At 42.3% G+C, this 71,529-nt stretch overlaps 2 protein-coding genes across 5 annotated transcripts in view; both read left to right on the plus strand.

Annotated features, from left to right (window-relative positions):
* Positions 1 to 971: 971 nt before the first annotated feature.
* On the plus strand, positions 972 to 38,052 carry PPM1D (protein phosphatase, Mg2+/Mn2+ dependent 1D). The gene is made up of 6 exons (XM_090025612.1): positions 972 to 1,423; positions 10,159 to 10,387; positions 12,879 to 13,003; positions 28,526 to 28,716; positions 29,829 to 30,068; positions 36,577 to 38,052. Exons 1-6 carry the CDS (start codon positions 1,093 to 1,095, stop codon positions 37,129 to 37,131), a joined length of 1,671 nt encoding a protein of 556 aa, XP_089881738.1. The 5' UTR covers positions 972 to 1,092; the 3' UTR covers positions 37,132 to 38,052.
* A 3,704-nt stretch (positions 38,053 to 41,756) lies between these two features.
* BCAS3 (BCAS3 microtubule associated cell migration factor) overlaps positions 41,757 to 71,529 on the plus strand; it is a 457,217-nt gene continuing 427,444 nt past the window's right edge. The window contains exons 1-6 of one of the 4 annotated variants that reach the window (XM_090025357.1): positions 41,757 to 41,793; positions 43,227 to 43,314; positions 48,120 to 48,174; positions 50,617 to 50,692; positions 52,618 to 52,724; positions 64,201 to 64,282. In XM_090025357.1, the coding sequence (XP_089881483.1) occupies positions 43,244 to 43,314; positions 48,120 to 48,174; positions 50,617 to 50,692; positions 52,618 to 52,724; positions 64,201 to 64,282 (391 nt within the window). In that variant the 5' untranslated portion in view covers positions 41,757 to 41,793; positions 43,227 to 43,243. The other 3 variants (XM_090025360.1, XM_090025358.1, XM_090025359.1) reach the window with 3 other exon arrangements.

The raw sequence follows: 71,529 nt of genomic DNA on the forward strand, positions 1-71,529 counted from the left end.
GGTACAAAAAAACTGAGAACCACTGTTCCAGATCAGTGTTTCTCAACCCGTGGGTTGTGACCTCAAAGTGTGTCACAAGCTTGAACGCTGCGTGCCCTCAGAGGCTGGGGGGGCATGGCAGGCTCATGGTGGTGGCGACAAGTGGGGAGCTCCCACAGATGGTGGTGTCAGTGGTGGGCTGAGTGGGGATCTCCCACAGTCAGTGTCAGTGGTGAGTCGCGTGGGGAGCTCCCTCAGGCAGTGGCGTTGTCGGAGGTGGGCCGAGTGGGGAGCTCCCACGGGCGGTGGCAGTGTGGATGGTGGGCCGGGTGGGGAGGTCCCGCAGGCGGCGGCAGTGTCGGTGGTGAGTCGAGTGGGGAGCTCCTGCAGGCGGCGGCAGTGTCGGTGGTGAGTCGAGTGGGGAGCTCCCGCGGGCGGTGGCAGTGTGGATGGTGGGCCGGGTGGGGAGCTCCCGCGGGCGGTGGCAGTGTGGATGGTGGGCCGGGTGGGGAGGTCCCGCAGGCGGCGGCAGTGTCGGTGGTGAGTCGAGTGGGGAGCTCCTGCAGGCGGTGGCAGTGTCCGTGGTCAGTCGAGTGGGGAGCTCCCGCGGGCGGTGGCAGTGTGGATGGTGGGCCGGGTGGGGAGCTCCCGCGGGCGGTGGCAGTGTCGGTGGTGAGTCGAGGGGGGAGCTCCCAGAGGTGTCTGCGGTGTCGGCAGTGTGGGTGGGCCAAGTGGGTCGCTCCCGCAGGCGTCCGCGACAGCGTCGGGAGCGTGGCAAGCGTCGATCAGCAGTCGGCGACCCCCCGCAGACGCCGCCGGCATCGCTGGCAGCGGCGATCAGGGACTTGCCGGGGGTGACAAGCGGTGACCGCCCACGGGCTGCCACAGTCGCGGGGTGCGCGTGCGCCCCCACGGCACGGTGGAGAGCCAAGTTGGGCCGGGGTGTGCGTGCCGAGGGGCGGGGCGGGGCGGGGCGGCGGGTTCCGGCGGGTTGTGACGGAGCGGCGCGGCGCGGCGCGGCGGGTCGGACATGCCCGAGCGGCGCCTCCCGCACGAACAATAGTCAGTCGCCGGCGGGAGGGGGACGGCGGCGGCCCGGCTTCCCCGCGCCCCATGGAGGCGCCGTTCGCGCTGGCGGTGAGCGTGTTCTCGGAGCAGGGCGGCAGGAAGTACATGGAGGACGTGACCCAGATCGTGGTGGAGCCCGAGCCCGAGCAGGAGGCGGCGGCGGCGGCGGCGGGCGAGGCCAGGCCCCGGCGCTCCGCGGCCTTCTTCGCCGTGTGCGACGGGCACGGCGGGCGGGAGGCGGCCCAGTTCGCCCGCGAGAACCTGTGGGGCTTCATCACCCGCCAGAAGGGCTTCTGCTCCGCCGAGCCGGCCGAGGTGTGCGCGGCCCTGCGCAAGGGCTTCGTCGCCTGCCACCGGGCCATGTGGAAGAAGCTACGTGAGTCGCTTCTGCCTTCCTTCGCCTTCCTCTTCCCCAGTTGGGCCCTCTCCCGCGGGCCCAGCTGCACCGGGGCCCCTTCCCTTCCCTTCCCTTTCCAAACAGCCTCCCGCCGTCCCTCCCTTACTGGCCGCTGTGGGGGTGGGCTGCCTCCCTGCAAACATCCAGGGTACTTGGTTCAGACATGATGCCTTTGATCAGAGCAAGCGGTGTTGGCTCAGGGTGGTTTCAGGAAGGGGGTTCGGAGGTTTCATGGGGGAGCTGGGATTCGTCTGGTCGACGACATAAATCGGGGTGTTGGGGGGGATCTCTGTGTGAAACGGCACGGGTTTCTTCCCTCCCCTCCCCCCGAAATGTCTGGAAAGTAGGGGGAGCTTTTATGCAGGGTCGATTTCTGCATGATAATGAAATGAGAGATGTTTGGCGTGAGGTTTTGTAAGCAGAGCCCTTTGTCAGCTTATAAGGTGCAAATCTCCCCCGACGCAGATAACTCGGTCTGCTTTCTGATCCGGGTCTGCACTCGCCGCTGTCTGCAGTTCGGCCTGTCCGGTGCCGATGCAAGAATTCAGAAGATGGTGATTTATGACTGATTTTGAGCAGCTGGAAATGGGCCACACGCCACCCAAAATATAAAGTGGAGTCCCTGAGGACTGTAGAGACTGGCTGGTTAAATTCATTGTGGCCCAAGTAAGGATCCTGAAAGGGAGAGTTTGACAGGACCAGGGTGCATATTATCCTCCCTCCTGTTCACGTCTTCGACAGATCATCGGAGCACCTTATTGACTAACGCGTTAGGCCTAAATTCAGACCAACACTGCTAACTACCTACCTCTCTGTTTGCTTCCTGGAAGCAAGGCTACAAAAAATGAGCTTTTAAAAATATGTTAAATATGTTAGAGTTGTGGCTTTTTTATTTAATTTGGTTTCATACAACAGCTTGGGGCACAAAGACTAGCAGGCAGAGCGGTGTCTCCCATGAGATTGCATCAAAGGTACAGTCTTGAATCCTGAAGGCTGGATCTGGCAGGCAGTGATAAAAAGTTACAGTACAAGGAAAGCAGAGTTATTTGGAGAGGCAGTGGCTGAAGCAACAGTTGAAATCTTTCTGAAGACATTTAGTCCAAACCAAGGCTGTTTAGCAGTCAAGTAAATATCTGGGAGAGCTTGGTAGAGTAGGAGCAGGGATTAGAGGGGAGACAAACTGGCTCTTGGGTTGGAGAGGAGGGGATGGCGGGGTGGTTTTTTTGTTGTTTTTAAGAAGTGTCCTGGAGGAAGTGGGAGAACTTGTTCACAGATGTGATGGTGGCGAGTGACGTGACTTCACCCCAGACCCAGGGCCTTTGTGATGTGACAGTGTCATAATGAACCTAGAGGAAGTGGAGGGAGAGGGTTTGGGGAAGAAAGATTGTAAGCTTGGTTTTCTAGTCTCTGTGATGTCTATGGTAACCATGCCTGGTTGTGACAGCAAAAATAAAAAACCAACAAACATGTTGCTGATTGGAGGCAGGAAATACTATTTGTACTGGTGTGTAGGAAGCAACGCAACTTTTGTTATGTAAGTCTCAAACTGTTGCTAGAAGACAGCAGAACTAGAGCTCTGCCTGCTTGATGACTCTGTCTGAGTTCTGCTGTAAAGTTTCCTCCCTGATTTCTGTATTGCATGCGTGATTTGGCAGCAGGTGTAGTCCCCTTTTTTTAATTGGATAAAATATTAAAAACTGATGTCATGTAATTTCTGTTACTTGGATATGGAAGAGAGGGGCTCGTTAGCTGGGTTAGTCTGAATGTTGCATCCTCCAAGACTCCTGTTGTTAATTGTGTGTTGACATGATGGAAGGTAGAAGAAGGGTGTATGTTTATGTTTGCCCTTTCACACCATCTGCTGAAGTGAGCTCTAGTCCACAAAAGCTCTTTATACATCTAGCCTATAAGTGGCAAATCTACCTTGCTTTCTGCCTGATTTCAGACCAGCACAGCTAACTATTTCTCTCTGTTTATACATTTTGCAATCTGAAGATGGACAAGAGGCAGTTACGATTTGGGATGGGAATATACTGATGTGGTTTTTCTGCATGGAAGAGAGTAGTAACTAGCTGTCATAATTTCTTGGAGGTTGCCAGGATTTTCAGTAGCTTTGATCCAACGATGGCAGCGCTTGATGGTTTCTGCTGTGGTGATCAGCAGAGAAATAGTTACACAACTGCCATTAATTTTTCAGTCTTAGCTCAGTTGGCATGAATAAAAAACAGTGAGGAACCTTTGCTGCTGTTTCAGGTTGGCTAAATATTTTCAACACATGATGATGTACAAGTTTATTTTCTTGGAGACTGTCCTCCCAGCTAATATGGCTAGAAGGATACTTAAAAGAAGGCTACTTGTGAGGTTTCAAATTCGACAAGAGGGCTAAGAGCCATTTCCAGTAGGGGCGAGTTACAGTACACGCAGTCCCTTGGCGTAGATTACTGTATATGCTTCTCAAGTAGAGATGCCTTCAGAATAAATATCACATTCAAAGGCATTTTTATTTTTCAGTTTTTCTTATTATACTTTAGGTCAGGGGTCAGCAACCCATGGCCTGTGGAGCTGTTTGATCCTGGCCAGTGGCATGGGGATTCATTGGTGGGGGAAACTTCAGCATCGGTTGTTTTCCTGTTCCAGGGCTAGGAGGGTCCTAACACCTGCTTCCACCCACTTCTGAGCCAAACTGGGGCGATGCTAGAAGGTTGCTAACTGCTGCTTTAGTTGATTGGAGTTACAAGGATTGTATAAAGATGCTTTTCCCTTTCTGATTGGAGTTAACTCAGTTTGGGCACCATCACTGAATGAGTACATGCTAATGGGGGGGTTTTTCCACTGCCTGTTCTGTAATAGTTGGCTTGAAAATCCAGAGGAACAGGTCGTTTTGATCTTTTTTTTTATTCATATGTCTAAGAGTTCATCTATCTTATTTGAAAAAGGCCAAGACCACCTAACAGTAGCTGTCTACATAATATGGATAATACAGAAATTTTAAGGATTCTAGACGCAGGCAACTGGTAGGGGATGCATGGGGGTGCACGTGCCCCACCCTGCCGGGGCTGGTGCCCTCCCGACAGCTGACACTAATGCTATTGGTAGGGCTGGTGGCCACCCCTGACAGGGCCGCCACTGTCAGTGGCTTCTGCAGGTGCCCCCCCCCCCCGGATTTGGGAGGCACCAATCACTCATGGGTGTAGATACTTTAATATCTATCTAGGATTTATTTTTATAAGCTTGATAAGATTTTTTTTTTTATATATATAATCAAACCTTGCTGAAAATAAGATAAAATAAGGGATTTTCCTTTACTAGTGCTAACATGGAAGTTTAGAAGTAAAACATATATATATTTTAGGCTGTCTTTTAGTTTTCTAAAACTAGTGTCTAAATTGGTCTCAGCAGAAGTTAAGGCAAGCAGCCACTTCCATGCTAAACAAGGAAGAAAAGCACATTGCCCGCTTCAGATCATGTCACTCATCATGTTAATTTACTCCTCAGTTTTTTTTAGTGATTTGTTCCATGATGTGGTTTGCTTGAAGTAGGAATCTTTAATTCATCGTACAGCAGTAGATGCCCTGTTTAAGGAAAATGTCCGTGAGGTTTGTTTTCATGTTTTAAAGGGTTTGTTTTTCAGTAGAGGAACAATGGAAAAAGGAGAGAAGGGGTTGTAAAATGTACATACTCCATGAACCTGAAAAACAGCACGGATTTGTTTAGTTTGAAAAGTTTGTAACTGATCAGTCGGATTTTAAATCTGTTTTTCCTGGGCCTGACTTTCAGGACCTGAGTGACTGGCTGCGCACACAGCCAGTAAGCTGTTAAATCAAATAGCTCCCAGCCAGTGACTAAGGGCCTGTCACAAGGGTCTGTCTTTGTTTTGTGTGTGCATGCAGAGTCAACTGGAGGGCGATGATGAAAACTATAAAACTGCTTTTGGTGTGTGTAGCAGAAGCTTTTTGGGGATGTGTGGAAAGAGTGGTAATTAGTAAGTCTGGGAAGACCTGGACCAAAACATTTGCCAGCTGCCTTTATATTGTTTGGTACGCTGGCATGCCATTGTAATAACATTGTTCGTTTCTAGGACTGTGTTTTTGCCCACTAAAAAATGTTCCCAGTTTATAAAAGGTGTTAGTATTAACTTGGGTAAAGGAAAGAGTGGTTCAGAAGACTGTAAACTGAATTGTTTTAGGTCATTATTGTAGAGTACCATACACAACAGTTTGTGTATGTATGCTTAAAAAAAGAAGCAGCAGCTATTAAAGATTTGTTACCATCATTAAGCAGTTTGCAGGCGTCCAGTTTACACCTTATCTACACTAAAAGTATAACTACATGTTAGCAAGGTTGCTTTCCGCTGATAGGGGCATCCCATATCTAACTCCTTTGTTTAAAAATAATACTACTGTGTTGGCAAGGGCTCTTGGACTCTCTAGCATTTAGGCAGGAAGTGTTGTTATTGCATCTGTTTTATGGACAGCTCCTAATACATAGGATATAATCTCAGGACAGTAACTGCAAAGGCTGAAATAAAGGCTCAAAGGCAAACAGCTTTTATTCCTGAGTTACATTAGCCCAATGTGACACCTGGATGTAATAGCAGCTCCTCCCTTTGATGCTAAATAGGTGAAAGTGGGAATATGGCCTACAGGCAAAATGGTTGTAATTCCAGGCAACACAGTTGTTCTTTAGTCTCCTCTCATAATTTTTTGACCGCTGTCCACTTTTAGTGCAGTGTATTGAAATGGATGGTAGTATATTGTGACCTTAATGAACTACAGTGCCAGCTTTAGTTGGATGAACCTTGATCTTGCTTATCTGTTTGAAAACCTGAACACATGAACACGCTGTCCTTTTAAGACTGAGACCAGCAATAAGAACATGTACATACGTCTTGAAAAGAATGTTATTAACACCATGGTGCGGATTGGCCGTGGTTTGAGCTCGGCAATGCTAACTGGCCAGAATGAGCAAGTTGAACAGATAGTTTTTTGCTTTTCAGTGTTAACTTTCTTCTGGCAGGGAGCACAGAGTGGAGAAAAAGCAAGAGAGTCAGGATAGTATTTTCAATGGGGAGGTAAAGCGGCAGCTGGAGATGGGAACTCTTGGAAGCTGTTTAGCATTCTGGACAGGGAGCAAATCCACCAAAGTCCCAAATACATAATGCTCTATCACTTCTAGCTGATAATGTGGCATATGTTCTCAGTGCATTTGATAAAGGAAAAATGACTTATAATCATCATGTTGTATCATCTCAACCATTGGAATCTGAAGCACACTGGAGTGACTTTGTCCAATAGGAAGTTGGTTTTACATCTTGTTTGCATATTTAATGGGGGGAAAAATGTGTAAAAACCATCTTGAAAGATGAATTTTGCTAGGCTGCTGGCATGCTTAATGGCACATTACCTGAAGTCTTTGGAGACTTGTGGTCACATTTTAAATATTGAACTTCAGCTGTGGTACCAGGGCAGGTGACAGTTTGTGTGTCAGCATTGGCCCTGATGTGAAATTGTGACAATCGCCAGGTATCCAATACAGATGTTATTGCAGTATGCCCTCTGACAGAATGAGAAGCTGGGAAAGGGCCACTGGAGGATAATTGTGTTGGGTGGTGATATAGCTCAAACTGAAGAAAAAAATCAAAAGATTTCTTGATCTAATCATCTGCAAGGTTGTGGATTCAGACATACTTGTAATAAACGTCTTTTTAATTTTCTTTTTCCATCCTGTCAAATGAAGTTTACATGTTTTGCATCTTGGAGGAACAGAAATCGGTTTTGCTTTATTTTGAGTTATTTCTTACTGTAGAAATAAGAATGGAACAATTAGTTTCTGCAGTAGGGTTATTAAAGGCCTAATTTTTTGAAGTGGTGAAAATGAGATTCAGCATGTAGACTTTTTTTTCTTTTATGCTTTTCCATTGTGTAACTTCATACTGAATAGATATTAAACTAATGAAGGGAGGCAATTTTTAGCCAACTACACTGCAAGATTGAAGTATGTGGGGATTCAGAATGCAATTGCATAAATAAGTTTAACTTTTAAACAGAGCAAAAATTAAACCACAGAGACCTAATGCAATGATGCCCGAAGGGAAGAGTGTTAATCTCCAAGATCTACAGTTCAACTAATTCGTGGTATTTTTGTTGTACTTTTCCCCAAAGAAAGGAGGAAAATTCTGGTGCATTGATGTACTAGGCCCACTATGTCTTGGAGTCTGCATGTGATTTGCCTGGATGTGTTATTGGTCATTGGAGGGCCTCTGAAGCTATTGTTTTCATAAGAAAAAGATGCAACCGTAAAATTTCTTGTGCAACATTTTAGAAGTTCTTGATTTTTGTAACTCAGTGTAATCTGTGAAGCCTACAAACTGCCTTGACAGCATTAGTATTTTATCCAACTCACTTATCACATAGTTAGAGTGCACCATTTTCCCTAATGAAGGCAAAAGAAGTGTTTTGTTAGGGAGTGGCAGTTCTTGATTGATCATGTAGGTAAATATCCTGGTTTTATGGAGTAGGAACCTGAGGCAGGTAAACGACTTAACCAGTCATTAAGCTTTTTGTAATTGAGCTGAGAGTCCTAACTCCTCTGCTGAGGTCTGTTCAGGCATGATCTGAATCCCTAAGGAAAGTCCTGTGCTGGATTATGTGTGGCATATACCTCTAAACCAAATCAAGGTTTAATTTGCTTAAGCCCTTTAATGTAGATAGACCTGGGCATGGCTAAATGAGAGTCTAAAATTTGATGCTGCTTTGTCTTTTTTGCTTTTTAATGGGACTTTTGGTTACAGGGCTTTCATCTTTCATTAAGACTAATTCAGTTTTTCTAATGTATCTTTTTAATGCTGTGAAGGGGCTGTTGCTACTAATGAATTTCTACTGGGGTAAATTGTTGTATAATAAGTGCATTGGTTGAAATCCTGCTTACCTTACTCATTCTCTCTCCATTTGATATGTATTACAGTTAATATCCATAGTTATCATGCTTTTTAGAAAAAGCATTTTTGATGACTATATCAGACCAGATGTAATTTATACTAAAAAAGAATGCGATTGTTAGGAGGAAATTGGTATCCGATTAATATTTTAATGGGGAGAGAGAGTTTTCTAGTGGTTAAGCACATGATTGGAGGTTCAGGCTTTAGGGCTCAGTGTGTATGTTTGTTGTTGGCTTACTGCATCAACTTGGACCAAACACTTAGTTTCACAGTGCCTCATCTGCAAAAAGAGGAGGAAAATAGTCTGCGTTTCACAAAGATTTTGGGACATAACGTTTGCAAACAAGGCTTGATCTCTTGTGACCTAGTACTATCAAAGCATCACATTTTTATTGCTAATGCAACTGTCCATGTTATTTTTTCTGAAACTCTTTAAACATATTCCTGCCAAATGTTTTATCTAATTCATCTCTATTGACAAGAGAAATAGTTCTCATCGGGGTTTAGTTAACAGGCATATCCATTTTTGGGGTTGACTTCTGCTTTTTTTGCAGTGAATAGTCTTTCCTACTACAGTCCATACGCTGTCAAATTCTATCTTCTGATGTCATTTCAGAAGTTGAAGTGTCTGGGCTGTCACACAGGAAGGCCAAATAATCTGGTTTTGCTGCAGTGTTCGTATTCCCATTGTAGAACATAACGGAATATTAATTTAGTCATATATTTACTTTGAGATGCTCCAGGAATCAAAGTGCAGCTCATATCTGTGCACAAAATACGGGGTATAAGAAGGGAGTATTTACAGCGAAGGTATGCAGCGAAAAGTAGAGTTTACTGACTATGTCTGAGACTTAGTGGAATAGTTCAGGAAGGCAGGGGAGAACAGGAACAAGGTAGTATCTTTTTATTTAAAGGATATGTAAGCTTGTTCTTAAGGTGCAGAATGAAAAGTTGACCTGTTTAAGTCTCTGGGTTAAGATAGAAGGGGGAAACAGCAAGGGTGATGTTACGATGTGAGTCCACCAGACCAGGAGGAGGAAAGGCAAGGCTTTTATTTGTTAACTAATGAAACACCCACATCTCAGGCCCTAGTTGTTATGAGAGGCTTTAAATTATTGTGACATTGGCTGGCTATCTGTGTTGGCAACAGCCTTTTGGTACAGATGGTTGAGAAACAAACTAGGGGAAGGCATTTCTCAGCAGGCTTCTTGCCATGTGGGAGAAGTTGACTGAATATTTTACAGGTTGAAGACAACTTGGGATAGTGATGATCGTGGAGTCATTGTGGGGCTGTGGATATGCTTCACTGTAATCTTATGCAAGCCTCTCCAACATATCCCTCTGTACATATCCCACTATACTCTTACGCAAGCCTCTCCAGCATATCCCTTAATTTTGCTCTTCTACCCTTCTGCTTTTCTAGCCCTTGTCCCATGAAAAGAATGTACTATGCCCAAATGTAGCACTGTGGGATTTTGTTAAAAAATATGTAGACAATATAGAAACTACAGTGAAATCACAAAAGCTGTTTGCAGTAAGGCTTGAAACACCTGAAGAAAGGAGAACCTGTTCAGCCAGTTTGACTGACAGCGGTATGATTTGCATTGAATATGACATTAGTAAATTCTTGACATCATGCTAAAACTTTTTTTTTCTTTTGGGTAGTTTAGCGTCTTGTGTGGGCATGTTGGTGTTGCTTTAAAAAAAATCCCATAGCAGGGAATTAGAGTGAAAAGTTTAACAACATTGAAAATTTAGCTTTTATTTCTTATTGCAGCGGAATGGCCGAAGACCATGACTGGGCTTCCAAGTACCTCTGGAACTACTGCCAGCGTGGTAATTATCCGTGGGTCAAAGATGTATGTGGCTCATGTTGGTGATTCAGGAGTGGTTCTGGGAGTCCAGGATGACCCCAAAGATGACTTCATTCGGGCTGTGGAGGTGACACAGGATCACAAGCCTGAACTTCCAAAGGAAAGAGAGAGAATTGAAGGACTTGGGGGCAGGTAACTGTTTCTCTGTTCAGTTTTCATCTCTAGTTACCATCCCAGTCTTGCTGATTGAAAGGGCTCAAGTCTGCTTTTGCTTATTCGCTGCCTGCCTGGTGACCCTGTTGATGCTCTCTTGCACTTCTCCAGCATCCTGGCTCTTGTTGTCCAGTTTGTGAGCTGTGCAGGGAGCAATTGCTGTGCGTTTCAGTGCTGGTGCTATTGTCATTTTCTGATGTTTTATGGGGTGAGATAAATTAAACCACTGGTAATACCATTAGGCAAAGGGCAGGGTGCAGGCATGATTCTAAAATGTTTCTGAAAGAGTGGCGTGGAGGGGTTCTCCTCTCCGTAGATTCTGGGGTATTTGAAACAAATGTGCTTATTATTTTTGAGCTGTGGAGTGCTCTGTCTGTCAAATGAAGAAAATGGTAAGGCTTTGATAGAGTTTTGCTTGGAGTTTCAGTACCAAGAGATGGTCTCTGAGCTTATGGAGTTCTTTTTTCTGTGTCTAATTAGGAAGATTCTAACTGCTCAGTAAAATTAATTTTTTCCATTGGCCTGGAGGTAATATTGGCAGCTGTAGAAGAGTCCTTGCAAAGCTTTTGTCCAGAGGAAACAAAGATCCCAAATTAATAAACATGCATGCATATTCTGTTAAACACTGGGAATGTCTTAAAATATTAAGGCCCAGTATTTGGATGTTAACACCTCATTTATTTGCTGACCCTGAGTGCAGGTTTCTTTTCCCTGAAGTGGTTGACACTAAAATATATCAGAAAGAGTTGGAATATGGTTGTTGCACATTCTCCATAGCTAAGGGAGCAAGGAGGCAACCTTGTTCAGATAGCACATGTTGAGAAACAAATCTCAGTGCTTGAATTTGGCAAGGCTTCACAGGAGCCCTGAATTCTTTCATTCTGCAGCTCTGCACCAGATGGATAGGCACTGTTCTCTTCTCAGAGTAGCTCAGAGGCAGAGATCACTGAAGGTTTCCCTCTTGATGCCATTCATGCAAGAACCTGGTCCGCTCATTAACTGTCAGATATTTGTGCCTAATAGGTGGAAGCAGATGAGTGCATTTGGGATGGAGGGTTTCTGAGAGAATTACTTGCTCCTTCACTAGGTTAGTTGCCCATATGTTACAGGTTTCCAAACCTACTTTTTCAAAACTGTGTGAAAGATGCTGACTGTTTTCTGAAGTTTCTAGTGGAAAGTAGAAGAATCCCCTGGGACTTCCTCTCGATGCGAGTTCAGCGGATAGATTGTTTTGGGTTCTAGCTTTTGCTCCATCAGCTTTCCTCAGTAGGAGTGTGGTGGGATTATGCTCTCAGGACATCTCTTCCTGTACAAGAGTGTGGGAAAAATGTTATGGGAGAAGAGAAATGTGTGTTTTAGTGAAAATTAGGAAGTTTTTCCTGCTAAAAGTCTGTGTCTGCAGAGTGGCATTAACTTGATCTGACCATTAGTGGTACTAGTCAAGGAGGGAAACTTGAGGGCATAGTGTCTGTGACCCTCCCTGCTCTGCTACAGCACCCAACTGGATGGGGCCAAATTCATCCCTGATATAAGCCCTGGTGTGTTATTCATCCCTGATTCAAGTCCTGGATGTTGCATCTGGAACAGTATTAGCACAAAGAGTCTTGAGGTTCCCTCGGAGCCTTTCAGTGCTTATTTGGCTGTGGATGAAATAAAGGAAACTTTAGTACCTGGTCCTTAGATTGTTAAAGACTGAGCTTCACCAGCACCTTATTCCATTTCCTTTTTTGCAATAAATGGCTTATCTCCCTTCTTAACAGTAATACGTGGTTTGCATTTGCCCTTATTATGTGCAGTGTTGTCTCCTGTTTGTCCCTCCTGACTCCTGGGTGAACTAATCCCATTGTTCAACATCTGAGAGCAGGTGTTACATTTGAAATGCCAAGCTGTTTTTGTTCATTCTCTCCCTGCCTCCTCCTGCCTCAGGGCGGTTGACTGTTCTCCTTTTATTTCTGCCTCTTGCTGCTGCTCCAACATGGCAAACCTCTGAAGAAGAGTTGGTTTACGCTGCTGTTTGTTTTATTTTGAGGTTTTTTTAACCACTCACTGTTTCTATGGACTGTTGGAGCTGGGGCAGGTGGGCAAAGCTAAAAGAGCCAAAATGACAACTGGCCCCAGTTGTGATTGGACGTACTGCCCAGTGCAGCATCTCAGGGAAACAGACTCTCCATCTCTGGTGTTGGAGGAGTGAGCAGCAGGCTGAAATCCTCTACAGCTTTTCATTTGCTGTTTTACTGTCTCCTTTGTCCCTTCAGCGAAAGCTGAGCTCAAACCCTCCCCATGAACGTAGTCCCCGCTTTCTGAAGGGTTTGGCTGTGCTGTAGGCTCTACCACAGTAGTTAGCATTAACCCTGTGCACATTGGGAGAGTTGTTTCTGCTACTGCATAACTGATTGGTTTTCTTTGTTTCCTCCTTCCCCTTATCCACCTTTGCCCTGCCCCTTTTATTCTTCACTTACAATATGTCTAGTGTGATCAATAAGTCTGGTGTGAATCGGGTTGTCTGGAAGAGGCCTCGGCTGACTCACAACGGGCCCGTGCGCAGGAGCACCGTCATCGACCAGATTCCGTTCCTGGCAGTGGCACGAGCGCTTGGTAAGTGGTGTCCATGTACAGCAAGTAATTACCAAGGCAATGAAACAGTCAGGATATCTTATATAAAGGAAGAAGTCACTGCACGCAGAGCAGTGCAGATACATTCTCAGTAGTCTGTTTTGGCAACTCTTGGTGTATTGGCCTACTTCCCATCGATTTCTAGGCTCTCTTACAATCTAGACCATGTTTCTAATACAATAAAAGTTAATTTCATTTTGCCATATAGAATTAAAGGGCATTTTTTGCTGACTGGGTTAGTGAAGGCACAGCCATGTGATCTACCAGGACTTGGAACCTTGTCTGTGTGAAGCTGGCTTTCCCCCCTTTTATATAAAGCAGGTTGGTTTGCTCTTGTGTATGTCTTTGAGCTGAGGATCATGCTGGGCTCTTCTCTGCTTGGAATAAGTGGAATAAAACACACTCTAGTATGCTTGATGCAGTGATCAGATCCAGTACTACTGTCGCAAGACATGAAAGGTCTGGGGCTTCCCTTTGTGGTGCCACCTCTGCTTTTCCATGTGAGGTCCCTGAAAAATAACATTAAGGCTAAGCAGTAGTGCTGCCTTCATAGGAGGCACAAAAGTAGTCGCGACTGCAATGGCGACTGGTCATGCTGCTGTGTTCAGCACTGCGGAAGCTGATGCTGCCCCAGTCATGGAGCTGCCCAGTATGCCAAGGATAAGACTTAATCGTGTGTTTTATGATGATTGTTTTTAGCAGGTCATGAAAAGGGATGATTGGCACACAGTGTATCAGGCAAAACATGTTCAGGAAGCATATTTGGATCTTGTCTGTATTGTCTGAGGGCTCCTGGAGAACATGCTCCATGAATTGCCAGCTGGCAGCGAGAAGCCACCAACTGCCTTTACCTACCTATTGTCAGTTCCTTCCCCTGCGCTTCAGGGCATAACTCCAGCATGGGGCAGCTCACTCTCTCTTCTTCCCATGCCCCTGCTTGGGAGTCCACTATTTCTGTTCAGTAAATGCACCTTTTATGGAAAGCTGGTTTTAATTCTTTTGTCATTGTAAACACAGTAGCGTGACTTAATTCTTACAGGGACAGCTGGGCAGCCCTATTGTGACTTTGTTCCTAAATGATCCAGCGTTGACTGTCCCGAGGGGCTGTTGGACTCTGCAACTGCAGTCCTCAGCTTGGCAACAGCATAGTATAGCCACCAGTTTACAAGCAAGCTTTACACGTCTCACCTGAAATTTCCCCACGGTAAGAGGAAATGATTTTCCTCTTTTGCGTGGTCCAGCTTCTAAGCAGTTGAGGGCCTGCATGCCCCATGGACTGTATATTGGTGAGGGCCACACGCTGAAGGGGCTGAACTAGCCCCCTTCCTCTCCCTTTGCTGCACTATGCAGAGCACCCGTCTTGCCTTTAGTTGCTTGGCCATGGGCTCCCCCACTGCACTGTGCCACACAAGCAGTCTGGGCCTGTGGTTCCCCTGACACAGCAGGCTGCACCATAGTAATACTGTGCCTCTCCACCCTACCTGCTGGGGGGGGGCATACTGTAGAAACTGGAGGAGGAAGAGGGAGTCCTGAGCCCCAGTTGCTGCCGCAGCTAGAATTACGTGGGTGGCAGCAGTCAAGTGGGAGCCCATGGGCTACATGTTTACCCCTCTTGGGCCAGCAGTTGGACAGCTCTGTTCTAATACAGAATTGCAAAGCAAGCAAGGTGCTAAATTTGAGTTGTCGGGCAAAGGAGATGGGGGGTGGCCATTCAGTGATATATATATATATATTTTTTTTTTAATGTGAAAAGAAACCTCACCTTTTTTTAAAGTTACAGTAATGGTCCATTTAAGCGGTGCCTTCTACAAATGTCTGTTCTGCTTCAGAAGGCCCATGTGAGAGGTGCTTATTGGCAAAGCAAGTCCAGGTCATGAGTCAGTAATGGAGTAGCAGCATGCAATCCAGGTTCATGAATTTCAGCCTTGTGCTCAAGCCACTGGTTAACACACACATTGGCTTCCCTTATCTAACAAAGAGCATATGTTACTTTGGCATTTTTAATTTGTATAAAGATCTGCTGTTCCTTTTTCCTTCTCTGATCTTCAGCCTATCATGCCGATTTTAAGAAACCCAGTGTCTTCTGGTCTGTTTCCTTTCCGCAAGTCCCACAAAAGGGTTTTGGCTGGTTTCTTTGGGCAGATGGGGATTCAGGGAATGATCCATCTGTCAAGCCCATTTGTGGCCTTTACGATTATCATGTGGATGAAGAGGATTGCTGGAGAGTCTCAAGTCCAAGAAATGAGGACATCCATCTTCTCTCAGCTCAAATTTGGCTCAACGTATTTGGGTCCTTTAAAAAAGGGCATTCTTTCTCCTACGTGGTGTGAAGACACCAAGTTTACAATGTGTTGAACATCAATGTTTTAGTGTTTGTGTGCTTTGCTTGAGGAGACTCTGCAACCTCTTCACATCCCTTTCTGATGAGGCATGGCCAGCCTCCTGGGAAAAGGAACACAGCAGCTGCTTTTCTCTCTGTCGGACCCAGATGGTGCACAGACGCTCACAGTTTGGAAACAGGATTTCACTTCATGAGGGGCATGCTGGCCTCAAAAGCTGCTTACAGCAGACCTACCACAACTAAAACCGTTGGTATTCATGTTACTGAAGCCTGTTTGACCACTTGGCTGGCTCCCAGCCTTGCTACCCTGGTTGGCATGAACACTTCCTACACTGGAGCCTTTCCAAGCAGAGCAATTTGCTCTGACGCTAATAACTATGTCAAGACTTAATATACTCTTCTGTTACCAATGCCTTAGTTGATTCTGCTGGTTACTAGTGCAGAAAGTGGCCTCACTTTACCTGGTTCTGGACATCATGCCTCTTCTTGCCAAGGTGCTAGCACCACAAACAAAGGTGCCTAGGCCAGAGTTTATTAGGGGAACAACAGTCTGATAAACAGGCAATTTTGTCCTGCCTCTAGCAGACATTATCAGGAATAAACCTATTGACATTACTGGAAGTTGGCAGATTATGATAAGAGATTGCAAAATTCTCAACACAGGCAAAATGATTACATGCGGGGGTGCGCTTGGTCTTTTGAAGTTCTGACATTGCACTGTATTCATGAACTTCTACCAACTTTCTTCTCTCATGACTATTCATTAACTTATTTTTATTCTGGTATTTTTATTCTGGTTAATGGAATGGGGACAAGATTATTTTGAAACCTCTTTTAATTCCTTTTCTAAGCCCACTAATGTAGCCAAAAACCCGAGGAAACAGGCAGCGTAGGTGCCATAGTGAAACACTGTGTCATTCAAATATTTGGACAACAGAGAGGATATTGGCACATAACGTGAGACATTCCAGCCAAATTCCTCCTCCTGTAGTTCATCCTTGCTGTTCAGGTTAGATGCAGTATCCTTCTGCCCAAAACTGAGCAGTGGTACTGTATACTGCTCAGTTGTATCTGCTTTCCACTGCAGTGGTGGACGTTTTTTAAGTAATGCATGAAGTCATCTATAGTATATTCAACTTACGTGCATATCTAATAAGAGGGTAATTCACTTAAATGCCTGATATGATGTTGGCCTCAATGTTTTGCCTGTTGCTTATCTTCTAACAAACATAGATTAGCTGCATATTGGTTAAGTGCATACGCTGCTTAAGTGCATAGCATTTTTCAGCTCTATCCTCCTCTGTATTTTGTAATGTAGTTGTACTTTTGTTGAGCTTCAGAATAATTAGTGTCAGTGAAGGGGAAGCAGCTGTCAAAGGGCTGCTATGAGAACCTAGAAAACAAAAGGAACTAGTTTGTTTTGGGGTTGCTGATATCACTGCATCCACAGTGGACAAATTATTCTGTACTTTATGAGCTTTGCTTACATAAAGTTTGGGTAAGTGAATGGTTTCTTTTTGCTCGCAAGGTCATGCACTTAAACAGAATGCAGTATGTTTGTACTTCTTAAATAACTCACAGGGGTGTTTAAGTTGTTTCTTCTGTACGAGAGATGAGCACTAAGCTTGTGTTTAGCGCTCTGGAAATGCATATAAAGTGCTTTCAGCTCTTCTGATAACATGCAGAATATTCATGCATAAATTAAGCTTTACTACTGAAATAGGTGGGGGGGGAGTGAGGGGAGAAGGAAAAATAGCTGACTATGGGTTGTGCCCAGTTTGTTGTGTCAGGAGTACTAATGGCATCGCAGAACTCCATTCACCTGGTTACTTCAGGTTTGTAATAAGCCTTTACAACTTAACACCTGCACCATCCAGATGGGAGGAGTTTTTGTTCCCTCTCCCTACCCTCAAAATGCCTGCTGTTAGTGTCAAATATTTCACAGCTCCTGCTTCCCTTCTCCCATGTGCCAGCCAGGAATGAAGGTTTTGCAGAGATTCGACTGAACATGCTTGGGAAAGGCCATGGTGAAATTGCTTCTCTGGCCCTATTTTTTTTTAAAGTATTTCCAGATGTACAGAAGCAGACGGGCAGCACTTTAATTACACTTCTAATCAAGTTAGGTTAACCTAACCTCTAGCATCTGGTGCTGGAGCAACACTTGGTTGTATTTTGATGATGATTTGGTCATGGTATCTGGGTAAGAGGCTGGATATCTGGTAAGTAACCTAGGAGGTATAATCCATGTACTCCATCCAGTAGAGCAAACTGAATCAAGTAGCTTCTGAAATAATTCTGAAGTAAGTCTCTTGCTCATTATTTTAATTTTTTTTGCAGTAAAAACCAAAGTTCTCAGACTTTGCAAAGGCCCTATTTGACAAAGAATTTTGCAAGCATTTAGAAAAGGCCAGTTCCTTGCTCTGATTTCTAAACTTTTCATCTTCCGCTGTCCCACTACCTGGTCAAGGCTTAATATCTGGCAGAGATGGGTCTTGAGAAAGGTATTATCAAGCAAGTAGGAACTTCCTTGTTGATGAAGTATCTTGATTCTGAACCTTTTTTTTTTTTTTTTTCTCTGTAGGCGTGACCAGATCTGTAGGCTTTGGCCAGGCGAAGTAGTACTGTACTTGAATAGTTTTCTTAATATTTTTTTGAACAATAAAAACTGAATTAAGGACCCGGGATATAAACTCTTTGTGGATGTGGTCACTCATAGTATCTCCTTGTAATTTTGTGTGCTTGCTTCTGGTTGGTGTTTAATGACCCACTTCTGCTGAGGTGTCTGGGGCTTTTTGGCTTGTCTTCAGCTGACTGTACAGCATGGGCTTCCCTCTGATTTTTATAATGTGTTAGGTTTCCTGCTGACACCTTAAATGGGTGGTCTGTATTTTGGGGCACTAAATGCCAAATGTATAGTATGTATGTGCCTGCTGACCAGTGTGGAGTGATATGGGAGCAACCTGTCACAGTAGCCTATTGAGCACCAGAATGGCTTTGTAAAGCTCTCTCAACCTGCTTGCATCAAAACCCTGAGGCAGAGGGCCCAGTATCATTAGGATCCTTGTATAAAGATTTAGTTTTCACAGACCGTTTAAAAAAAAAATCAGTTGTGCAGAGTGGCCACAGTTGTCCCAGGATGCCTGCTTGTTTGCTTACTCACACATGAGACATTGTAGAGATCAACCCTGCTAAACTGCAGTTTGAATTGTGGATGCCCATGGATATGAGAGATGGAAAGTCATTGCTTGGGTTCCATAGATGTCTCTTTATGAAATGTTTGTTCTTAAAATGGAAAATCTTCAGAGCATCTGAATAACAGTTTGAGGATTTCTCCTCACAGATTAACCCTAAGCATACTGGTGTTTGCATTATATGCACACCAGCAGACTTAAAATCTTCGTACTGTTTATCTGCTTCCCTTTAAGTAATCATCACTCTAGAACATGAACTTCAGTTAAAGGCATCCAAATATTTTTGATATATAGTCATTAACAGAAATTAGCTGTTCCCTCTGTCTCAAGAATTGCTTTCCTTTTCACAAAGGCACACCTCTTACCTGGAAGGGGAAAAAAAAACAAGAAAAGGAAATCCATATGAGCCAGAATGACAGTAAATGACTTTCATTTTCTGAGCTATTCCTACTATGTTCACATCTTGGTTTCATTTAGCCCACGGGTGTCAAACTCGCTTTATACTGTAGGCTGGATCTAGACTTCAGGGCTCTTTGTGGGCTGGACCTGGGGCATGAGGAAGCAGCGACAGGAGTTCTGGCTCCAACCTGGAGCATGCAGCAGGTATAACTGACCTAGAGCAGGTGTATGGGAGGCAGAAGCAGCTCTGTCTCCAACCTGGGGCACATGGCAAAGGCTTCGGCTCCTACCATGTCCCCTGTGCCAGATCAGAGCTGGCACTGTGTGCTCTGTGCTATGGCAGCAGCTCCAGCCATACAAACCAGCTCTGCAGGGCAGGTGGGCTCTGTTGGACACATTCAATTTAGCTAATCACAGAGTAACATTTACTGGGTTTGCAGCAATCTGCAGTATTTGTATTTACAGCAAAGTTAATATGGCAGAAAGAGTTGTTGCCTTCCACGCGAACCTAGAGCTGTACCTCACCAGTTGGCAGAACCCCTAGAAAAGCTTTTTATTGAAACAAATACATATGTGGACCTGGATAAAATGCAGAATACACCCTTCAGTTCCTGTGCAGTGGCAAGTCTGCACTTTGTTGCTTGAGCTGTGGTTAATGTCAAGACACATCTGGATCCATTTACCTTGAAGGGTACTTTGCTGCCGCCCCCCCCCCACCCCCCCCCCCGCAATCCAGGTTGTCTCTAGAGCCTCAGTGCATGATCTTCCCTTTCTCGTCCTTGGGTATGTGTTTAAAAACTGTAATGAATATTCTCCTAAATGCAGAATCAGTCACTTCCACTACCGGACAATAGATTCTTTTATTTCTTCCTTGTGTCGTTTTTTACATCTTGTCAAAATCCTATGGAGAAATGGCTGTCTCTTTGGTGCCTGAAATGCCTTCTTAGTGCTCACTGAGGGACTTGAGTCCAGATCAGAAATTGCAAGCCAGCTGTCCATGTGTTACACGTTCACTTCCTGCTGTCCCCTCTCCGCTCACACATCACTGCCTGTAAGTTCATTTTTCACATTTCGCCCATTCAGTACATCTTGGGTGCTATGCGCATTAGTTCTTTTTTAAAGTGAAGCTTTCCAAGCTGTACCACTGCTGTGTTCACTTGGCTGGGTGGTTCCTTGAATCTGCTTTGACTTCTGTTAACTTTGCAGTGAGTATGGTGCTTATGAAAGATGCCCCAGAAAGATGCAATAAAGTCAGTGTGCATACCTCCCCAGGCTTTGCTGTTAGTGCGCCTGACATTTTTTTGCAAGTATATAGAAGGCTTCCTACCACCATTCAAGAAATACTTTTGTGTTTTATGGTGTAGTAAAAGATTACATGCATCAGTGGCTTCCAGGTAGCTGAGCTGTCTGTGCTTTTGACTTTTGCCTCCTGATAGTTTTGCCCCTTTTTCCCCAGAGTGAGTTTTAATAGCTTTGGATATTGCCACGGTGTAGAAATGTATGACGCTGCACTTGTCTGATCTCCCTAAGACTGCGGTAAAGATGCCCTCTTGTGGCTCATTATAGAAATGTTTTAAACTGTTTCTGTTTTTATTGCTTTTTTTTTGTTTTTGTTTGTCCCTTTTCAGTTTCAGACCAGCCAGGATGAGTTAAATGGTCACAATGCACAGTTGTCGAGATTTGTCATGCTTCTCAGCAAGGCTGCCTATTTAAGACTGAGAAGAGAACATTTAGTGGTTCCTTTGTACTTATAGGATAGAAACTTAGTAGAGGAGTTGTTTAAAAAGTTACGAAATTAATCAGATTGGTTTCTTCCTTCCTTCCCCTCATGTCCTTTTGAATGCCAAAAAAGAAAACAACTGTCGAGGAAATTTAAAGAGAAGAGTTTGATTTAAGTTATTTTTGACGCATGTTTTTGCTTTGCGGGGAGAAGGACTGGATTGGATTGAGCTCCAAGTTTGTTATAGCTCAGAGTTATTTGTTAAAACATTCCAGGCTTCAGTAGGTATGTAATCCGATTTATACATAAGATTTATATTAGGGCAATAAATTAGTAAGGAGGAGCACACGACTTGTTATTTTTATGAATGGGTTGAATACAAGTTTGCTTTCGTATCCATTTCTGTCATTAAGAAATTGGTTCTCCATTTGTTTTAATTTGCAGTGTGTGATGTAGTTGATGGCTACACATTGTATGCAGCATAGATGGAGTGACTCTTTTTTTTTTTTTAAGTCTCCCTGAAGCCTTTCATGTTGGGCTTCAGTGTCAGCAATATGCTCGTTATATGATCAGTGCCTCCTTTGTATGGACAGAAGCTGGGGGATGTAGGAGTGTCTGACCCTTGTTCTGTAATACTTTAAAGTAACTGGCTGTATAGTAGTGACAACATGTGGTATTGGATGTTTTTGGCTGGAGGAGAAATGTGTTCTCATCATCGGAGTCTGGGAGCCCAGAGTTCCTGGTTTTCTAACATTATCCCTGTCACTGGCGTGGTCCCAACTTGGCAAGTCTCATCACCTGACTTCCTCAGTTTCCTAAATCTACCTGCCTACCTGACTTCTTACAGTGAGAGGAAAAAATGGAAAGCATGTGATGATTTAGGAAAGCGTCACTCTTCTCTAATATATACTCCTAGTTTTACGTCCTGTTCTTCTCTTGGACGCTGAAACAAAGAATTCTCCGAGGAAGGCTTATTGTTTTGCTTGGGCTTATGCCACTTCTTCTTGGCCATTTTGGCAGATGTGTTCTCCATCTGGTGGGGGCAGAAGATATACAGCTGATGTTTAGCATTCTGTCTATACAGCAGCTTTAAGATGCATTAACATACACCCTCTGACTCTACTTTTTAAGAACTTATTGCCTGGCTCTGCTGGGCCAGGGGGAGGTAGTCCTGAGATGGTAGCTTTCATTGAGGTGCATGCATGATAATAATATTTTGCCCTATTGGGAGACCAGGGTTCATTTTTCTGCCTGATGAGTCAATAGGCTTGGGGATATAGTGGGTTGACTTTTTTGAGGGTGGAGAAGGAGGTGAATGACAGATAAGAGGCCAATTTGCAGCTTTTATAATCCCATTAATAACACTTGATGTGCTTCTGAACTTGATTTTGCTTGTTGTCATGACTAACACTTGGCTGGATTGCAAAATGTGGTTGTGCACAGGTGGTGTGAATGGCTTTCAGACTCCTGTTATGTGTTGTCAAAGTCCAAGTGATATCACAGGTCAGTGCAAAGGAAGCCAGAATATGCATTCTTTTATACTAGTGTTCTTCCTTGGAGCATCTCTCTCCCACCTCACCCCCCTCCTTTAAACCAGGACAGAGACCACAATACAAGCATTTCCCATGTCTTTTCAGTTAAGCCTTATGTAGAGCTCCCTTGAGCCCTTGGACTGTCAAAGCTTGCCTGGAGTTAATGGAGTTAGCGGCTCATCAGAGTAATGCTGCTCCATTTTATTTGCCTGCTTATTCAGGGAAGGTCTTGAGTTAGAAGGCATTGTAACTGGGCTGTGTTGGCTAGAATTGCATTTCAGATATGAAAGGTTAATGTGCTTCAGCTGTATGCCCTTGCGGTGAACTTGGACAGCAGCTTTCACAGGGATAATGTCAAGGGGAATGAGTTTCAAAACATTTGATCATAATGTCTTTTGCCAAAAGATGCATGTTTAACGAATATCTTAGAAACGTAGCTTAAACTGGAGCCAATGCTCTGCTTTCCAATTGCCTTCGGAAGTCCCATTTTCTATACTGAGTTTTCTGTTTGGCTTCAACTGTGTTCATTTTTCCTTGTTCAGCTAACAAAAGTAAGATGGCTTTGATTAGCCAGAATCATGAATCTGTAAGGCTAATATGATCATCTGGTCTGACATCCTGCAGATGGGGCATAAAATTTCACTAGATGAATCCTGCATCTTGCCTACTGCTTTTCAGATAAGTGTAGGTTACCCTTAGGAAGGGGTTTGATCTAAGGGAAAGAGTGATAGTGCTGGAGAGTTTTCCGTGGAAAGGATGGGTTTGTGTGTAAAGCAGTGATTCTCAGTCAGGGTGCCATGACACCTTGGTGTGCCTTGAGATCCTTTCAAGAGTTCAGTGGGGTGTGTCACAGTTTTTGTAAACCTAACAGTGCTAACATTCATGAGATAAACCCAGAGACTTCAAAAAGAAATCCATAGTTGTGGTCTTTCTGGGTTCTTTGCAACAGAAAAACTGCTGTATAGTTTCATAGTTTCTAGGGTCGGAAGGGACCTGAGTAGATCATCTAGTCCGACACTCCCTGGCCCGCCATGGCAGGAAAGAGTGCTGGGGTCAAACAACCCCAGCAAGGTGTTCATCTAGCCTCCTCTTAAAGACCCCCCAGGGTAGGAGCCAGCACCACTTCTCTTGGAAATTGGTTCCAGACCCTAGCCGCCCTGACCGTGAAGTAGCACCTCCTGATATCTAGCCTAAACCTGCCCTCTGCCAGCTTGTGACCGTTATTCCTGGTCACTCCTAGCAGTGGCCCCCCCATGCCTGCTGATCTCCCTGACTAGTTTGTAACAGGCCACTAGATCCTGCCTCAGCCTTCTCTTGTGGAGACTGAACGGGTTCAGGTACCGCAGCCTCTCCTCGTAGGGCCTGCCCTGCTGCCCCCTGATCATGGAAGTGGCCTCCTCCCGACCCTCTCCATGCTGTCGACATCCCTCTTGAAGTGTGGCGCCCAGAACTGGACACAGTACTCCAGCTGCGGCCTGACCAGTGCCGCATAGAGGGGGAGGATCACCTCTTTGGACCTGCTCGAGATGCATCTGTGGATGCATGACAAGGTGCGGTTGGCCTTCCTGACTGCCTCCCCACACTGCCGGCCCATGTTCATCTTGGAGTCAATGATGACCCCAAGATCCTTTTCCGCCTTGGTGCTGACAAGAGGGGAGTTCCCTAGCCTGTAGGTATGGTGCCTAGTATTTTCTGTAAGCAAAAAAAGAATGAAAACTCAGAACTGGCATTTTCCCAGGGGTGCCTCAAGTCTGAAAAGGTTGAGAACCAACCACTCAGTTAAAGATTCAGCCTGTGACGTGGGAGATGCGAGTTCTGCTCCTTGTGTGCTTGCTCAGGGCTCCCGTGTGCTCTTGGGCAGGTCACTAAATCTCCTTGTGCCCACAGTCCCTTTGGAAATTGGGACCAATAAGATAAAATGCTTTGTCTTTCTGTAATGACACCTTCTATTTGAGGACCTCAAAGTCCTTTACAAGAATCAGTGATCTACCATGTATTGTAGAGAGCTGCCCCTTGGAACAGGTGTAGGAACTGGGCCGAGTGTCTTGTCCTTACAAGACAGAGTAGGTCAGAGGTAGAATAAAAATTGCAAGTTGACACCTAGTTTGCTGCTCTACATCTGTTCTTACTTCCCTCTGCCTCCTCTTTTATGATGGTCTTCATCAGCGTGTTCATAAATGTAGCAAGGATGACTGCCTGCAGAAGCAGAGGATGAGAACTTGTGGTGTATTGTTGAGTTTGTCACTATTCCAGCATGCTTTTAGGTTATGTGCCATGAAGTTTCAGAGCAGAGGCACTCTGGTATAGTACTCTGGAAAAGCTTTGCGCTTGTGTTTGAGTCTCACTGAGAATTCAGTTGACAGCAGCTCTCAGCACTTCAGCTCTCTTAGCTGTAGTAATGTAGCATTTATTGGGTGCACATCCCAGAAGAAGCAACTGTCCAAAAATCTCAAGAAAAGCTTTGACTTTTCCCATTTCTGCAGACTGCTCAGTTCTTGGGCTTGGATTGTAGCAGTTGCGTATTTGAAAAGGTGGAAAAAGGAGGTCTTAACTATTTTGTGAAAAGAGTTTCAGGAGCTCTCTGAATTCATGTAAATACTGTGCAGTTGGTTTGTTTCTATAGTGTTAGGTCTGCTCCATGCCTGGCTTTGTATTTGGGTGTCTCTTACTTTCTGGAAACAGGTTTGCTGCCAATAATTCACAGGTGCTTACCACATGAGCAAGTGCAGACATGATTATTAAATGGCATGTTGAGCATTCTCTGGCTCTATCCAAATGTGCTTTGAGTGGATTGCATTATCTTTAGCTGCTTCTGCAGCAGAGGGGGATAATTTATGCCAGTGTTGTGCTCGCCTGACTGGAAGAAGCTGGTCAAGACCGGAGGTGGTACGCAGGGAAGGAAAAGGGCATTACTATAGTGCAAGGGATGCAAAGTAACAGACTTTGGGGTTGTGAACCATATATTTGAAGTTCTATAGTGTTTTCTTTTTTAAAGTAAAAACATAAATTGTATTAATTAATAGTGACAGAACCCTGTGCATGTAAAACAACCTACTGCCCTCCATCTTCAGCTGTTTCCTGTCTTTCAGATACTGAGGGCCCTTCTACACATTACAGGCATTGCACAAGTAACTGGTTAATTGTGCGGTTACTTGGAGACCAGTTACATGTGCAAAGTGGCTGTCGCACAATAGAAAGCTTCAACCATATTTACCTATAAAGTTAAATTTCAAAAATGTGTACTAACTTTATAGCAGGTTGCTATTGAGCTTTAATTTGCATGTGTAGTAGGGTCTCCCCTTCAGCTGGGAGCCCCGTCAGCTAACAGGGCTCCTGGCCATAGGGGTATGCCCTGCCTGGTGTAAACCCCCTGAACCTTAGGGATCCTCAGGGTCCCAGGGGTTCATGCCCCTGCGCTGATCCTTTGGCCCTGGGGGGTGTGCTTGTGGTTGGGAACCCCTCAGCTGGGGTGCATGGGACTCCCAGCTGTGGGAGTTTGTTCCATGCCACTGCAGGGGGAGTCTGGGACCAGCTATAAGGCATGATGGGATCTAATGCATGATCCCACCGTCACGTCTGCTGCCATGGACACGTAGCACAGTAGGAGGCATAGTTGTGTGAATCGTGCATGAGATCACATTGCACCTTTTCCCACGTGTGTAAAGGGGTCTTGTCAATCTAGACGTCTCTGGATCTGCTGGGGGTTTTTTTGTTTTTTGTTTTCGATAGAAAATATAGGAAAAATAGGGTGGCTTTTGTGCTACGGGACTGGTGTACTTATTTTAACTGTAAATACTTGATTGCTAGGGCTCTTAGGGGACTCATCACATTGTACATTTTCTTTATAAACCACTATAAAGGAGATAAAGAAGCGATATCAAAAAGAAATTTGTGATCAGTCCTTGGTAAGTTAAAACAAGCAACCAAAAAAACCCTATGCTTCAGCTGACTTTGGAGTTCTAGTGAGGGCATCAAAATATTGTTATAAAAGAAGATAAATGCAGGCATATAATTTTACCCATTGTGGCCACGCAGGCATGATTTGAACAAAAATTGGAGATCTATGCAAACTTTTAGTGGCAATTATGTGCACAGTAATTGCTGTGTTGGAGCTCTGCTCTGCTGCTACAGTATTTATTTTGATCTTGTTGCCAGTCAGTGAGCTTTGTTGTACCAGTCTGCTGATGGAGAGAGTGCCTCTATGTAAGCAGGCTGGGCTTTTAATTAGCATTTAGTAGAAGCATGTGTTTTTTGTCTGCTGCTGCTGCGAAGGTGAATTGGCTCTTTAATGAGGAACGGGCCATCAGTGTTTGCCATAGTGGAGTGGAGTAATTGATTTGAAGTATTTCTCTTTTTTTTTTTTTTTGTCCTTGAAAAACCTTTTCAACTGGTTGATAGCCCTAAGCAAAGCTAATGGAGTAGTCTACTTACTTCCTGGAGCAGGAACAAAGGCATATTTTTATTATTTTAAAGGGACTTGGTAGGAAGGGGAAGGGAAGGAAGAGGTCTGAATGCTGTGAAAAAGGCACAAACATTTACACTTACTGAAGGCTTGAGTCAGGAAGCAATTTTGCCTTTTAAACTGAAGGACTCCTTAGCATGTAAACATCTTTCAGCTCTTGACAGTTGAATGCATTTGTATTTTTAAGGGCATGTGGTCAGTGCAGGATAACCTTACCAATATTTGTAGAACATGGTAGTAAAGATCATGTTGGATTCCTTGTTAATCTCAAATGTCCAGTGAGCAGTAGAGGAAAAAGAAGAATCCTCCTTCTCGTTCTCTTTGCACAATACAGAATGCTACCAAAGACGGGGAACGTCTCCACTAGGCTGAAGTCCAAAGTGGACCTTTTAGAAACAGAGTGGATTTGATTTAAATCTAGTTGGTTTAAATTACTGGTCAGGAAGCCTTGATTTTAATTATTGTTTTCTACAAAAGGTGCATTCCTGTTTGATATATAACCTTCACTAAACTATTTCCAAACAGGGTCTCTTACAGCCTGCTGCCATGATAGGTTTTCCCTTCTGCCATACCATTCCCTCTCTAGATCTCAACTCAGTGGAAAGGCTACGCTCAGAAACCTCTCCCTCAAGACTTTGGGACTATTCTGCTCAAAATGTTTCTCTCTTGTTTCTACTGCCCCTCCCTCCTTGCTTTTATCACCAGACTCCTCCTCCTTGCCCAGATGTACTCCACCCCCAACAATCCTCTATTCATTTAACTTCTTGAAACTTTGCCCTTTTAGAGGGAGGTGTAAGGGCTTGACTGTGTGTGCACAAACTTGCAGAGAGACCATAGGGGTGATGGATAGGTAAATCAGGTCTGTTATCTCTCATGTCCATATACTGCTGTTAACAAGGATAGTATCTCCAGAGACACATTCACAATGTGAGAACTGAAACTATGTATTGCAGAGATGCTTGATGGGATCTTCTACACCGAGCACTGAGTTTCATTGGGTGGAGTGGCTTTCTAATATTTACTAATCTGTAGAGGAACCTCTGGGAACCGAACTAAGATTAGGCATCTAATATAGTCCATGGCCTATTGTGACCTATTATAAAACTTTTCTAAAAAGGCTACATAAATATATTGTCTCAAATAGTATATAATTAGAAGTTATAATCCCTATTCCATGATGATCTCTTTTGAGCTCTTATATGTCTTAAAGTAAAACTATTTTTGTATAGGTTTCTTTAAAAAAAAAAAAAAGCATCTTAAAAATACGATTAAATTAAAAAATCTGATTTAAGTAAGAAATCTGCTTTATTTTTTAAATAATTGATTTTTATCCACCATGTTTAGAAACCATATGCTTGGATTCAGAAAGAGAAGGCAAGAGAGAGTAGCATATCAGCAATGTTACTTCTAGTTTAGATTAGCCTATTTAAAAAACTACCTCTTTGCCTGAAAAAAGTTATTACTAGTTGCATAAGATCCCTGTACTGTATGTGAAAAGAGTTACCCTGGAAAATGTACCTTTCTCTGTTGCAATTTACACTTAATTTATTCCACTTTACATCTGTGTCTTTCCAGTTCATTGTTTGTGTATGTATGCATGCGTGTGTGTATGTATATGTATATTAAAAATATCAGGCCATACTGCTGAATGTGTGACTTACTAGAAAGTACTAAAAATACTAATAGGGGCTTGTATCACTTGGCAGTGTACTGGTAAGAGTTAGTTATGTTGGGATTTCCCTGTAATTAACACTGCTCGAAAAGGGGCCTCGGTGGGAACAATTGTCTGTGGTTTCTGTCCTACAAGTTTTTACTTGACAGTTGCCTTGTAAGCATCACCTTGCTTTCCTCTTCACTAGGTGATCTGTGGAGTTATGACTTCTACAGCGGTGAATTTGTTGTGTCTCCTGAGCCAGACACAAGTGTCCACACGATTGATCCGCAGAAGCACAAATACATTATTCTAGGCAGCGATGGACTGTGGAACATGATCCCACCACAGGATGCCATTTCTATGTGCCAGGACCACGAGGAGAAAAATTACTTTATGGTGAGGACAGATTGATCTTGTCAGCTCCTGTAGAGACGATAGCTTATTAACTTTTTTTTTCTTTTCGACTCCACTAAAAGCTGCTGGGTTAGTCTGTCGCAGCACATTTTTAAAGGCCTACATAGTAGAGACATCTTTCACTATTGCTACTTTAATAATTCTGGTACAACATACATGGAGTTGCTACAGTGATGATAAATTGAGCAGGCTAGCATATGGTGTCAGATTTGTTGGTTATGATGTATATTAACACCTCTTGTGGAATGTAGGTGCTAACCATATGTTTTTCTTCTCAAGTAAATAACTTGGCTCTATCGTGGTTCGGGAATCTAGATGCCAAGCCGGTATGTGCATGTGGTCTATTAAATACTAGAGGTTGAGTTTTACCTGTAGGATAAAACAATGCAAAACAATGTGTAGAAATATTTATCATATATTTGAGGGGTATATGAATCAGTGCAGCTAAAGCAGGTTAGAGTCTCTGTGGGTTTTATCCAAAAAAAACATGGCTTCTAGTGACATTATCTTCGTTTTGTTATAAAAAAACACCATGACTGTGTGCAGGATGGAGGTCCTGAGCATCATTTTGTAGAGTGCCCCCCAAAAAGACCGCTAAAGAAATTTTGAGGTGGGTGGACAGCCCCTTGGAGTCGCAATATTGCTATAATGTACTTCAAGTAATAAACAGACCATGGCCAACTGATTTGTGTAGATCCTATGTTTTACTTGAAGAGCTTTAGAGCCCTATTTTTATTTTTGAAATAACGGTGTAATTTTTATATTCATTCACCAAACTGGTGCCAATGTACAATGACTTAAACATTACCTTTAAAAAAAAATCATTAATCATTATTAATAAATAAGGATTTGAGTTTTTGTCCGTGTAGCATCATTTTAAACTAAGCTTCACTATAACAAGTGGAATTGGAGTTTGCACGTTAGTCATACAATTTGTGACTTCCATGCTGTTTCTTAGATGGAGATTTTTCTGAATGCAGGTGCTTTTTAGTGTGAGGTTAAGACAGAGGATTTCTTTTGCTTGTGTTCACAAAATAAATTGGTGGTGACTTTCTCTGTTTCTTGTGGGGTTTTTTTGTTTTTTAACATTACAGGGAGAACACAGACAGTCTTGTGCCAGAATGCTGGTGAACAGAGCATTGGGCCGGTGGAGGCAGCGCATGCTTCGTGCAGATAACACTAGTGCCATCGTAATCTGCATCTCACCATTACAGCAGAATAGGAGCAACTTGGAAAATGAAGAATTGTATCTCAACTTGTCAGAGAGCCCCCACTATAGCAGTCCTGATATGTGTGTGATGACACCTTCCCGCTGCTGCACCCCTCCTGTCAAGGTAAAGTTTCTTCATCAGTCCAAGTCTTTCCTATTTTAATCTGAATCTCAAACCATTTGTAGCATTGGTCTCCCCTTTTCTTTCTCTCAAAGCATAGCTTGGTATGTGCTGAAAGTTAGCCTTATTCCTATTTCATGTTGCCATTCCCAAATGTAACAGGAGAAGAGTGTGAATTTTCTTGCTATATGTTCTTTGATTGCTTAAGTCTACAGGATGCTAAGGGCAGTGTGTGAGGTCTGAATTATTGGATTTGGGGATACTGAGTCTCTTCTTAATCCCTAAAATTGTGACACTTTGAATGACTAGTCAAACCAAGGTTATCAGCTGCAGTCAGTAATGGTAGTTAGAATGGTGTTTGGTGTTTGTTTTGAAAAGCTTGGTATTGAAGCTTGCCTACAGAATCCCTCTTTTTTAGTAGTGCGTCCATAAACAAAGAAATGATTACTGGTTTTAGAAGTACTTTATTTTCAGATTGAGAGAGCTACTGCTTTGCATCTGTTGATCAATTTAATTTTCTGCTTTAAAGGAAAAGACATTATTTTACAGGCTCATCCTTTGCATTGGGGCCTTGGTTGATGTTGCACTGATGTTGAGCTGTGCCTTGGGAAGTGCTTTGCTATTTTGTTATTAAAGACCAGGGTATAACTGTGAGTGGCTGTTTGTTTCAGTAATTGCCAGTTGCCACAGATTTGAATAGTGTTTTGATGTGATTTAATGCCTTTGAATAGCTGTCCTTTAGGCAAAGTAAAATGGAAAAACAAAGATTAGGACGACAGTGCTTAACATTTGCTTGATACAGAGAGAGACGGCTAATAAGACAGCCCTGGGGCTTTTTTGGCCATTGAGCAGCAGCAGGAAAGTGCAAGGAAGGATCCCAAAGTCCATTGCAAAAGCACAGCTATCCCAGTGTCTAGCGTGGAGAGAACTGATGTGAACTCTGCTTATACCTTAATTTCAGATGAGGTGTGTATATTGTCTATAAGGTCTGAATTATTTATAACTTGTGAAGGGAAAGTGTGAGCTGCACTTCAACTGAAAATATCCAAGGACATTTAATAGAAGGACTCGGCAAAATAGTTTTCTTTTTCCTCTGCGTTTCCTCTGCATATAAGTACATGCAATACACTGTCAAGAGTACAAATCTGTGTGCTTGCTGATAGTCGACTGGTACCTAAGTCAGTGAAAGATCTAGATCAAAACTCTAGCTGGGGAAGTATCATTCCTTAATGGCACAGGTGCTTGTAAAGGGCACATTTCAAATTGCCTTTAAGCTCTATGCTGTGGAACCAGGCTGTTTTAATGAACTGAAGGTGCTCTCATTACAGTCCTGGTGCAGTTTTTGGAGCATCCAGTGCCTTGGCACATTTACCATGGCATGGTTCCTTCATCTAGGAGCTGAGCACTAAGGGTGTCTTTACACGTGCTCCAAGGTGGGATGGGGGGCAATTTAATTAGAGTGGCTCTTTGGAGCTGCTCTAATTAAAGCACCCGCAGCATCTGGTGTATTCAGCATCCCATGCTGCAAAATGGCAGCGCAGGTGATGAATACACGTGATGCTGAGGCTGCTGAAGTATGCTAATTAGTGCGCTCCAGCCAGTTCGACTAATTGAGTCAGCTCCAACATCTGCTACTTAGCACGCATCGGAGCAGGCGTCTGACATGTGTAGAGGTCCCCGAAAGCTGTAAATAGACATCTCTTTTGACATGAGCCTGATTTTTTTTATCCCATTTGACCTGGATCAAAATGGGTATATCACAAGCACTTACATGTATCACCTTTCCAAGCTGCATTGCTGTTCCTCCACCAGAGAGGAGCACATAGCCATGTTCCAGGAAAAAGGAGTTGGCACACTTTGTCCTGTATGCTTCCAAGGGACTTGAAGCAGGATAGTTTGTATGTCTGTAGGAACCCGAGATGGAAGGCTTTCTTCTTCATTATTGACTCCAAGATGAACATGGGCTGACAATGCAAGGTCACAGTTGGCAGGGCTAACCGGACCTTGTCGTGCATCCACAGGTGCATCTCTAGCAGGGACAAGGACGTGATCCTCCCCTTTTATGCAACACCGGTCAGGCCGCACCTGGACTGCTGTGTCCAGTTCTGTGTGCCTCACTTCAGGAGGGATGTGGACAACATGGAGAGGGTCCAGAGGAGGGCCACCCACATGATCCGTGGACAACAGGGTAGACCCTACAATGAGAGACCTGAACCTGTTCAGCCTTCACAAGAGAAGGTTGAGGGGGGACCTGGTGACTGTCTATAAACTCACTAGGAGGCACCAGAAGGGTTTGGGAGAGACCTTGTTTCCCCTAGTGCCCCCTGGCATAGCAAGGAATAACAGCCACAAGTTGTTGGAGAGGAGGTTTAAATTAGACAGACGTCTTTAAGAGGCTTGATGCCTACCTAGCTGGGATCATTTGAGCCCAGTTTTTCCTCCTGCCCAGGCCTGGGGTCGGACTTGAAGATCTACAAGGTCTCTTCTGACCCTACTTCTATGATTCTAAGACATGCAATGTCTATTTACAGCCCAAGTTATTAACAGCTGAGACTTGTGTTTAAACGTTGCTGTGTTTGTTCTGGAGCTTGTCTACATAGGGATGTGGATCTGACCGGAGACTTTGGAATAGCTCGCCATGTGTAGTATGCACTAGTCCAGAATAAAAGAAACTTGTTCCGGAATATTTACTCTGTTTTGTGAGCCAGCAAGCCACTTATTCTTAGTTATTCGACATGAGGAGCTATTCTGCAACAGTTGCAGTGGAATAATGCTCTGCTGTAAATACTAGGGACACTCTCCCCATACAGACAAGACCTTGTTTTATTTTATTTTTTTTCTTTTAGGATTCAAAATCTTAGCTGGCTACAAGCATGCACTAGTTACAGTTCAGTGTGTTTTATCTAAATTAATTTAATACAGCATGCTTTTTTCTCTTGGCCTTCTTTGCAGGTTAATTTCCCATTAAAAAAGATAAGATCCCATTCTTCCCTTATTTGATTTTCTGAATGAAAAGAATGCATATAGTACACTGCTAACATAATGTTTAGAGTTAGCGTAGGTGGCTGCTTTAGTAACCAATACCATCTGTCCTCACAGAATACCTATAGAATTGGAAGGAAAAGAACAAATGCAAGCAGGAAGTGGAAAAAGACAGAAAGAAAACATTGCCACTGCCCTGTCAGGATAATCTTGAAACATTTAAGGAAAAAGAAACGTCTCTAGGCAGATCAGAATAAATGGAATGTCTCTGCATCTGTGTCCTCTGGTGTGTGTGGTTTTTTTGTTTTGTTTTGTTTTGTTTTTTTGAGAGAGCCCAAAAAAGGAGATTGCACATGCACACAATTTGTTAGATTGGCTTGAGTAATACGTTGCTTTATTTGTTTGCTTTTTTTGTTTTTAACAATGGGGAGAAGCATTTCAGTTCATTGAGAAGCCAGTGATGGCAAGGAGCGCAGATTTCCATGCTGAGATTTATAGAATAGCTGGCCAGCAAGGTTTTCCATTCACACAGTACACTGCTTTTAAGTGATGCTGGTGGGTAAAATTCAGGCATGGGAAAGGCAGCCCTAGTTTCTATGGAAGTCATATGACATGAAACCTAAAATGGTACTTACGAGACCCAGAGCATGGATAGAGGAAGAGTGCTTTGCTTCAGTGGTAAAATGGTAGGCTTATTAAACTAAACCAGCTGAGTTTTAAAAGTCCAGATTAACATAACCTGTGAGGAGTATGATCAGAATCCAAGTCAGAATTCTGCCTTTAGCGCCCCTCATATGCGGTGTTCTGGGAGAAAGTGAATCTCTCCAGTCCCTCCTGGTTGTGAGGAGCAATGAGACTTGTGTCCTGAAACTCTCTGGACTGTACTGTGGTCTTGTATTTGACACTCTCTGACAGTGAATTCCACTGCCTGCCATAACGTTATTTTATCTGAATGATTTTGTAAACATACCTAACTTTTAATTTCTGAGTCAGTGAGGAGCTGATCTGTTTTCACTGTGCCCATCAAACTCTATATCAGAAATACAGTGGAAGTAATTTCTCCAATCTTGCAACCAGTATATTTGGCAAGGCAAAACCAGTACGACTTTTTTTTTTTTCCCTAAACAATGTTGTTGTCCAGTCCCTTCAAGCCAGCTTGGTGACCAGATTTTTTTTTTTGCAAATATATATTTTTTTGCAGATATATATATAGAGAGAGAGAGCGAGCGAGCAAAGTTTGACTCTTGATTGAGCTTCTAATTTTCCACATGCCCAACTAAAAAGTACGCTTTCACCAGAGCACAGAATTGCTTCGAAAGAACTTTCCTTCTGAGAATGTGGGAGTGGAGGGGGAACATTAGGGAAACAGTCCTAGAGTCTGTCATCTCAAAGGTCTTGACATTAGTACTGTGAAGGTATGGGGGAGGTAGTTAAAGAGTATACAGCCTACGTGCTAGAGGGGTTTATTCCTATGTGAACAAGTTGGGAGGGGTGGCCGTCTGTTCAGTGCCAGGCTGTCAGAGCACATGCATGCCTACCTGCTTCCAGTGTGAACCTCTGTGTGGTTCTGCTCAGCACTTGTGCCACCATAGTGTCACATGCACCTTGGGGGTGCTGAAGGAAGTCTGCACATCCATTCTCTTGGCTTTGTGGAGGGAGGCAGAAACCGCTTGGCAGATGTGGAGTAACTTACCAGGCAAAAAGGGGCATAGCCTTCAAGTTCTGCTGGCAGAAGTAGAGTTCTGTAAGCAAAGCTTTGTAGTGGAGATGAGGCCTCAACCGTGACCATATTGTCCTGAAAGTCATGCTCTTCCCAAGCTCAACATTGAGATACCACACCCAGGTACTTAGCTCTGTTTATCAAGTGCTTGGCAGGAATAAGATCTGCAGGATCTAGTATGTCCCTTTTTAACTAGGAGTTCCTTTCTGACAAAAATTTGGCATTATTGTGTTTGGGGAAAGATTACAAGTAGTTGTTGCCTATTAGCAAACTGGAACTAAGGTGTTTTAATAACCATATCATGAGAAGCAGTGGTGGCCTTAGGGTTGTTGGTGCCCTGGGCAAGAGAGTCATTTGGGGCCCCCTTAGAGGCTTAATTTTGATGACCTAGAAGCAAGTCGCACACTTTCAATTTCACTTTGCCCTATTCATGAAACTGCAATGAAAGTATCTTAATACAATATTGATAATACAAATATTCAGTGTAATTAATTTTGATAGTGTGGGGGCCTGGGCAGTCGCCTGGTTTGACCTCCCCTAAGGCCGCTACTGATGAGAAGGGTCGGAACCATAGTACCTAAAACTTCAGGGCAGCTTCTGATCAAAATTAGCAGCATTGCTGACCCATTCAAATGGGTCACGTGAATTTTACTAGCCTGAGCTCGTCAACATTGTGTTATGGGTATGAAATATCAGCCAATAGGAAGATATTACCAGTGGGGCTCTTTTAAGATGAACATTCAGATCTGTGGTGAGGGCTCAACTATTAAGTATGGAGAGCACTGAATCGTCCTGTTCTAGAATCAAAAAATGTTTTTGGAGCTGTCAAGATCAATTCAGCTTAGTGCTGTCTGCAGCTGATTGCCCAGGAAAGAATCTTGCCTGATTCGGGTCCTGTGTGTTGTTTTTTCTTTTTTGTCCCACATCATCCCAAACTCTTCAGCTTCCTCCTTTAATGTTCCTGTTTGTGTATCCAAATCTACATTGAGCAATATCACGCTCATGACATAACATGTTATGTAAGATACTGCTAAGATAAAAATCTGATAGAGAACCAGTTTAAAAAAATATAATTGAGGATATTAAAGAAGCATTCCCAGATCCCTTCAAAATGTGTAACCTACATGTTTGTTGGCGCTGGAACAGAGTGAAGCTATAACCTGAAATGTCTTTCATAAATGTCTGTCATAGACTTTACGGATAGTATTATTAGGACAAAGAACAGAAAAACAGGCTGCTTCTGCTGATCTGTCTTAATAATACCTGGCCATTCAAGGGCATTTTTAATCTTAAGAACACTATGCAGACATTGCCATGATGCTTCCGAAGGATGGAAGTAGCGTCTTTGTTTTTACAAATGAGACCCTTGAGGGCTGGGAGTGTGTAGGACATGCTACACACATCATTCTCTACTTTGGGCTTCCGACACAATGAAAGATTGCAAGTTGATCGTGTAATCAGTGATTTGCTTTTTAACTGTATACCATTGAAAAGAAAAAGCACACGTATGCTTAGTAAGGCCAAGATAGCCTTCTGAAAGACTGAATGGCTGACCTATTATCTGTGGTCTGAGATTTCTAAATAGATTTCATGAAGATACTTGCACACAGGTGGAGGTCTCAAGTTGTGTCCAGAATTCCTGTCCCTGCCCTAGAAAAAGTATAAGTGTTTGCATATCTCTGTCTGTCTAAGAAGCTTCAGTAACATGTGGCATATCGAGCCCAGAGAACCCTTCACTTCAGCCATGGCCTGGGGCAATACAGGTATGCATATCTTGGCATAATTAATTTTATTTTTTTCTCCTTTCAGCTTTTAGACGAAGATCCATGGCCACGACTGAACTCCCCTGAGTCTGTTCCCTCCCTCATACATAGTAACATGATCTTAGATAAATATTCTGAGCTGACCAGTGAGATTGCCAAAAGTGGTCTACCATCAATGGTAGCATCCTCTAAGGATCCAGGCCCGCAGGAGGAGAACTGCAGCAAAGCGCTAGCTTTGAGAATACACGAATCTTACAGCAGTGGCTTGTCGGTTACCCTCTCACCTTCCAGTTCGGCAAACTCAAGCATGGACCAAAAAAGCTTCAAGGTGTCTCCTAACAGTCAGACAAAAGCCCAAGAATCAGAGAGGACACCCCCAGCAAACTTTAAAAGGACATTAGAAGAATCCAATTCTGGCCCAGCTGTGAAGAAGCCAAGGCGTACCCTGAGTCGCAGCATTGCTGTCCAACCAGAAGGCCTGTCCACAACTCCCCAGCGCAAAAACTCGAACAAGCTCACCATGCGGCGAAGCCTACGGGGCCAGAAGAAGCTTGGTAACTCACTGTTCCACCAGCCGAGAAAAGCCGTATGCGTTTGCTGAAGGGTATGTATGTAATGGAGCATATTTTGGTCTGATTAGAACTTAGAAGTTGGTGCAAAACTTTGAAACTCTTCCTGTTTATCTTTTTTTTTTGTTTTTTGAAGTAGGAAACTTTTTTTTGGTATCAAACAGCTTTATCCCAGCCTTGTACTTGCTTGTATTATAACTGTGAATTTTGTAGATGTGTAGGGTATCAAGTCACTGTAAAATGTGTGTAAATTTGTATTCCTTCATACAAATGTAGTCTTTTTTTCCTTTGTATAATTTTTACAACAGGGCTAAACCTTGTTTTAAAAAAATCTAATCTTTTTTGTTAATTTACTGAAGTCATGAATTTGTATAAGCTTCTTGTGATGAGGATTTCACAACTTTTTAACTAAAGTAAATTATTAAACAAAATGGAAGAGATGTATTTTCGTAGTACTATACGTTCCACCCAAAGTGTGTCTTTTAGAGAATACACTAGGTCTATTTTTTGTTTTTAAAGTTTAGATTTCTCTACTCAGAAATGAAATGTGGAAGCAGAGATGTTGAGTCTTGCTTTACACAGCTCAATGTCAATTTCTTTATCTTAATTAAAATACTATGCAGTATCTTATTCAGTTGTATCTTTTGTAACCTTAATCGTCAAAAGTATTTAGCAAAAAAGTGTGTCTTACATTTTCCAAGAAACTTAAGCCCCCAAACTATCCTACAAAAAAGCATTTCCATTCTCCTGGAAGGACTGATGGCATCTTTCCACAGACAGTATATCCCTTTCAAATGTGTGCCTCAAAGGCATGACATTTCTGCCATTTCAGTAACTAGTGGTGCTGTTAATATTATTCCAACCTAAATTCTTAAATTATTTTATGACTTACAGGTTTTATGGCATATGTAGACCATATGTATGTTCACCTAAATAAAACAAGTGAAAACTTGCTGGGGGTGCCTTTTTCTTGAAATATGTGCAGTGTCTTGAAATTCAAAGCTCAAGTTTTTAAATGCTTATCCATGAGTAATGATGCAAATATAAAACTAGTCCCCACAGTTAACAGCCTTTGTTTCAATACTAGTTCTCTTTCCCAACTGTGACTTGTTCCTTAATATTCTAATCTCTCACCATCACTAGTTAGAGAGACTACCACTAATTCTACAATTAAAAATATTCTGCCTACCTTTTGAGACTTGATGCCCCTGCAAGTATCTAGCATTTTTTGTGCAAGTTTGATGTTCTTCCAGGCTGGGTGCTATATGAACTCAACTGGCAGAGAAAAACCAGAAGGGAGGAGGAATTGGAAGTTCTTTCATGCCTGTGTCCACCAGAGGAAGGAGCTGGTGCAGTTCTGGTGTCATCGAACAGCTCTACCTTTCAGAACCACTCCCAGTTTAACTGCTAGGACAAGGCAGGTATCATCCAGGTCACTTTAGAAACACCTTACTTCACTGCATCAAGTCTGATCCCTGGCACAATGAGCCGTCAGTATTGTGCATGGATTTTTTTAAATTAAATCCTTGTGGCCAACAATGACAACATCGGAGCACCATTCCATTTTGATCTGAAGGTAGCTCAGCTACTTCCAGCAAGGTGGTGCATCTTACTCTCCCCTCCCCTGGGGGCTTGCAACACTATGAGAAAATACCAAGACTTTAGTAACCCATTTCATTTTATTCAGAGTGGGTGCATATGTTATAACCAGTGAACAGAGCATGAGTCTGGTGGTTAGTTACATAGTTCTTATTTGCTTTACAATGTGAAGATAATTATTTTGAGAACAAGTGTTGACCAACTAACCAAAGTATTTAATTAAACATAATGAATGTAATACTATTGTTCCCAATGACAAGAGGGACTGAACATATTTCCGAAACATCAATTCTTGTGGCACCCCGTGAGGTGAGTAGTATTACAGCCTTTTAACAAACAGGTAAGCTGGACTACAAAGAGGTAAAATACCTTGCATATACTCAAACTGAGGTGAAAAATAAGAACCTAAGTGCCTAGATGCTCAGTTCTTTCTGTGAGCATTTACTACTTATGCTAGGGCTGGATCTGTTCCAGCCATGCTTCCAGCAGGAAGCGAGCCCTCAAATATGGGAATTGAGCCAATTTAACAAGAGCTCAAAGTCAAGAGTTTCATAACCTGGATGTTGGACTGCAGTGGGAAATTGCTATAGCTTTGCTGTTTCTTCATTCAGTAAGATGCCATTGCAATAGACAGCATTACTAATGGTAAAATATTTTAACATGAGCAATGAGTTAAGCATAAATCCATTTAACCAACCTTTTCTATCCAAACAGTGCATACTAGTAGAAGGGTCTGGACTTCCCTCTAACTGTTCTGAAAAAGAAGCCATGTGATGATTATTAATTTTTTGTCCCAGTAGTGTTACATAGATGGACTGTTTTTCTATTGGGGTCCCAAGGGGCTGGAAATAGGATTCTGGGTAAAGGTTGCATTGTTTCCCTGAAGGTATCTAACCAAGACTAGCAATAATTGTGTTTTTAAGCCTTTTCCTTCTGGTTGGCACACTTCTAATTACTCAATTTTCCTATCTTCACCAGGTTTTTCTCTTCTAAATATTTCTTCTGAGTTGACCACTTCAGTTTGCATGTGGTTTGTTTGGCCATTGTGCGCCTCCTTTATTTTAATACATGGAGTATGAAATGGAATACCGCTAGCTGTTTTTGCTACAGATAGTATACAGTTTGATATTTTATACTGGATGTATTTGTATTATGTGAACCTAAGTGCAGTCAGGCTCCCATGTGTGACCTGCTTTTAAATATGCAGGAGAAACCAGTATTTTGAAACTGCCAGTGGCTAGGTAAGCTATTTTTGGACTTGTGTTCACTAACTACTGGAACAACAAAACCCTGGGCTAAAATTATCTCCACTATCTACACGTTGCTATGGTTACAGAAATTCTAAGAGGAATGAAAGGCTTTCTGAAAATTCACAATTTTTTTAGTCCAATGAATGCAACAAGATCTTATAGATTAAAATACTGCAGTTCTAAGCTGGTCCCTACAAAAAATGTATTTCTACTACTAGAGGACAATAACTGAGAACTGCAAATATTTGGTTTCTTTTTACTAGGGATCAGGGCTCTTATGGTATAAAAACTTACACATGAAAACAGTTTTTGAAAATATGCACAGACACTGAAGTTCTCTCTGATCAACTGATCTATAATATTTGTAAGTCTGAACTACTAACTGCCACTTCTAATTGCGACTCTTGCCTATTTATCATTTTGATGAAACGAACGGCAGTCTTTTTTTATTCATATATTTCAAGGCGCTTAGTATGTACTTAATAGCCAAGGAATTCAAACAGCTTTGCGTTGGTAAGACTGGAGAGATGGAACAAGGAAAGGAACAATCTTTTCAATACACTGAGCTAAATATCTCACTTGCCATATGTAAATGTAGCAGAGATTAAATAAGATGGCTTTGTATACCCTATGAATTGTTGAGGGGGACGCGTTACGGTTAAACACACACATACAAGCAAACTATGGACCTATGTCCCACAAGCACAATTTCATTCATGTATGTGGGGCCTCACCCACTCCTTGATTTCCATTTTGAAAGCTGATGAATACTAACCTCCAGAGCAGTCACTCCCTACTCCAGGGGTTCTCAAATTCTGGGATACTGTAACCCTGAGTGCTGGATGGTGGCAGCAGGGACAGGGAGTTTGCATGCGGCAGCTGCCAATATCCCCCTGGGAAGTTTGCAGACCTCTTGTAAGTTGCTTGCAACACCCCAAGGGGTTACAACCCAGTCTGAGAATCCCTACTCTACTCCATTTTGATATTATAATTAATTTTATCCTCTGCAGGTATTTAGTAGAAGACTGGACAGGACAATACACACTTTATTATAATGCTTTCAGAGATCCTAAACTAGACACTTTTATAACAATGGATTAAGTGATCCGAAACACTTCAAGCATTATAATAAAGTGTTTAGGATCACTGGAAGCATTATAGTAAAGTAAGCCTAAACATGACGCTTTATTATAATGCTTTAAATGATACTAAATACTTTATTATAATGCTTTAAATTATAATAAAATGCCTATCTCCTCGTTAGGCCCTTAAGTAATAAAGCCTTTTTTGCGGGCGAGGGGACCAGCTGTTGCCTAGTGGAAACCTGAGCCCCAGGCTGCCTGGACAAGGCAGGGGCTCTCGCCCCTTCTGAGGACAGGCTCGGGGCCCCTGAGAACTACTCACTCGAGCCCTGAAGGCCGCGGGCTCAGCTCCCCCCGCCGGGCGAGCCACCTCAGCGAAGTCCGGCCCACGCTCCGCACCCCGCCGCCCCGTTGACTTCCGGGTTCTGCATCATGACGCACCGACGCCCACACCCCCTCCCGGAAGGTAAACAGCGCTCAGGCCGCCTGGAAGTAGGCGGGGCTTAGGGGATTCCTTCCTCCGCGATTGGCCGCGGGTTAAGGATTGGCAGGCGCCCGTCCACGTGCGCCCGGCTCTCGCGCCGGCTCTCGCGAGACCCGGATGTAAACAAAGCGTCCTCCTCCCTGTCACCCATCCTGCTTGGCTAAGCTTTGCTCGCTCAACCGACCCTGGAGAGAGAGGGAGAGGGGTGGCAATCACCCGTGATGTCAGCGGAGCCCCGCCCCTTGCCTCAGAGTGGGGGTTCCGATTGGGCGAGAGCCGGTAAGGCACCACCTCCGCTGCCACGCGATTGGCTGGCGGGGCGCGGTGTGTCAGTGCCCGAGCGAGGGTCCCAAACAGTGTCAGCGCGAGCGGGGCTACGCGGCAGGTACGGGCGGAGCGACCCCCCCACCGCCAACGGCCGCGGCGCGGCCCGGCCATACCTGGAGACCCCTCTGTCTGGGAGCCCGGGGCTGGTCCGTGGCAGCGCTCCCGCCTGCGAGGGGCTGCTGGGCCCCCTCCCCACGCCGCGGGGTCGGGGGTAGGGCTGAGCACCGCCGGGGGCTTCCCCTGGGCCGTGCCCGGGCCAACCGCCCTGCCCCGGGTTTGGGGCCGGGAGGAGATTTGACCCCGGGGGCCTTTGTGGGGATCTGGGGTGATGGGTAGGGATTGGGGGGTTGGCACTGGAAGGGGTGATGGGTTGGCACTGGAAGGGGGGGATGGGATGGGAAGGTATTGTGGGGGATGGGTGGGGATTTGGGGGGGTTGGGAGTGGAAGGGGGATGGGAAGGCATTAAGGGGGATGAGTAGGGACTTGAGGGGGCTTTGTTTGCCTCTGTAGCAGGCGGCTTCCCAGGACCTGCAGTGTTTTCTGGAAGCAGGATGTTGGCTGCCCCGGTTCGCCAGCTTTACCTGTGGCGGGCTGGGGTATTGGGGCCTGTGCCGTGTCAGGGTTGAGGGTAGTAGGGCTTACACGATGGATGGGATAGGATGGTTTGGAAAGGGATGGTCTGCCTTAGGCAGGGGTTGGGCTAGACTTCTGGAGGTCTCTCCCTGCCGTGCTTCTCTGTGATTTCTGTGACTCCTATCCTGGCAATGGAGCCGGTTCAATAAAAGCTGCCTCCCTCAGAGAAAGGCTGTCCTGCTTTTCTGCCTGGGAGAGCTGGAGGGTGAAAGGGAATTCATTCATTGCAGTGTTTGTCTGGGCCTTGCTCCACATTCAGGAGAAAGCTGGATAGAAACCGGCTGCAGGGTTGTTGCATGTTTTCAAGCACTAACTTCATAGTGGGTTGGCTCTTTTTATAGTGGGTCAGCCATTTATTTATTTATTTTTACTGGTGTGATAATTGCTTTGGCTGTGTGGCTGGTCTGCATTTATTGCGCAATTCACCACTTAATTGTGTGTGACTTTGTGCATGTGGCTGATCTTATTTTGCACGTGCGGCCGGTTTAGGTTTATTTCGCGATTCACCAGTTAATTGTGTTATCATGACTGCACTTATGGCTGGTCTAAATTTGATTGCACAATTTGCCAGTTAATTACGTAATACATGTAACATGTAGCAGGGGCCTGATGGATGCAGAGTGTTTGTACCCGTAAAACCTGAGACCTCCTCTGCCCTCACTCCTTGCGAGTTTAATGGTCAGCGTGAAGAGAAAAAGGAGGACTAATATTTATATAAAAGTAATTGCTTTTAAAACTTTCCTATTTGTAGGTATCTGCGAAGCAGCAATGGCAACAGAATCTCCCCGTCGTCCTAGCCGATGTACTGGGGGAGTTGTGGTTCGCCCGCAGGCTGTCACGTAAGCATATTTTATACAATGTCCAGTTACACTATTTGAAATGCCTGCAGGATTGTTGTACAACGAGTTCGTGGCACAAACGTTCTCGCAAAATCAACAAGGAATGACTGTCTAAAACCAGGAAGTTTTGTTGCGCTGAGAATTTTCCAGAGAAAAAAAGTAAATGCACTGCTCTTTCCAGCTTCCCAAGATTATACGCAGCAGGCAGCCTCTTTAAAAAAGACACTTGTTAGGGCAGTAACTGACATGTTGACCAGCCTTTCAAGTTGCATCATAGATAATTGACTACCTTTATAAACAAAGGAGAAGATTGCAAAACAAATGTGTTTAGCAAGCAAAAATATTATGCTAGCTATAATGCAACCATAACAAGTTTGACCCTAGTGTTTCTGTGTCACAGGGGGTGTTTTGGTAAATAAACATGTTTCCCAGTATTGTGCTTATTTATTTAATTCATGTGAGAGGATATTAAGTTAAAACATATAACATATAATGTTAACCAGCATTTTCCAATGAGTGCAGTTGTGGATTTCATTATGGTGCTAGCACAGAAGAATTTATGGCCAGCCAAAACATAGCATGTAAGTAAGAGTTTCTTGCTTTTGTCATGCCTCCTAAATTGCCACCCTTCACTCACAGAAGCACGGTGCATGTTCTCAGTGAGAGGATCCAGAAAACCAATGGACTTGGCTTTGCCTGTCATGAGCTGTTTTATAGCAGCAGAATTTCTTTAGAGGTGACGTTATGCTGCTGAATTGTCATTGCAGTATGGCACCGTATTCAAATCCTTACACCTGCTTTGGCAACTCTTATGTGCACATAAGACCTAATGTATATGAGTAAACAAACCAGGTAATGTTAGATATCAGGATCTGTTTGATCTGACCTGGAGCAAATGGAATAAAGTTGTTCCTATAACTCTGTGATAATTGTATAGAGAAGAAGGTTCTTGCAACCCAGGCTACTACAGGGAGAAAATGCTAATATCACAGCACTGTCCATTAACATGCATTGCTGTCAGTGCTGTGATAGTGAGAACCCTGAAACTGAGTCGCTCCCTTCAACTTCAAGGCGTCTTATGTCAGCCCCTTGACAGGTGCTTCCCTTTTACTGTTTCTGACCCACTTAAACAGAGTATAATTAGTTACAAAGTGGGTTATAGTTACAATTAGTATGCAGTTTTACTGCAGTACAACCAAAAGACAGAGTGGACATCAGGGCTGAAAGATGCTACACACTTAAGCAGTTGTGCGCATACAATGGTTATCTCTGCATATTAGTTATGTTACAGTGCAAGCAATAAGTAACATTGGGACTCTCACTGTATTCTGTAGGTAAGTTTAATTATGTACTTACAGGGCACGTCTGCATGAGATGCTATATCACCATAGCGTCACCAGGCACAAACTGTGACGCTGACGCTGCTGCACTGCAGCAGCAAGCTACTGCACAGTAGCTGCTAAAAATAACTGTGTGGCATCAGGACTGCACAGTAGCGTGAGGTACTGTGCAGTCTGCTGCACGTGTAGATGTGCCTACAGTGTACTCTATTTATCTGCATGCCATCTATGTGCATGTGAGGAGGTGTGGTGATTTGTTCCATGTTACATTGTCCTAACCTGAACAACTGATACCTGAATAGGTATCATCTTTTATATCAGAATTTAACTTCTTTAGGTAACATGGTACAAATTTCAGCCTTCTGCCATTGTTTTGAATTGCTAGGTTATATATATATAAAAAAAATAACGGCAACGCTTATTGTACAAAACATAAGATGGGCACGTGCAAGAGACAGGTTTGTGTTTGGCCTCAAACACAGGTTTCAGTCCCCCCCTTAGAAGCTAGTTAGAAATCTCTTGTGTTTTAAAAATAAGCATTTTGAAGTTATTAGCCTGCAGCACTCTGGCTGCTCCACATGACATAATTTCTTTCCAAGAGAGATTTAGGTTACATTCACTGAACAAAACACATCTGCTTGCTTTATCCACAAGCAGTGCACCTTGGAAGGGATCAATGTTCATTTTTATCTCTGAAATCATCAACAAAGTCATTACCACTCTGCTGTCATGATGGTTGCTGATGGACTACACCTGAGAATTTCATACATTAATTATACTGTGTAGCACCTCTTTTTTACAAATGGGCACGGAAAAATTATGACTTGGCCAGGACATCCAGTAAATTTGTTGCAGAAAGAAGAGGAGGAAAAATACGGGAGTTGTGAGGGGGCCAGGACCCCAGGGGACCCGGCCCGAGCGAGAAAGCCCGGAGGGCCGTCCAACTTCCGGGATCAGACCCGGAAGTCTGGCCGGGGAGTTAAAGTGTCCCGGAACTTAAAGCGGGCCGGGGTGAGACCGGCCCGGGGTAATAAAAGCAGCACCCCTACCCTGGCTAGAGGAGGGAGGAAGCTCCGGCAGAAGGCGGACCAGGGACGAGCGGAGCCGGACGCGAAGCAACGAACGCCAGTAGCAGCGGAACCAGCAGCGGCCGAACCGGAAGCAGCGGAGCCAGGAGCGGCGCGTGGGGAGCCGGCGGCAGAATCTCCGGCAGTGGCGGTACCGGTAACGGCGGTGCCGGGATCGGGGCCACAGACACTGGCTGCGGCCCAGCCGGGAGGCGCAGAGCCGGTAAGCACTGGGCCGAGAGCAATAGGGCCAGTGGTAGCGGGGCCGACCACGTCGGAGCCGGGAGCCACGCGGTGGAAGCCGGCCGGAGCTGAGTTGCCTGCGGCAGAACCAGGAGCAGCGCGGCCTCCCGACGTGGCACAGGTACCGAAGGGATCGGAGGCGGTCCTACCGGGAGAACCCGGGAGGGGAGCCTCAACCGGAGGGGACTTTCTCCGAAGACTGGTGGCCAGCTGGCCACGGAAGAAGACCCGTGGGCTGGGAGGCGGACTTGGTAGCCCCCCCGGGTCTAGGGACACCGGCCTTTGAGGGTTGGACAAATCCGTATCGGAGGCTCGGGCGAGGGTGTAGGGGAGCGAGGAGCCCTCAGGACCCCCGGACTTTGGAGCCGGGGTACCCCCTTGCGTTGGACCGTCAGCGCCCCACTTTGGGTGAACCCCTTTTTCCATCAAGACGTGGCAGGCGAGATTGACGGGGCACAAGCGGCCCGGCGCGTACCCCCCTCCTCTCCAGGGGCCATTCGGGGATTTTGGGCGACTCACAACCGGGTGACCTACCCCATTCCCCCACAGGAGTCCTATAGCCAACTTTTCTATCTAACCACTAAAATAAATTCTGTTCAGCTTTGTAATCTTTAAATCCAGTTTTGTCAGTCTCGATTTAGAGTCTGTGGCATAAAAGTGTATGCAGAAACTTATGTCTTCTTCCATACTACTGTCTTTGCTGGAGGAAGCCTCATTCTTTAAAAGATGTAATCTTTTCTTTGTGTGTGTGTGTAATATTTGTGCAGTTCTGTTTTAGGAGACAAACTGGAAAGTGACTAAATTTTTTGGTATGAAGAATCTGGATTTCCCACCCAGTTCTACAAACTCTGTCAATGGTGGTCCAATTTCTTTCTTGTGATTCATATGCCGAGTTTGAACAACACGAGTCTTATTTAATATGTAAAGAATGTCTCCCAAAAATAATCATAAATTTGGAATCTTCCAAAGCGTGTTGGTAGATGAGAGCTTGGAAAATTGCTAATTCTCTTTGTTTAGATTTACATCAGCAGTTGAACATGGTGCATATTGCTACAGGGATTGGTTGCCATGCTTTTATAGAAAATATAAATTTCTTGCATATTCACAGTACTACCAACCTTATTATTTTGTTACTCATTAGCTGCACAGCATACTTGGCTCACCTCTCATGTAAAATAATCTAAAGAAAAAAAAGCCTTACATTTTGTTCTGGTACATTTAAACTATCTTGCAGCATACATCATTGCCTGCTTACTTGTAGCTGCTAGTGAATTGCAGGAGCAGTGAGTTTTACAGGCCTAAATGCGCTGTACTGAAAATGCCTTCCTCTTGCTCTTAGCCAGTTTTATCTTGGAAACTGACAGTAGATGGGTCCAGCAATCTGACTTCAAAATGCTACATACCACACACAAGCCAGCAGGTAGTTCCCTTTGCCCAGGGAAAGAAATGTTCCAGACACTGGTTTTTTTTAAGACTTTTTTCCTCAGGGCTTGTTTTATTGTCCACAAAGCAATTGAAAAACAAAAGCAAATCAACTGGAAAAATGCTGAGCAGTATTTCCCAAAGGTATGCCCTGCTTTAACCATCAGGAGGGAAGAGGACTCCATCTCTCCTTTGACTTAACTTTCTCTTCCTTTTATATTTTGTCAGTCTGCTGCCCTATTAGCCCCTTACAGACTGTGGTTTTGTTACGTTATGTGGTTGGGTGGTTTATTAAGGTAGTGAGTCCCAGTTTTTTCAGTACTTTGCCTAAAATCCAACATGTTTAGTTATACTCTGCTACGTGTTAACTTGATATTCCTGTAACCCTGTGAGGGAAGTATGGAGGTTTGCATTTCAGTCTTGGCACTGCAAACCAGTTAATTTGTTTATAAAATACATGCCGAAATTAAAGTTGCTTCTACTATTTGGTGCAAATGTAAGTCTGTATCTTTCTGAAAATAGAGATTCTTTTTGAGATTCTTTTTTTTCTGTTCTATTCAGCATTTAGCAGGCAATCTAAACTGAAACATAACTTGCATCGTTTCCTAAACTGAAGTATAACATATATCAATTCCTTGGTGGTGCATGCGCTCGTGTTTATGTCCATGCAATGTATTCACATCCTATTTTAGACATGCCAGATAATTAACTACTCCTTTTTCTTGTCTTCCAGAGAACAGTCATACATGGAAAGTGTTGTTACATTTCTTCAAGATGTTGTACCACAGGTACGTGTGTATTTTTCATATAAGCCAAAAAAACCCTTCTTTGCTAATTGGATAAGCAATACAAAAAGGTTATTGAAGATAAATAGTGATATTTTGGTCCAATCTATGCATAAATTTAAAGGGCCAAGATTTTTTAAAAGTAATTTTCAATGCTTTATTCTAAGTGCACCATTTGAGACCCCTTGTAGGGGGTTTTAGACAGTTAACAGAGGAATGTCTTCTGAAGCTATGTCTGCAAGTCAGGCCGCTTTGTGGGTTCTTCAGTTGGGCACCTAAAATTATTAGTTAAGTGAAAATCTTAAAGCACTGAAGTCTGTGTTTGGGGGGGGGAAGCATAAATGTACTAGGAAGATGATTTAGCTGTTCAGATACTTAAAGATGTGTCAGTGAAGGAGATCTGCTTGTGAGGCAGATGGAGAACACGCTGGTAGAGTCCAGCCCTTCCAGATACTGGAGCATTTACCCAGGTGCTATTTCTGGACTGTGCTTTGGATCCTATGTGTTGTCTCAATCTTTTTGTCCTCCCCCCATCCTCTCCTCACTTGCTCTAGAACCTCCTGATTCTTTAGGGTTGTGGGAATCTGCTAATCTATTCTCCTACAGCCTCTAGCTTGCTGTGAGCAAGGAGGACCAGATGAGTTTGCCACTGCTTTCTCCTATAGGCTGTAGTTCTTGAATTGTCCTTTGGGGAGAATAGCTTTGATGCTGGTCTTTGCTGTTCATAGCTTTCCTCGGGAACAATTGAAATTGATGATTGTGATCACTGCCCTACTTCCCACAGTCTTGTAAGTAGCAGGGGGAAACCAACCAGAATGGTAATTTCATGCTGCTAGTCTCTGGAAAAGCAGTGGGCAGTAGTAAAGACGCTGCAGCTGTTCATCTCTCTAGACTCAGGAAGGCAGCGATATGTTGGCTCATATCTGGCAGGTGAGTTGAACTCCAGATAGGCTAGAAACCTTTTTTTAATTGGCAACTCTCTCCCTCTCCCTGAGAGACAGTTTCCTGTTCACTACTGGTAATTTATCAAATGCATTTTTTAAAGCCATGATAAAATGAAACATAGTCAAATTTGCAGTTAAAGCGTATGTATGTGTATGTGGTTTTTCCCCTAGAATCTTTTTCTGTAGTTAAAATGATGCAGTCTGTGTCTAACTTTACAAACCAGTTTGCTTTGAAAACATGGAACATGCTTTGTTTTGAAAAGTAATACCACCGCTAATTTTTTTTTTCATTTATATTTTCAGTTCATATTATTGTCTATTTGGTATGCATAAAGTGATTATACAAGTTCTTCTAATTTTAAATCCAAAATACTGCACAGGATTTTGCAATAATTCAGTTGGAAACTATGTTTTTTCCATTGTAACTCATGTTCTGACTACCACAGCCTCTCCTGAGAACTGTAAAACTTGTGCAGCCTAGAAGCACCAAAAAGCTCCATTTCAGAGTTTCTTTGTATTGCATCCCTTTAGGGGTATCTGCAGAATATATTTAACTGAAGTATGGATCTGCTTTGCTGGAGTTGCACTGTATTCTTTTTCAAACTTAAACATGTTGCGTATATTAATGTCATGATTATAATGAAAATTCCATAGTAAAGACCTCTTGTGTTTTGCAGTGTTGCTTATAATGTTTTTAAGTGCATCAAAAAGGAATTAAAAATGAGTATACGCCACATAGATATATGTTTTCACTGATAAAATCAAGGATTATTAAAACAATTGTTTCTTAGTTTGCTTAGCAAAAAGACAAATACTGTTATTGTTCTGATTATAAGTCTTGCCACCTTTTTTCCGTCCAACAGAACCATCAACATTACATTTGACTTATGGGGCTGACCTATAATGGCCCCACTATAGTCCTGACTTCTATATTTGCGGTCTGTCTGTGCATACAGTTAAGTGCAGTTTTTGTTTTCAGTATTTTGAGTGCATTTAACTCTTTAAGCCCTCTCCTAGTTTTTTGATTCTCCTTTGGGATTTCGTAAGTGCAACAGCAGTTCAGAGTCTTTTTTCTGTAGTTATCAGCTAATATTCTGGCAAGACACTTTTCCCCGCTCTAAAATCAAACCTGAAAATGTGGGCTGGGCCTAGATGCAGGGTGAACTTATAATCAGAACATGGTATATAGTATCGAAAAAATCCAAAGCCAGTTAGCACATCTACACTGCTTCTGGAAAGCTGTGGACTTGCATGCTTTTTTTTTTCCCCATTAATGAGCATTGCTAGACTAACTGAATTTTTATATTTCGTATTTTAAGATGAAGGATTTCATGGGGAGCGTACTTAATTTTAAACGTATCTAAGAAAAGATATATGCAGGAATACTGCTTTGTGTGTGTGTGTTGTGTTTTTTTCCACCTTGCTGTTCCTGATGTAATTTGTAGAGGAAGGAAAAAAATAAACTTTTGTTTTCTTATCAGCTTTTCTGCTTTTGTTGTAGGCCTACAGCAGTACCCCACCAACAGAAGAAAAAGAAAAAATAGTCTGGGTCAGATTTGAAAATGCAGACATAAATGGTATGACTATTTTCGTCTCCAACTTATTTTTATTCTTGTATCGCTTGAGCTCATGCACAATAATCTGAGCCAGCAAAAACATAAAATTGCAATATAGACAAAATTTTGTGCATAAAGAATAGCTTTATAAAGAACAGGCATGTTCAGGGTAGAATTTGTCAGGCAACATCCTGAGTGTATCTGAAACTTCTTTTGAAGATGAGCAAACTCTAGCTTTGAAGAAGTGAGGGAAGCAGATTCCAAAACAAGTCTCTGATCCCTCCCATTATTCAAATCAGCTGAAATGAAAACATTGAATTGGGTATAGTCAGTGGACTGGTTGATTCCTAGCTTTAAATCACTTGATCTCTCCCACCACACTGAACTAGTGCAGTGACACAATCCATACTCTGTGGTAGCCGCTTAAGATGTTTTGCATCACTGTTTCCCAGTAATCTCTTTTCAAATAAGACAGGCTATAGACAGCATGATCGGTAAGGTCAATTCAGTGTCAAATGAATAACGGTCAGATGAGTATTTGCTTGAGTGAATCAAAACATCTTGCACTCATATGGGTGTTAATAGTGCATGTCAATTTGTTTGTACTAGCCATGTAGTTGTAGGCAGCTGTCCAAATCCTTTGGAACCTTCTGGAGCACAGTGGTTTGAAACTCCATCAAGGTTTGCTTCTTGACTGCATCTTTAGTCTACTCTTTTTGTCCCAGTGGTCAGGACTTGCGCTTGTCCCAGATGAGACTCAGTAGTATGGCCCAGGGCTGGGGTTGGGAATCTTTATGGCATGTAAGACAGGTTACATGATTTACATCCTTTGGAATGGGACAAAGGCTGCTGGGTCTCAAATACACAGAAGATGGAGATGGTAAAAGGCCTATTGATCTGTGTGAGTCACTGCCCGCAGCTCTAGCTAGTGCATATTGTTCCCTGCTGTTTTCGTTTTCCCTCACTGTCCATCTTAAGTGTTCCAGCCTCTTCCCTTGAAGAGTCTGCTTTGCTGTCCAGTAGACAATCTCTTGTATTCAGTCAGACCACTGATCTAAACTTACCTTTGTCCAATTTAATCGTGGTAGTTTTATTTAACCTGCTTGCACCCCCTGTAATCCTTCATGTTTGCATGCTTTTAAAAAGTGATGATTTACATTCTAATGAAGAGCAGCTTAGGTAAAGTTATGCATAGTTGGTTATTTTAGCTTGCATTTAGCTTGTCTTCATATTTTCCTCAAGCACTATGATGTTTTTATGGGAATTGTCTCCCTCATAGGGATGTTGTAAAGATTAATTAGGTGGTATTTCTAAGTAGTTTTGATTTGTAGAAGTGCTACGTAAGTATATGTTTTTTCCCCCTATGAATTTCCTCTGTTCTAAAATGAGAGAATGTATTAAAGAAGACATCTCTGATCCCTCTATTTTCTTTGTGTAATGTATCTTCCACAAGGCACTAGTAATCTCTGTTAATAAATAATATCTCAGCAGAACACTGTAGACTGCAGCTTTTATAAAGTTGGCTTCAGAGTGGTAGATATGAAATGTGACGAGGCTTATTGCAAGGACTTCTTGTTACTTCTAGAAAATTAACTTTACTATGTCATGTCAACCACAGAAGGTAGAACTAAAAGAAATCCTTGGGCCAGCTAGTGGAAGCTAGCGTTTGTTAGGTGGGATAGGAAATATCCCAGCATCCTTCCATTTTCACTGACATGTTGTATCCTCTCACTTGAGATTCTGTTTACTGAGCCTACTCCTTATGTCTAAGGGCTGTGTCCCATTTTTTTTTCAGCTGTAGGAATTTAAAGGCTGGAAACACTTTGGCTTTACCTTTAGTTGTAATAATGTGAACATGGATTTAGAAAAAGGCATACAGTGTAACTGTGCTAAGACCGATTGGTTCTAACTAGATATCTTTGCTCTGATAATCAAACCCACTTTAGATACGTCAAGGAATATGGAGTTTCATGAAATACACAGTACTGGAAATGAACCCCCTTTGCTGCTAATGATCGGATACAGTGATGGAATGCAGATATGGAGCATACCTGTAAGTACATAGGAAACTTCACCTTCAGACACTAAGACTTGCCCGGATACTGTTGTTCTAACGTATCTAAATTTTTGTAATGGAATGTAGTTGTATTACTTTAACTATTTCCTACTCAGTATTAGGAAGATTCAGCATTCACCCATATTAAAAAGACTAATATTTGGTAAGCCTCAAACTTGAATTCAGCTACTTCAAACCTGATTTCCCCTCCCCCCCCAGATAATTGCTTTTTAAAATAAATTTCCAACATGTGATCAGAGTAGGGTATAGTAACACTTCAGAGAAATCAGTATTATGAATATGGAGGAATAATCAAAAAGGCCCACAAGAAGGGGGCAATGGCAAAACTTGTTTCTTTAGAGGAAAAAATGTGAAAAGCTTGTCCTTTTTTCTAGGAATGCGGGCCTAACAGTATTTTACAATCTTAGTGTTTGTCATGTGCATGATTTGCAATTTTAATTTTATTAAATTCTATATGCACATATGGGTTTGATTTTTATTCTGTCAAATGTACCATGCAATTTGTGTTCCAAAATAGTTACGAGCACATGGACTCAATTTGGGGAATTTTCCCCAAATTTCTTTAACTTTAGGAGGATGTTTAATACAGTATGTCATAAAATTCTTAACTCCTAAAAACCAGTGTGTACAACACCTTGTACTTGAGAAAAAACCTAGTGAGGATGAAATTTCTCCTCCTCTGCATGTAATGCAAGGAGTTTCTATAAAAAGGTTCTTGTTTTGCATTTATTCATTGGTATAGAAGAGGATAGTTTTAGCCAGCAAACTATACTTAAGAAAACACAGTGGATTTTTTTTCTTTTGCTCTTTCTAAAGGGATATTGTATACCTTATTGAGACCTGTGTTTAAGACTAACACTTTGGTATTACGAGAGGAGAAAACTGGAATATGTACCTTTTTTTCTCTGAGGAGGAAACAAAAATGAAAACCCAAAGCCAGCAATTAGATTAGACCCTAATACACTGTGTAAAACTTCATGTAGAGTTTGAGAACTGGTATATCTACTTGCATTTCCTATGGACTTACTGAGGATTTCTAGTATTCAAGATGATATTCTGGAGGTACCAGAGGGAGTTTTCAATGCTGTTTTATTTTTGTTTTGAATGGTTTTTGTTTTTTTATGTAATGTTGTAGCAAAATAAAGGGTTTTTTTTATATTTTCTTTAGTGTCTTGAAATAGTTGTCACTATAAAAAAAATAAAAAAACGAGGTGCATAATCAGTTTTGTATGCAGTTAATTTCTTAAACATGAAATATTTTGCATTTCTATACCAAAGTTAGCGTTTGGAAATCATTACACTGATCTTCAAAGTGTACTACAGAAAGCAAACATTAGGTGTCAGTAAGATATTGAGCTAAGAAATGGAGCATTACAGCCGTAGCAGTAACTGAAATTCTAACAGAACTTCCAGTAAAAAGTGGTTAGGATGCATAATATTTACTCAGATCGAGGTAAGTGTCTTTTCTTCAATTTGCCTGAACATGCTCAAATTTGATCTTTTCAGAATGGAAAAGGGTTTCCTTGAAGGTGGGCAGAAGTAGACACCTGTTTTGCATAGTTTGTAGATTTGTTATGGCCAGTTGATGTGGTTTGCCAGGCTGCAGCCACTTCTGGGCTGCGGTTTGCCAGGCCATGGCATCAAATCTTTGGGAACCCCTGGGTTAGAGCTTGTCTCAATCAGAGAAGCTGGTTCTTGGGGGTGCGGCATGCCATTACTTTCAGGCCAAGTGAAAGTTCCTCGCATCCCTCTCAAATGACTGTCTGTGGTCATGTAAAGAAGTTTCCTTGATGGAAGCCTTCTGTATCCTTGTCCTCGGGGGAGGTTTCTGTGAGATGGGATCTTCTTTGTCAGAAGAGTGGAATAGGAATGTCTTGGAGAACTCAATTTTCCTCTTTTAGGGGAATGGGACTCTGCCTGAAGGTAACATAGTTATGTCACAGAGTACATATTCACCACTTTGTCACCTCTGTCAGCAAAAGAAGCTCCACGCCAGTCGATCAGCATTCTCCCCAGCACCCTTGCCATGCCCTTGTGTTTCAGTACTAAATATCTTGCTTTTTTTTGCATTTGACAGCATATAAGAAAAATGGAATTGAAGTTCCAAATACCTGCTAGTATTGTCTATTTTTTCTGTGCTGATGCCTCTCGCTAGCCCATAAACAACTGTCTGAATGCTGGAGAACATTTGTGTCAAAGTTGATATACTCACAGTGGCATTTTATGGAAGAGTTAAAGGGTTTTCTGAGGATTTTGTGCCACTCATTTAGGTCAGTCGCTTTGAAGGGCATGGGGTATTGAACTAACACATGCACTCAAACACCGCAAAGTGTTGTAACAAAGCATGAAATCGAAGCTCTGAAAGAAAGCAGAGATTCAGACAAGTGAATCTATAGAGCAGATTCTTGATGAGATTGAGATGGTTATCTTTAGGTGGCATTTGATATGTGTGTCTTGACAACGTGAGTTGTCGTAGCTGGGATAGATGTCAGGAGATATGCAGCACTTAGGGTATCAGATGTCCATCAAGATTTGAGGCCACTTGAAAAGAGGGAAATATTTTTGGAGAAAATGTAGAAAATGATTACTTGTGTTCCTCATTCATCTGAAAGGAGGTGATACCATGTGGATACTTTAAGCTGTAGTTTGTCGGACCCAAGCCTTTCTCGACTAATTTCTTCCAAGCACATCTATAGCATTTTGGGATGTTTATAAATGCTTTATAAAGGAGTCCTGGATGGCTTCTTTGGTTTCAGTTCTTGAGTTCGTAGGATTACTATATGTTTTAAAACAGTGTACACAAACAAAACTGGACCAGGGGAATTTAATTAATATCTGCCCCCAACCGGCCCAGCATTGGAGGTATCCCTGACTGCAATTAAGTTTGCACTGAAGGAGCGAGGACAAACTGCCAGCTATGTTCCATGGGACCTCCTTTTTATGTCTTTTTACATAGAGTTTGCAAGATCTAAGGCAGCGGCCATACTACAGACGATGAGCAGCATTGTGTGCATGTATACCATAGTTTGACTTCCCAGTTTGCTTTTTGTTTGTCCCAACCTTAATTTTTGTTGGGTGTCAGGGTTTTATAACTAAGACCTCTAACAAGTCTAGGGACAGTCAAACCTAACATTCCCTTTTCTTAAGATTTTTGTTTTGGTTTTTAGGGGGTAAAAGAGCGCTTGCAATGACATGTCTGATTGACCTTCTATATAAATATATGCATTTTACTTAGCAACAGCGTGTGTGCGTGTGTTTTGGAACAAAATATGCTCATTTCTTTTTCTACATCTTCATATTGAGTCTCTAGTTTATAATTGGGTGATGTTATCTCTGTTAAGAGAGGTCTAAGATTTTTAATATTTACAAGGGCTTTCAGTTTAAAAAAGCAACCATCTCAGTGTTTGCGTGAAAAGCCACACACGCAGGCTGTCATCTGCAGCATTGTGCTTTCTTTCCTCATTCAATTGGACTCCTATTCAGCACTTAATAAAATAATGTGCCGCAGGCAGTCCAGTTTGTGTCTGAGTGATTATGAAGTGTTTATGACAGCTACTAAGCTGACACTCTCCGTAATGGTGTTACATTGACTTCTAAACACCTTTGCAGTCTGCCTCCAGGAGTGTGTGTCTCTCTGCAGTCTGAGTGCTTTTACATTAACATCTCCTCGGAGTAAGATCTTTGACTAGGGAAGTGTTACTTGCAAATGGAAGATACCATTAGAGCTGCTTCAAAGGACTGAAGTAATGTTTGGACTGCTGGATGCTGAAGTAACGGCTGGGATTTTGAAGTGTGGTGTCTAAAACTGTGTTGCATAAGTGGAAGGTGTCCATCTAAACTACTTTTTCTTTTGATCTTTATTTTGAAAGAGGGGTGGAAAGGTTAAAAGTGTTCTTAAAATCCGCCCCTAGAAGTGGGAAGAAACGTTGGAGCGTACAGAAGTACGACTAGAAGGTCCTACTTAATTATTGCGTAGCGTATTTTTATGCTGTATTGGGAATTTGGTTTTCCTTTGCTCACACTTCGTATACAGTGTCGGAACCAGAAAACACTTGGAATTGGTTTCTGCTTACTGTGGTTTCTAAGTGTCTGTTCTAGATGTTCCTAGTCAAAGAAATGCATGTTGCCTGGTTTTGTGGCTGCTGATTATTATTTTTACTGTACGAGGGAACAGGGTTCAGGAGTAGACAATGACGACATCGATTTAGCCATTCATATTTCAGTTATAAGCGAGCTATTGAGCTTTAAGAAATCAGGAACTTGACTGACAAAGGAGACTATATTGTAGCAGCAAATGCTAATTAAACAAAGTTATACGGTTGTAGTACAATGCTGCTGTTTCCGACAGGCTGAAGTATCGCCTCTTATGATAGGTAACAGCCAATGGATGAGGACCAGTGAGGCAGAGGCATATCTGGACAACTTCCGGATGCCATTGTAGTCTCTAATTTCTCTCTCCGTCGTAAACTGACATAAATACTAGTCTTGATGAATGCACAAAGAATTGCAACATAGCAAAACTAGCTATTATATTCATGCAGGGGACAGTGGAGCTGTTCTTTTCCCCCCTCCCCATCTTCCGAAAGCCCTGCACGGTGGCTTTCTTAACCCTTTTGGAGTTTAGTCCATTCTGGCAAAAGTACCCACGTGTGAGGTGGGTAGTACGTTGCAGATTATGTGTTTGCTTCCTTGCCTCTTCTGACCTCACGGGCTTGGGCTCTGTACAGTCGCCTCCCGTATTGAAACCTGTGTAAATGCTTGCAGTAGCCACTTAGAAGAATGTGTGAGAATTACCCAGTTATATCATCCTTCTGGTACGTGTCCAGAGACTTCGGAAAAAAAAACTGTGTCATTGTGCTCGGAGGTTTTGGGGGAGAGGCTAACTTTTTAAAATCTTATTTTCGTATGGCAAATATTTTACATTCTTAGCCGAGTGCTCTTTCTGGTCTGATGCGCACAACCTGCACAGTCATTTGTGCTGAAAACTGATGTGATTTATAATACATCCAACGCTTGTGGGGGAAGGGAGGAAAGGAAAACTCTACTCCTTTCTGCAGCAGAGCCTTTGGCAGACTGGAGGAGGAGCGGTAAGCTCTGAAGGGGGTTTCATGTAGCTCTGCTTGGACAGAGCCTAACACCGAATGCACAGCCTTGAAGGACCATTGTGCCCCTCCTGTGTCTGCTTCCCATATATGTTACTTTTGGGTAGTGATGGGAGAGGTGAAGAAGCGCTGTCCCCTGCTACGGATATGTATTCAGTCTGCAGCCTGAGCATGTTAAGACTGCTTAAAACATGTTGCACTTAAAATGGGAATGTTGACAGAGCTGTAACTAAAGGCATTAGCAAGCTGCCATAGCTAATGTGGTTTCGTTTTAGTTGAGATCCTCATTTTTTTTTTTTTGATGGTGGCTACAACTTTAACATAATTAATTCGTTCAATATAGCCTGCCTTTTCGTACTGGTCCTGGCGCTTCACCTAGGAGGGCCATCCCATTCTGTTCAAAGCAGCATGTCAGGGTGGTGGGATTTAATTTTAAGAAAACAGATGGCCCAGTTTGTGTTACTTTGTGATAGTCTCGTAATTAAAAAAGCTATTTTTTTTTCTTTTTATCGTTAATGGTGTTAGCTTAATTTAACAAATGACAAAGTGAAAATTGACCTTTTTCCTAGCCCTTTCACTTTCTCCTCTTTTTTTGCTCTCGGCCACTAATTTTCTTTTTAAATTTAAAACCAAATGTAAATTAAATTCATATCGGCTGCACTCCCTAACTCGTAATACTAGTGGGTGCATCTACACATGCAATAAACTCTGGAGCAGTTTGAGCCAGAATAAACTGTTCCCAGGTACAGCATCTACATGCGTGTCCAGGACAGCAGCAGGGTGGAGCAGGCCCCTGGCTGGCTGGGCTGATCAGGTGCAGTGTATGCCTGTGGTCAGCATCTACACATGTAAATTATTTCGCTGTAAAATAGTAATGTCCCAGACAGTAGTTTACTGTGCCCTAATACTGGTACGTATGTAGATGGTGACTTCACTGCACAGCTCACTAGTCTACTCGGCAATAACGCACACAGCTAGGTGCACCCAGTTAGTATTTTGTTTTCTTTTACTTGAGCTTTATGATACAGTTCATGGAGGCATGAACAACACTGTAGCTACTTGCAGACATTAAAAAACAAAACAAAAAAAAGCGCACTTTACCAGAAGAAGCAGCACATTACTTTGAGTCACCTCCACAGCATCTATATAGACTGGGAGCTTTGGAAAATATATATATATATATATATATATATATATATATATATATATTTTATTTTGATACAATATTATATCATGGATCAAAACCATAACTGGAATTAAAAAGTGGATTCCTAATGACTCACCTAACATCTTCTTTATGTGTTAGCGACAGTCAAGTTTCTGTGTACTGACAATTTGCAGTTTTATATGTCTGCATTTTAGTTTAAGAATCAGATTTCTAATCTTCAATTTTGGAGTTTATGTACATTTTGGCATTTTTTTTGCCATGTGAAAGCTATTTTCTATGGTTGGAAAATATTATTTTTCCATACAGCATGAACAAATCTTTCTTTATGCTGTTTGTTACGGGTCCAAACTGGTATGTCCCAAACAACAAAATTCTGTCATAAAATTAAGCAGCGGTCATAAACTAAATTATGCTTTTAAAGTGGTAGCCCAAAATGTGCAAGGGGAGAAGAAACTGTTTTCTCCATTTTCCTGATCTCTTCTCACCGGTGGGAAAAGGGATGAAGTCTTCATTTGGGCATCTGACCTCAGGTTGGATGGAACCTTTGCTTACTATCTTGCAGGCAGGTCCGTGGATTTAAGTCTCATCAGCCTGTGGCTTGACCACTTGCACTGTGGAAGATGCTAAGTTCCTCCACACCAGCTGGTAGCTGCTACTTCGGATTCACCCTTTTTGTAGAAAGAATACCTGAAGCTGCTTTGAAAGCTTCCTTTTCGGTTCTTAAAATCTATTTGGAAGCTTTCTTGGCGTTTGGAACAGGAAAAGGAAACTTCCAAGAACTTTGAATGCTGCTGCAGGGACTCGCTATTTAGCTGGAATAAATCCAAAATGGCAGCCACAAGCAACTTTCTTCATAGGTGCTTTTTGATGAATTATAAGCTTTGTTTTCAGTTCCTAAAGTCTATTTATATTTCGTTTAAGTTTAGGAGACTAGGAAACTCAAGGGACTGGTAATGGGGTATGGAGCCTTTCACCTTTTTAATAGTTGCCAGCTCACACCCAGCTTAGACTGCTAGTGACAAAATGGTTAGCCATTCAGTGACTGGATGGCTTATAATAAAGATGGTTGTTTGTTCTAGTCCAGTTACAACTGGAATAAATGACCCCTCCTGTTGGCAGCCTCACTAGGGAGATAAGGACTCAACTGGCAAGAACACAAAGCTACAATATCTCTTATCTGGAGATGGTGCTTTCAGATCAGGAGCTGTGTTAGCTCGGCAGTGATGATGATAAAGCTTTTTGCTTGTTCTGTGAGTCAATTGGAAACATGAGTCTTCAGTTGGGTCAATTCAGGACCTTTCATGAATGTAAGTCACAAGTTAGAAAAGGTGCTGTTGGGCAGAACTTATCTATTTTGAATAATTTTATTCTAAGATTTTAATTAAAAAGACCTCGAGGAAGGTATGTATGCATGTACAAAGTCAACTTAAAATAAGGCAATTTAACTAAGTTGACTTAATGAAGTCAGCTCAAGTTAAGCCACGTCGGAGCATACACATGTAAAGCTCCTTGACATGGTGGCAGCCACCTTGTGAGCTAAATCAACTTAAGTAATGCGACTCAAGATAATACACCTTGCACGTGTATTACCTTGTGCCACATTTGAGTCAACTCTGCTCCACATACGTGTGTACACTCTGATAAGTCGGCTTAATGGTCAAAGTTAGTATGTATGTATGCACCCAGAGATGTTTTTCCTCCAAGCACACCTAAGGAGCAATGAGGATCTTTAGTACACTATAAATCTTTCACTTTGTATTATTACTGCTTCTTTTTGTAAAGTACTTTTGAAATGTTTGGATAAAAAAATGCTATATAGGAACTAAGGACACTTCACTAATGTTGTCATTGTAGCTGCTCCTTATTTTGCTGACGTACATTGGCTTTCTGTAGATTTCTAAAGAGCATTCATTTCAAATCACTTGGTACAATTGTAGTTTATTATAAAATCTACAGAAGCATAGGAGAACACTTTACAGTCTGTCACTATTTTTTTTCCTAATCTCACCAAATAAGTTGAGCAACACACATCCTGCCAAGTATGTGCGCTGTATAGTAAAGTATAGACATCCTAGTACGGTGACACTGCAGATGTAGGCGTGTAAGCTTCTAAAAAGTTTTCCTTATTTGAGTAAATTTTGGCTTAAGCCAGAAGAAAAAAATCTGCTTTAGTGGTTTGAGAACAGGGTTGGGACCTGCCAATTTCTCTTTTTCTGACTGACTTGGTATCTCTAAGTATTTCATTTAATTTCTCTTCTACCTTAATTACCCCCATTTGTAAAATAGGGATAATACCTCCCGTGGGTGCTGGGAATTAATTATCTATCCATAAGTAATTTGGGCTGGGCTTTTCAAAGGTGCCATGGGGAGTTAGGTGTCAAATGACCAATAAGTTTCAATTGGATTTGGATGCCTACTTGTGTTAGATTTCTTTGAAAGCTTTACCACATCTTACTATCACAGGCCAAATAAGTATGCTTTCCAGAACTAAGTATATTTTAGAGCAGAAACTTTGAGGATGTTTGGCTTTCTTACTAGTTTTTACTGTTAAGACTCTTACTTTATTTGAAGTAGCTTGGAGCTGGAGCTAATGTGTTGGCATGGTTAAAAAGTAGCACGAGGTGATGGAATCGGGTTGTATTATTCTATATGAATCACTTCTTCTGTACTTTTGTTATGTTAGTTCTTTTTCCCCGTTTTGTTTTCATTTGCAGCCATTGATGTGCATACACATGCATGAAGCACTTTTTTAATATTTTTTTGGGAGGAAAAAACTCTTAAATGCCAATAATAATAGTTTTGAAATCTTATGCCTTCCCACTTTGTTTCCCGTTTTTAGAGAACTGCTATGTTTCCACAAATAGGAAATCTGCTTCTGTCTAGACATGTGTGTCTGTCTCCCTCTTTTTTTTTCTTCTCAACAAGCTTCTTGCCTAACCACACTCTCCATGTAAATACCTGGTACCTTCTTCCTCGTTCACCTTTCCTCTTAGTTCAGCCACTTGTTGAGTTTTCTCACTGCTTCCCTGTCCCAAACCCATGTACTGTTTTCAAGGAAGTCAACTAAATCTAGGAAGAAAGATGGCTTCATCCGTTAGGCTTCTCAGTATTATCCAGTTGTTTTGGTCAACGCATGACTTAGTTTGCAAGTAGAAGGTGGGGACCACTTGTTGTTCTGTTGCAAAATGACTGCTATCAAATAAAATTTAGTGTTTCCATTTCTTTTTGTAAAGTAATCTTAAAATGTTATGCGCTATAAAAGCACTGCTAATAAATTGCAAAGCAGAATCTGTCATGTGAATTATTTAATAAAATTAGAGTAGGGTAGACTAAGGGTCTGATCCTAGTCTTGTTCACATTCGTTTTACATCTGAATGAGTTGGGGAGTATTTCTAATCCATTTGACTGGAGTTGTTCCTGATTCATAGCAGCGTAAGAATGGAAGGGAGCGCTTTGTCTCTGCAAAGACATTTTAAAGATCAGTGTTTCCCTAAATTTCCTTACGGAGCCCTGCAGGTTGTTTCTGGTTTTATGAAGACATACAGTAGGAATTTGGAATTGGAGTGTTAAATGTATTGTGTTTACTTCTTAAGAAGTGTTCTGTACTAAGTATGGTATTTGCACATGGCTTTCATAAAAGACAGATTCTTCAAGAGGATAAGCTGGAATTGTGCATGCGTTACTCATAAGAATGGTAATAAATTGTAAGATGGATAGATAAGGATTTGCAGTAAGGGGGTGGGGTCTGAGATGCCATATTCATGGTTTGTTCAAATAGCTGCATTTTTATTTTATCTAATTCGTGAACTAAGCTGGAGAACGTAATTGTAGAGAAGGCATTTTAAAAGGTTAGGTTTGGTTTGTAGTGTAAATATTTACAAATTGTAAAGGTCTTAATTTCATACTATACATAGTTTAAGCTGCTTATTTGGCTTATTTTCCAAAATAATATGTCAAGATGTTTGTTAACTTTTTTTTAGCCTCATTGCGTATTTAAGTTCTTGGTTTGGGGCATTAGTTTCATGTTTGCCATTTTCCTGAAGTTTGACATTCCATATTTGATCCATTACCAGTCAGTTATGAAAATATATTCTGACTGACCAGTTATAGGAAGTCTAGAAATTCTTCTTAACTACTTGTGATTTTAATCTCTTCAGGGCTTCCATTAATGACAAATTTAATTAGTTTGACTTCTGAAACAGAGTTTTCATACCCATGGAATATATGGTGCACGTATTTTCAGATACTTTGACTTTAAAAGCCAATATTTGTCTGTCTTAATCCTCGATAGTTTTTCTTTTACTATGGAATACACACTGTAGAATAAACTGTTCTGGAATTTCTAGCATTTTGGTTCAAAATCTATCAGTAGGCAAGTTGAAGACTTGCTTTTTCCTGCAGTACATGCTACTTATGGATGTTACATAGTGCTTTTATCCCTTTACGTAGCTAAGCAGAAGACACTGACTTTCTAAAGGCAGAGGACTTCTGTTTAAAGTACTTGGTCACTGTTTTTAAAGATTTGTAAATAGTCTTCTATGTGACACTTTTGGGTCAACTTTGGTAACAGAGAAAAGAATATCCCCAGCATTTTAACTTGCTTGTAGGTCTTGTATAAACTAAAATTGCTAAGTTTGCACTAGTTTAATAAGTATGTTTGGAGTGTGTTGTTTTTTATGTTAACTGAGTAAGATGAATTGGTGAAAGAGACTTATGCAGATGAGTCAGTCGAGTCGAAATGTCTTTCCCTCCTTGACATTTGGTTTTTTTGTTTTTTGTTTTGTTTTGCTTTTTTAAATAATAAAGGAGCTCCAAAGGGACGCTGGATTGAACCCTGGTCTAAAATGATCTCCTTTGAATTCCTTCCCTAAGGACCTGTTAACCTTTAGATATACACCTCAGTCAAATTAGGGAGGAAATTAAAGAATGACACCTGCTCCGGAAATTAGCAGCTAACCTTCAGATTGCTGCAGGGTATTGCCAACTCTTAATCGGGGCAACAGGAACATCCTGTTACAGTGTTATAGCACTGTACAAGACTCTGAAGGAGTTGCACCTGAGCCCACTTTTCTTTGGGGTTTGGGCTTTGCGGGAGGGCGGGCAAAGTGAAGGAATCGGGGGTGGAGAGAGGTTTGTTTGCTTAGGTTTACTAAATGTAATCTTCCTTGCACCATTTGTGCAGATCAGCGGTGAAGCACAAGAGCTCTTTTCTGTCCGTCATGGTCCGGTTCGAGCTGCACGAATTCTGCCAGCCCCGCAAATCAGTAAGTACATCATTATGACACAATTTGATACCGACTGAATGGGAGGGTGGGGAGGGAACCTTTCAAGCTGGGATGTGTAGACTTTAACATGGTTTCTGAAAAATGGCAACTAAATTGCTATTTCATTGTAGCTTGTTTACATGTATATGGAGCCATGACATGCAGTTCCCAAGATAACTGTTGGCTTTTTAAAGAGTTTATCAAAATAACTTTGTTCACTTTTAATGGGTACTAGAGGTGCACAGTAGTATTTATTCAATGCAGGTCTGTCTAACTTTTATAAGCCCCCAGGGCCACTCCCAGCAGGGGCCCCATGCTACACAGGCTGCACCAGGCTCATGCGCACAGGGCTATGCCTAGTGTGGATGCTCCCCCCTGCTGTTTCCTGTGCCTGTGTGGGCACCCACCCCTACACTGCTGCCTTGTGTAGGTGCACAAGTGTGGTGGTGGTGGTGGTGGTGGTGGTGATGATTATTATTTTTTGTTCCTGCCCCCTCCCCAGGTGTCTTCCCCCTGCCTTCCACTGCAATGTGTGCCTTGTGGGCATTCCCCAGCCCTGCTGCATTGGGCTGCCCTCCTCCACTGCTGCTCCATACGGGTGTGATCGCTTTTCCCCCACACTCTCCATACAGCCAAAATCCCCTCCTATCACATGGCCCAGACTCACCTCTGTCTCCCTGCCCTGGCCCTTGGGGTAGGACAGGAAGCAGCGGCCAAAGGAAGGTGGGAGAGCCTGGAGAGTCTGGCTGCTGTTGCAGCTGCAGCAGTGGGGCAGGTTGTGGCCAGGTGAGAGCTTGGAGGCTGCAAGTTACCTGCTCTTTTTTTCTAACAGTTTTGGTTCTTTAACCCTCCACTCAATCTTGAAATGCATCTATTTTGAACTCCCTGGTTTGTTTGTTTTTTACCTGAAATGTTCTTTTGTTTATTGGTCCTGGGTATGACTGTAAACTGCTTCTGACGGTGGGGTCTGGCAGCTCGGGGAGCAGGGTGGCGCCTATAAACTGGTACAATGTTGCAGCCTCCAGAGTAAGGTGAGCATAAGGCACCTCAAAACCCTAGCTCTCATTGTTTTATGGGGACTCTGGCTGTAGAAACGCTAAAGGATGTCACTCTAAAAGAAGCGCACCCTTGCAGAGAAGTTCAGCAGTCAGGAGCAACTCTGATTTGTTTCTCTGGCAGAAGCTACAACCATCAAGGCGCTGAATGTCTAGACTTGGTCTGGCGTTTGGACTCCGTCTCGGTGGTGTAAAGGGGAGATGGTAGATCTTGAGCAGCCCTCCACTCCTCCATAGTCTTGCCTGGGCATACGCATCAAAGGTCTTGGTGTGATGGTCTCAGGACCCCGTACAACTGGATTCATCAGGCACCTAACTAGACCTCTTCCACGTACACCATGAGCCATAGGCTTGACAGTTGCCTACTAGGTCTCTAGTTCATGATGAAAGGAAGTGAGAATATCTGTACTAAAACTGGATCACTCTAGAGACTCTTCTACTTTGACTTCATTGTTGGGATGTGATTCCACATATTCTTCCTATTACAGGGGTGGGGTTTAATACTATTTTTAGACTTGCTGCTCTTTGGCGCCTGTATCACTTTGTCTCTCACAGACTGGTTCTTTAATGAAGCTTAGTATTAAAGATTTTCTTCAATCGTAATTAAAAAAATAAAATAAAATAAAAAGAATGTTCTTTGTAAACTTCTGAGTGACTCAGCTACTGTACAGTAATGTCTCTAGGCCATATAGTAAAGACCATCACCTTTTATCTCTGAAAGCTCAGTACTCCTGAAACCAAGTCGTATCGGGTCTTGATGTAGGCAAAAGTCCTATTTTCACTGGCCATATCTATTCTCATATCTGTTTTAGTTGCTTTCCACACACTGTCCCTTTCTCTTGCCTAACACAGTTTTCCAGTGAAGACATCCTTGACAATACAGAGCTTAATGAAACATGATGCAGGTCTTTTCCCCATGTCGTTGTTTTTAACACTCCACAAAACTTTTTAAGGTGCGTCTTCTTGGCAAGATTGTAAGTGATACCACTTCCTGCTCTAATGCTAACACATTCCCATTAATATACGAACTGTAGAATGATGTTACATTTTGAGCAGAAGCCTGTGATAAACTTCATCCATCACGCTGAAAAGGAGCAGATGGAATGCTGTGTAACAGTGGAGGGGAGGGAAAATTTGGGTCAAGGCCATTGCAGCTAACTCCCGCTCTGGAGGATAATTGCCTTTTGATTTTTGAACGCCTAAATTAGGCAGAGAGGGCTTTGTGTTTAGAAATTTCATGCCCAAGACCTTCAGTTTTTAAGAGCCAATAGATGGTGAAACAGTTCTTAAATCACAGTGGCTTTTGTGTTCATTATGGCAATGATTTTACAACTGGATTCTAGATTAAGTTTCTAGACCTTTACCCAAATTTCTTTTTTTTTTTTTTTTTGGATTTGTTGTTTTCCCTTAGCAAGGTGATCACTGCTACTAGGGTTAGAAATGCCAGGAAGAGCACACACCAACTGCAGCAACTTCCTCAGCCTGCCAAAGGGTTTTTAAATCCAAAAGCTTGCTAAAAAAAATTTCCCCAACTATTTAAGTCAAAGAACCTTGTCTCTTATGGTGAGATGCATTAGAGGGTTTACTCTCAATGTGAGGTCCTTCTTACCTTTCAAAATTTCAAACTCTTGGGATGACTAAAAGGTTTTGTTTTCTTTGTCATCTTTTCAAGAGGTGGTGCTAGAAATCAGATCTAATTTAAATGAGGAAACGACTTAGAGAAATGGTGCTGTGTAAATACTAGAGATTACATTTTATCCAAGGGGGAGAATTTGCCTTCTCAAAAGTAAGTAGGTTTGTAAAAAAGATGGACTGTTTTTGGTGGTTGTGTTTGTTTTGTTTTGTTTTTTTTATTTTGCTTATGGGAAAAATGCTAAGTATTTTCTAAAACTTGTAATATTATAAACAGCCCACCCACACACTCTTAAAGTATCAGCTGTTGCAGCTTTTTCTGATACTAAAACACAAGTTTCCTTTCCATTCTGATCAGAAAAGTAAGCAGAAATAAGAGTTCTTTAGTTCTTTCTAGTTTGAGTGGCGCTAGTTTTTAATTTGTTCCTCTTTTTGCTTATTTTATGTAAGCTTTTTTCAAACAAATTGACCTTTTCAGTGGCTGGGTTTCTATCATGTCCTGTAATGTACAAATAGCCACCTCCTCTCTTGCAGACTACTTTAAATGTGGTTTTATCAAGTCCTGAGACCAGCTGTCTAGTTTGCTCAACTATATTGTTTCAGAAATTCTGAGTAACCCCCTGGAAGAGTTTGCTGCAAAATTTAAGCAACTATGCGTAAACAAGCAAATCCTTTTAAAAATTGGGACTGTTCAACCCAAACACAAACAATTCCCAAGAAGTGGGCCAGTTCACATTTGCTTACAATCATCTCCAGTACTTTGTAAGTACTGTGCTCCCAGAAGAGATGCAGGATCCTGACTTTTTATCTTGATATAGCAGCAAGAATAAGATGGATTTGCCATAACATTAGATGCTCTCTATTGTCTTTAAAACTTAAGAACTTGCTGTAATTTAGGAAGTCTAGTCTTTGAACTTCCAAAATTTAAGATGCTGACAGTTTGCCACTTAACAATGATATTTTTTTCCCTCTGTCTCCCTCCCTTTTTTTTTATGAGCATGGAGAGAGAGTCTCTGATATTTTGGCTCCGCTTCAAATTGGGCAATATCTTGCTTACCCAAAACTGGAGAAGCCTGTTCTCTTCTATATCGCGGTGAGCAGCTATTCTAATTTAAAATGGCTGCCTTTTTCATTCACCAGTGATGAAGAAAGCAAACTCTTTGCATAGCTAAATATTTTGGGGTTCTCCTGGCTGAAATGCGTTACCTCTGCATGAATATAAAATTGTCACTTCATTGGGGAATATAGCTTAAGAGAATTTCTTGAAATAAGAACATGCTTGAGAATTGCAGGGAATTGTTAACAAAGAAATGTTTGAGCGAACTAAGGGCTTAATGGACACCGTTTGGGGCCTTTTGTATGTGGTCTGGAATTAAGTGGTGAAGTTGTACCCGACTTGAGAACTCCCATCTTTACTGCATTAAGAGCTGTGCACCAAAACTCTTAAACTGCTTGACTTTGCTTGGCTCTAAACAGGGCTGAGGTTTCAGTATATCTTAAATGTATTTAATAATATAGCACATTCTATCTTTTTTTTAATATCAGAAGCAACTTGCTGCTAGAATGTAATAGTTTTTTTTTCCCCCCGTAGCAGAGCCCCCCTTCCCCCAAGGAGTACAGAAGAAACAAATGGGCAACATTTTTTCTTTGTGGGAACAATATCTGCTTTGTAAATAGCTGACAGTTTATGGCTGTTTGACTTGATCTCTCGTGAAATAGGGAACTGTTAGATCTGTCTGTAAATAAAAAAGGAGAGAAGTGTAAATGGAACCGAAGTGAAGTAGCAGTTTAAAATACCAACAAATTTTGTTTCTGGTTTGTTTTTCTTCCCGGATGGTAGAAAAGTGCTTTGTGTTCAGACCGAGTGAGCTACACTGCTTATGGATTCCATCGGGCAGTTAGTAGTTCGTTCTCTCTAAACTGCTTATATTTAGCATTTAACAATGAGAGTTGCCACATCAGAAAACTATTCAAATTAGCTCATATTAAATTAAGTCGAACCTTTTAAAAACATGTTTTAGTCTCTTTTTACATGACTTGGTATAAAGTAAATCTTTGATTTAAAAGTTCATGAATGTATTATTGACCAATATCTGGAATCAGATAAAAGTAAAGCTGTAATAAGAGGCCTTAGATAACCAACACATGAGCTTTAATGATTCTGTACAAAATAAAAGGGATTTGTAAAAGAGAAGCTGATTACCATCAATAATGCTCAAACACTATTTTACTGTAAAGCTGTAAAAAAGGGAATTGTTGAATACGGGGCTCTTGGTGGATGGATTTGGCACGTTCCTAGGAATAGATTTTAGCTGGGATAAGCAGCTCCATTCCCAGGTGTGAAAGGAAAAGATCATAGTTTTACCTCACTGGCTTTTCAGAAACACAACTTAATAGTTTGTCGACTATTTTGTTAAAGTACTGTAACGCTTTGATGTTGGATTCCCTGCTGCATCATGTTCTTCACAGCATAATAAAGTACTGTTTTAAAAGAATATTCTGTGCAGGCTCCTTGCAAAGGAGACCTTATCAAATCTGATTTTACAAGTTAAATGGCAATGTGCTCTTGTGTGTCTTGAAATTTTCTGTTTGAGGAGCAGAACGATCTCTCAGCTTCAAATCAGTTTTGTTTTGGTAGCTTCACGCTTCTGATGGGTATTTTAAGAAGCTGCATGCCATATCTTTTCACATATAGCACACCCCTTTCCCTCCCAAAATTGGGGTGCATATCTGTTTCTTTATTTTTATTTTTTTTAGAGCGGGGAAACTCTTCTTTGCTGGAAAAGAAGCAAGCCTGGACCTTGCTGGTCAAAGCCTGGTGTCTGAATTGGATTAGTAGCACAGAATAAAGACCCTGACTTGGAGTACATGGGAGCTTTTCTCCATTCTTATTGCTTAAATGTAGCAAAACAGAAGATAAAAATGAGTATCGACAGGTTAGAGGGGAAATAGTTGTTTGCATATGTGTTTAAATAATTTCTGTGCCCTTGGAATGTGTGTGAAGTTTTGAGTAAATGCCACTTCCCGAAACAGAGACACTTGCTGTAAATTTACTGTACTATGCATTTTAACCTTAAGGACAGAGACGGTAAGAGGCACTGGGGGTCTCAGACTGTAGTTAGTGAAAAGTCTGGGCAAAGATGTATTCTGTCACTCTCGATGTGATGCAGCTCAGGCTTATTAAACCTGTTGCTCCCAGGAGCATATTTTCAGGGCAAGGATCAGCTTTTGCAAACTTCTGTCTCTGGCTTTCTTCAGTTTTATCTTTCAGACAGATAAATGATAAATAAACAAGTACAGACATCATTACAGGACACGGTGGGAGAGGTGGAAACCAGTAGACAGTACCATCAAACTTGAGATGGAAGTGAATTGGAAGTCAGTGTATGGTATATAATGAGCCGGAAGAGTTTTTAGAACATGTGCTAGGCACTGCCCCAAAACAGAGGCAGATACAGGCCCAGTCTAATGCCGAAGATGATAATAGAAATTACAGCTAGCCCAGTATGAAAGGGGAGTGTTTGTAAATAGGATCTGAGATCAGAAAGATTGATTGCAGATACTCTAATACGGTAGGATTGTATGTAGTATTTAAACATGCCCTGTCCTCTCTCTGCCTGATTATAGTACGCTTCATGTCTATGTGGTCTTGCATCATCAAACAGTGAAGTTTAATATGAATATAAATTGTCCCAAATGAGATCAGCTTAGCTTTTACTTCAGGTATTTTCTCTGTTCTCTTTCCTTCATCAACCCAGCAGCCAAAATAGGTAATACAGCAGTGATTATATCTGAAGGAGTGGCCAACTGGTTTTTCTTACTTGGAGAAAAAAATCTTTACTTTTAAATCAGTCAACCTCTATTATTTTTTTAAAAAAAAAAACCTCCCAAGTTTGTTTTTGTTTTTAAATAGGCCTAAAAAATAAATAGGAAACCGCTTCATCTCCTGTCCCAATTAAATCTGCTCAGCATTCAATAACATGCATGGCTTTGTGTTCTTTGTAGCTTGGTATATAGATGGCATTTTGGGGGAGATTTGAAATTTTATTTTTATAACCAATTTTCAGGCTTAAGGGATGAGAGAGAGCTGATGGCTAATACTTGGAAGATGAGGACATCTCTTTTTGGATGTTGTCAGTCTTCAATATCAGATTCCTAAGCTTCGGCATTTTGCATGACTGCATACTGTATTATCGACTGAGCCATCTGGTTGGCATAGTTTCTTAACCCACCCACCTCCTTGCTATGCTAATCCTGGTGTGTTGATTGAATATAGTGCTTATTCCATGTGTGTAATGGTACCTGACTTCGCAGTTCTCGGTTTCTCTTTGTCTCTCCAGATAAAAGAGACTATTTGAAAACAAATTGTTCTGACTTCACGAGTAAGGGGGGAAACTGTAAGTGGTCGGTGTAAAGCAGTGGTGACCAGCCTTTTTGGCCCATGGGCTGTATGAGTAGCACCGGGTTGGTCTGCAGAGTGGATGCCATCTGCGGGCCCATTCCATCTGCAGCTGTGTGGAAACTGCCAGGCTGGGCCCAATCCAGCTGTGCAGGGCTAGG

This window comes from Crocodylus siamensis, chromosome 13 (genome assembly GCF_052110815.1).
Source record: "Crocodylus siamensis isolate JL-2025a chromosome 13, ASM5211081v1, whole genome shotgun sequence".
NCBI lineage: Eukaryota > Metazoa > Chordata > Crocodylia > Crocodylidae > Crocodylus > Crocodylus siamensis.

Excerpts from the sequence above, each read along its gene's own strand:
- PPM1D (XM_090025612.1), top strand. The coding sequence starts at position 1,093 with ATGGAGGCGCCGTTCGCGCTGGCGGTGAGCGTGTTCTCGGAGCAGGGC. Across the intron at positions 1,424-10,158 it reads GGCCATGTGGAAGAAGCTAC|CGGAATGGCCGAAGACCATG; the intron begins GTGAGTCGCTTC and ends TTCTTATTGCAG. Across the intron at positions 10,388-12,878 it reads ATTGAAGGACTTGGGGGCAG|TGTGATCAATAAGTCTGGTG; the intron begins GTAACTGTTTCT and ends CAATATGTCTAG.